The 72,089-nt window shown below is 41.2% G+C and overlaps 2 protein-coding genes and 2 non-coding genes across 4 annotated transcripts; 2 read left to right on the forward strand and 2 right to left on the reverse strand.

The window, feature by feature from the left end:
- Positions 1 to 14,793: 14,793 nt before the first annotated feature.
- On the reverse strand, positions 14,794 to 14,900 carry LOC145953998 (small nucleolar RNA R71). Its single transcript, XR_014431210.1, has one exon. It is a non-coding gene; the product is annotated as a small nucleolar RNA R71 (small nucleolar RNA).
- A 1,440-nt stretch (positions 14,901 to 16,340) lies between these two features.
- LOC145954843 (uncharacterized) lies at positions 16,341 to 55,232 on the forward strand. Its single transcript, XM_083069528.1, has 2 exons — positions 16,341 to 17,829; positions 54,777 to 55,232. Exons 1-2 carry the CDS (start codon positions 16,369 to 16,371, stop codon positions 55,230 to 55,232), a joined length of 1,917 nt encoding a protein of 638 aa, XP_082925654.1. The 5' UTR covers positions 16,341 to 16,368.
- LOC114915666 (small nucleolar RNA R71) lies at positions 55,172 to 55,277 on the reverse strand. The gene has a single exon (XR_003803760.1). It is a non-coding gene; the product is annotated as a small nucleolar RNA R71 (small nucleolar RNA).
- A 45-nt stretch (positions 55,278 to 55,322) lies between these two features.
- LOC109794449 (uncharacterized) lies at positions 55,323 to 57,428 on the forward strand. The gene is made up of 6 exons (XM_083069531.1): positions 55,323 to 55,431; positions 55,730 to 55,920; positions 56,026 to 56,542; positions 56,720 to 56,813; positions 56,906 to 56,987; positions 57,273 to 57,428. The coding sequence occupies exons 1-6, from the start codon at positions 55,323 to 55,325 to the stop codon at positions 57,426 to 57,428; spliced, it is 1,149 nt and encodes a 382-aa protein (XP_082925657.1).
- Positions 57,429 to 72,089: the final 14,661 nt, after the last annotated feature.

A 72,089-nucleotide genomic window follows, 5' to 3' on the forward strand; every position in this document is an offset into this window, starting at 1 on the left:
ATTATTTCGGCGAGCCTCTCCAGGCTCAATTATTCTGAAGGAGTATTATTTCGGCAAGCCTCTCCAGGCTCAATTATTCTGCGGGAGTATTATTTAGGCAAGCCTCTCCAGGCTTTAGTTATGATGAAAGAGTATTATTTCGGCGAGCCTCTCCAGGCTCAATTATTCTGCGGGAGTATTATTTAGGCAAGCCTCTCCAGGCTTTAGTTATGATGAAAGAGTATTATTTCGGCGAGCCTCTCCAGGCTCAATTATTCTGTATGATTTGTTGGATTTTTTGTGTTTTGCCCTTTTTTCGATTTTGGCTTTTTCTGTGTTTTTGCCTTTTTTGTTGATTTTGGCTCTTTCTGTGTTTTTGCCTTTTTTGTTGAGTTCGGTTTTTTCTGTATTTTTGTTGATTTCTGTATTTTTGCCTTTTTTGTTGGTTTTGGCTTTTTCTGTATAGAAATGTCTCAGTTATTCTGAGAGAGTATTATTTCGGCGAGCCTCTCCAGGCTCAATTATTCTGAGAGAGTATTATTTCGGCGAGCCTCTCCAGGCTCAGTTATTTTGAGAGAGTATTATTTCGGCAAGCCTCTCCAGGCTCAGTTATTCTGTATGAGTATTGTTTCGACAAGCCTCTCCAGGCTCAATTATTTTGAGAGAGTATTCTTTCGGCGAGCCTCTCCAGGCTCAGTTATTCTGTACAATTTTCTTGTTGGATTTTTTTGTACCCATGCCTCATTTCCGTTTTTCGGCTTTTTGTTGACTGCTGTCATACACAATCAATTTTTCCTATTTTCTATTTTATGCAATTGCCTCATGAAGAGGTCTTTGAAAATTTCTTTATGGCCAATACGGCCGTATCCATTTCAGTACGCCCATGTTGAGTTGAAAATTTTGTTCATAACCCTGATTTTAGTACGGGTGTCCTGAACATGGTACAGGCGCATTGTTTTTTCTGAAATTTATATTATTTATTTTTTTGTTTTTTCAATAAACAGAGAATAAGTGATCTTCCAGTACACCTATCATCTGTATGCATGTATGCAGTATGATGCACCTAATTCTATTTGATTCATTTTTCAAAAGAATTAATCGATGCGTTTTTCTGTTTGGATTTTGCCATTCCTCCAGACGGACTGTGCTCTGCCGATTTCTGTTACCGAGGAATGATGCGTATTTTGATTTTGGTGTCATCAACCAAATGATTCTTCCCTTTCTTTAAGAGATGTGTCAACCCTCCTATTGACCACTATATCTCCATGTTTCCACTAGATTATTCAAAAATCGTTGGGACAAGAGAGAAAAGAAGGAAAGGATATATTTTCAAAAGTTTGTGTTTTAGAGGGGATTATTTTATTTTTGAAAAATTGTTTTTGTAAGCATGGATGGCCAAGGTAGGCTTATTGTGTTTAGGTTTGTTTGTTTAAACACTTATGAGGTTAAGCACATCTTTGTTATTAATGATTGTGCTTTGACAACTTGGATAGCTTTTCTGGAGCCCCTTTGTTGAATTCAATTGATGGTACCATCATGGATTTATTCTGTTTTTTTTTTTTTTTTTTTTTTTTTCTTTTTTTGATGGCTCTTACTTTTGCCTAAAACACCCATTTGTGATGTCTTAGCGGGCTTTTGTTTTTGTTCATCATTTTGTAACCCTAATTTTTGCCTAGGTCACCCTTTTGTGGGATTCCTAGCGGGTCTTTTGCTCTTATTTTTGTGCAGCCCCCTTTTTGGGTTTCCTGCCGAGCTTTTTGTCTTTAGGATTTCTTTTATCCATGATGGTACTTATTGATGCCAAGAAAAGGTGCTCCAAGCTGTCGTGCACACTTCCACGCAAAATGATGTGGGTTTATTATTTTTAAGACGATTTTAACCTCATTCATGTTTATTCAAACAGGGTTAAATAACGCGGTCTAGAATTTTATTGCAAGCGAGAAAAGAAGCAATAAAAAATTAATGAAGAATGATTTTATTATAATCATAATGGAAACATGTGCCCTATCGAGGCTCGGGGGTCGGGCTGTCCCCGAGGAGTGATCTCTAATAGTCACTGAGTCTATACATCCCTATCGGAAGGAGAAGGACACTTGATGACAACAGCTGGCCTTGACGTTTGTGAACCAGCCTTCCTAAAGATCTGGCTTAAAGAACGTCGAGAAGGATCTTGGTTCCTCTTCGTCCTTTGATCTTTGTTAGGGTTGTATCTTAACCCTTGTTTCCCCAGATTGTCTTTGATAATGGGTAGCTCCGGGATTCCTTGGGAGTCCTTGCCTAATTCTTGTCTTGGCAAGTATCCGTTCTTTGTGAGCGTATGAGCTACCTTCTTCATTTCTCGGGGAAACGTTTCAACATTGGCGATTTCCAATGCTTGGAAGGCGGTTTCTAAAGCTTCCTCTGCTGCATCCACATAAAGTATGTTGGATGGCTTGCTGATGAGTATGTTATCTTTAGCTTGTTCGGTCACCAGTTTGTCACCCACTATGAACTTGACTTTCTGGTGGACCGTAGAAGGAATAGCTTTCGCATCATGAATCCAAGGTCGGCCGAGGAGACAGCTGTATGCGGGAGTGATATCCATCACTTGAAATTCGACGTTGAAGATAGTGGGTCCAATTTGGATTGGAAGATTGATTTCTCCCACTACTTCTCTTTTAGAACCGTCGAAAGCTCGAACGATCATGTTGCTCGGGCGCGTTTGGACTCCCTTGATTGCCAATTGCTTGAGCGTTCTTTTTGGCATCACTTTCAAGGAAGATCCATTATCTACCAAGACTTTAACGATGTGATACTCCTTGCACTTTATAGAGATGTGCAAGGGCTTGTTGTGGTTTGATCCCTCGGCGGGGATTTCTTCATCGATGAAGGTGAGGTGATCATTAGCCGTGATGTGACTAACAATCCCCTCAAACTTGTCTTGGGAGATAGTGTGCGACACGTATGCCTCGTTCAAGACTTTCAACAGAGCTTGCCGATGCGGTTCGGAGCATAGGATCAACGACAACAGAGTAATCTTTGCTGGCGTCTTATGAATTTGATCCATGATGGAGTACTCGCTCTGTCGGATAAACTTTAACAGCTCGTCTGTCTCCTCCTCGGATTCTTTTTTTCCTCGGTTTTTTCCTCTTTTTCTTTCCCTTTATTCTTGGGAGTTTTGTCATGAAGATCTTCGGGAGTGTAGATCCTGCCACTCCTAGTCATGCCCCCAAGTCCAGCGATGTTGGAGATATCGCTTTCGGCAGAAGAGTGGATGTCGTATATCCACGGCACAGCCTTATTTGATTTGTAAGGGAAAGGCCTTGGAACTGTGATCCTTAATGGTGTCGGACCTTCCCCTTTATTCGTCTTGATTACCAACAACGGAGTTGATGTGCGCTCGCTTGGCGCGGTTGTTGGCTTACACTTGATAACGAACGGCGTGCGATCCATTCTTTGAACATACGCATCGATTATTTCTTTCTTTTTATTAATGTTTATTAATGGATTACTAGGAGAGATGTATGAATGACTCCTAGATCTCTCCATGATCTTTGATAAGAATGCATGATATGAGATGATGACGTTGAATATGCATGCATTGTGTTTATTCAACTAAGCATTATCATGTTTTTAGGATGTCCCTAAGATGATGCATGATATTGCTTGGTTTGGATAAATAACCCTTTTTTCTTTTTTTCTTTTTTTTTTTTTTTTTTTTTTTTGGGTATTTTTATTTATTATATTTTTTTTGTATTTTTGGGTGAAAAGGGAAACTGCCTACATGAATGTGATGAGGGTAGATGTTAACACCATGCACTAGAAGATCCTTATTTCTATTTATTTTTATTTTACTAAGGATGTTGTATGTTTAAAGAATGCAAATGTATGCTCATACAATGTCACATAGTCAATGCACAGACAATTCACTCATCCACGAACAGTCACGAGCGAATCACGAGGTAGGGGTCTCCTGCAGAAATGGTGCATATTCAAGGTAGGTTCTAACTGTTCTCACCAGTCCAAGGCCCCCAAGGTGCCCCCATTATAGGGACCCAATTCCTCTCGTCGTAGGTCGATGGAAAGTTCCAACGCACCGTCGGACTCAAGTTCATGGTTATCACCTTGAGTGATGTTTTCCGACAACGGTCTACGGGCACCTATAGACCCATTCGACAACCGGCCGTACTAACATCCACTCCCTATGGTTAATCACTCATGCCCCCGGGTATAGAGGGAACTGTTGTGTGCAAAGGTTTGTGTGCAGTTTTTATTTCAAACAATTGCGTAAATTTAAAAATACAACAGTTATTAAAGCCAAATAGATAAACATGTTATCATACAAGTGAGGGGTAATGAGGTAATTTTAACTATTATTTGTTAAAAATAATCTGTCACTAAATGGGACTGACTCTCGAGGCTTCCCCAGTGAAGTCGCCATCTGTCGCCACCGGCCCGAAACGGGCTTTCGGCATTCGCGAGGGATGGTTGGACTCGTTTATTTGTTTAAAAATAGTGGATTGCTAGAATGACTTATTCTCAAACTGAGACCTCGTCAAACGAGCAATTTTATTGAAAGGCTCACTAATCCATATTAATCCCAAGCGGGACCCTCCATGGATTAGTGGTTTTCGCAAAAGGAGGGTTCGTGGAGTCGCCACCAATGTTTTACTCAAAACATTGGAAAAAGGGATAAGGCAATTGATTTTATAAATCAACTTTGGCCATTACAACCAGAGTCGGGTAAGGGAGTCGGTTACGCGTGGGGAAGGTGTTAGCACCCCACAGCGCCCCTTTCGGGTTCCCTATGACAGATTATTTCTAAAATAATAGCGTAAAATTACTAAATTACCCCTATTTATTATAAGCGATTATAAATTAACTATCTACATGATGACAGTTTAAATATGCACACAGAAAGCAGTAAAAGGAAGGATTTGAGAAGAAACCTCTTGAAGCGTGCTTTTATATATTGAGTAAAACTGGGAAGCTTTTTGGCGTTCCCTCGCTCTACAAGCTCGCTCGCTCCTTCCTAAAAACTTTTGACTATGGAAATCCGGAGGATTTCCCTTCGACTAGGTTCGAATCTCCAAGCTAAGTGCTCGGAATTCCAGAACTTCGTCGGATCGACTCCCAAAGAGATTTCTAGGGCAGAACACTGCTCAAAAACCCCAGAATACTCAAGGAGGGAGTCAAAACTGAGTGTGAAAAGTGTGGAATGACGTCCAATTGACGTCATATTTATAGGGAATAGGCGCAATACGGCCTACAGGAGCAATACGGCCGTATTGAAATTTTTGAACTTCAATACGGTCGTATTGAGTTCAATACGGCCGTATTGAAATTCAGAAATTTCAATGCGCCCGTATTGAGTTCCCTGCGGGTGTATTGAAGTGCCAATACGGGCGTATTGATTTCAGTACGGCCGTATTGAAGTTTCAGAAACTTCAATACGCCGTATTGAGTTCACTGCGGCCGTATTGAAGCTTCAATACGGCCGTATTAAGTTTAGTACGGCCGTATTGGGCTTCATTCCCTCCACTTCCTTATTTTGAGCTATTCTAAGACCTCTAGACCTACAGAGAACCCTCCTAGGGCCTTCCGGGAGTCCTTCTGGCTGATCTTCCTTCAGTCTTCGAGAGTCTTCAAGCTTTATTTCCGACCCGGACAATTTTAGGGGTCTACAGAGGGCAAGGGAAGTTGAACAAGAGACATGCAAAGTGGGTGGAATACCTTGAACAATTCCCCTACATCATCAAATATAAGAAGGGGAAGAGCAATGTGGTAGCTGATGCTCTTTCAAGAAGGCACACATTGCTTTCTACCCTAGGAACTCATATCCTTGGCTTTGATGATGTAAAGGAATTGTATGAGCTTGATGGAGATTTCCAAGCCACTTATGCCAAATGTCTCCAAAAGCCTTTTGATGGATTCTACCTCCTTGAGGGGTATCTCTTTAGAATGGGAAAACTTTGTATACCCCAAGGATCCATTAGGAAGCTTTTGGTCAAAGAAAGCCATGAAGGGGGACTCATGGGCCATTTTGGGGTTGATAAAACCCTAAGCTTTTTAAAAGCTAAATTCTACTGGCCACACATGAGAATAGATGTCCAAAGGCATTGCTCCAAGTGCATCACTTGTTTGAAAGCAAAGTCCAAAGTAATGCCTCATGGACTCTATACTCCTCTTCCTATAGCTAGCTCCCCTTGGGTAGATATTAGCATGGATTTTGTGCTTGGGCTACCAAGGACTCAAAGGGGATTTGATTCTATCTTTGTGGTAGTGGACCGTTTTAGCAAAATGGCTCATTTTATACCATGCCACAAAGTGGATGATGCTAGCTATATTGCTAAGTTATTCTTTAGGGAAGTGGTCCGATTGCATGGGATACCCAAAACCATTGTGTCTGATAGGGATACTAAGTTCCTTAGTCATTTTTGGAAAGTATTATGGGAAAAACTAGGAACTAAGCTTCTCTATTCCACTACTTGTCATCCCTAAACCGATGGCCAAACCGAAGTAGTGAATAGATCCCTATCCACTTTGTTGAGGGTCCTACTCAAAGGCAATAAGAAAACTTGGGATGATTGTCTTCCCCACCTTGAATTTGCTTATAATAGGGTAGTCCACAAGACTACTAATCTTTCTCCCTTTGAAGTTGTATATGGTTTTAACCCCATCACCCCTCTTGATCTTTTGCCTCTCCCTAATACCCCTTCATTGTTTCACAAAGAAGGAGTATCTAGGGCAGAATTCATTAAGAAATACCATGAAAAGATCAAAGGGCAAATTGAAAAGCAAACTGAAAAATATGCCAAATACAACAACAAGGGAAGAAAGAAAGTTACTTTTGAGGTTGGCGATTGGGTTTGGCTTCATTTGAGGAAAGATAGATTCCCTACTCAAAGAAAGTCCAAACTCAACCCTAGGGGAGATGGACCATTCCAAGTCCTTCATAAAATAAATGATAATGCATACACATTAGATCTTCCTTCTGAGTATGGCACAAGCTCCACTTTTAATGTTTGTGATCTTACACCATTTTTAGGAGCTGAGGAATTACATGAAGATTCTAATCTGAGGACAGATGCTTCTCAAGAAGGAGGGGATGATGGAGGACCATCCTTGAAGACTCATGTGGGCCCCATGACTAGGTCCATGGCTAGGAGGGTTGAAGAGGAAGAGGGTGTTCACACACCAAGGGACACTCTCCTCATGATCATAGAGTACTAATACTCTCCTAAGCTTCATTAGTTTAGGATTTATTTTGTTTTCCATTTTTACCCTTGTATTTTGGGGCATTTTAGTCCTAGGGTTTATTTCTTTGTATTTCCCATTTTGCCCTTGTATTTTGGGGTAATTTAGATGCTTAGGATTTTAATTGGGCTAGGGTGCATCCATTAAGGAGGTGACGCACACTTAGTGGTGTTGTTTGGTCATTTTTTTGGTGTTAGGTAGGCTTAGGCCCAATTGGAGGGCCAAGGATGCATGGACTTATCATGCACCTTGTTGTAGCCAACCTAAACCCTTAAAGATGCCAAACTTGGCCACCAAGTAGCATCTAGGGTTGCATTTGGCATTTCATTTAGGGTGCATTTCTCCCTAGTGAAATTCGGCCACTCACCCTAAATGCAACCCTAAATGCAAGCCTTCCTATATATTCCCCTAGTCTAGCTCCTTGTAGACACTTTGGATTATAGTGATATTGAGTGTGCATTCTTGCCTCATTGTCATTCTCCTTAGTCTTAGGAACTCCACGGCCCCTCCCTTCTCCTCCTCCCTAAACCACCGTGAGTGAGTGAGCTTGGCCTTCCTTGGTTGGCCTTCACCACCCTAGTGAAGTGAGCTAGCCAAAAGGAGCATCACCTCCACCAAACACCTTCCCTACACCTTGTGCGCCACCTTCAACCACCCTAAACACCAACCTTTCCATAGTTCTAGGTTGCCTTTGGCTAACCTCCTCCCATCTCCACCATAAAAGCAAAACCCTACTTAGGTCTCATCCTACACTTGGATGATACTACCTTGAGCAAACCATCTTCACCATCGTCTATTTGTGCTTCCGCCAACATCACCACCATTTTGGAGTCTCCTTGTTGAACCAAGATCAAGGGCGTGTATGGAACTAAGCCACCTTCCATCAAAATCCCTTCTTTTACCGCTTTCTGATTGTTGCATTGCATATTTAGAATTTTCATCATGTAAATATTCCGCTTATAATCATTTCTAATAAATAGGGGTAATTTAGTAATTTTACACTGTTATTTATGAAATAATCCGTCATAGGGAACCTGAAAGGGGCGTTGTGGGGTGCTAACACCTTCCCCGCACGTAACCGACTCCCTTACCCAACTCTGGTTGTAATGGCCAAGGTTGATTTGCGAAAATCAATTGACTTATCCCTTTTTCCAATGTTTTGAGTAAAACATTGGTGGCGACTCCAAGAACCCTTCTTTTTGCGAAAACCACTAATCCATGGAGGGTCCCGCTTGGGATTAACATGGATTGGTGAATCATTTAATAAAATTGTTAGTTCGATGAGGTCTCAGTTTGAGAATAAGTCGTTCTAACAATCCATCATTTTTCAAAACTTAAAAAGAGTCCAACCATCGTCGCGAATGCCAAAGGTCCGTTTCGGCGGGTGGCGACACATGTCACTCACAAATTGATGGGCAAAAAAAAGTAGTAAATAGATCCTTATCTACACTATTAAGGGTAATTTTGAATAACAACAAGAAGTCTTGGGATGAACATCTACCTCACATTGAATTTGCATACAATAGGGTAGTTCACAAGACTACCAATCTTTCTCTTTTTGAGGTTGTTTATGGCTTTAACCCTCTAACTCCTTTTGATATACTTCCATTGCCTAGTACTTCTTCTTATTTACATAAAGAAGGAGTTTCTAAGGCTGATTTGATAAAGAAACTTCATGATAAGGTTAAAGACCAAATTGAAAAACAAACTAAAAAATATATTGAATACAACAACAAAGGGAGAAAGAAACTTGTTTTTGAGGAAGGAGACTTAGTTTGGCTTCATTTATGAAAAGAAAGATTTCCTACTCAAAGGAAGTCCAAACTAAGTCCAAGAGGAGATGGTCCATTCAAAGTCCTCCAAAGGATAAATGATAATGCTTATAAATTAGATTTACCTTCTGATTATAGTGTTAGTAATACATTTAATGTTTGTGATCTTATGCCTTTTTCAGGAGATGCTAACACTGATGATGAGATAGTAGATTTGAGGACAGATCCTTCTCAAGAAGAAGGGTATGATGGAGGACCATCCAAGGAGGATGTATACATGAAGGCCATTGGACCTTTGACTAGGTCCATGGTTAGGAAGCTAGAGGAGGCTTCTACAGAGGAGGTGCTTCTTAGACCTTTTCTCTTCATGAGCATTAAGTATGATTCCTCTTATTAGTCTCTTGAGTTTCCATGTACATACATTGTATAGTTGATTTCTTGTACCTTGTATATAGTAGATACTTGTATAGGTGTATTTTTGCCTTTGTATTTGAGAGGCACTTTATTTCCTTTTATTAGCTATTGTATATTGTTTCTAGGGTAGGTTACTTGGGCACTTTGACTCCATTTAACCTAATCGAGAAATACACTCTTTTCATATTTTTATAATAGTAGGATTGGGAGTGACATTAGCAAGCTAGAGAGTGTGACTAGCAAGCTAGAGAGTGTTACTAGCAATTGGACCAAGAGATGGGCCTAGGCAAAATGTTACATATTAGACTCATTTTGCTCCTAATTTTTCATAGATTTGATTTAGCTAGGTTCCATTCACATTGGATGAACCTAACTAAACCAAATCAACATTTTTCCAAAATCGGTTTGAGCAAAACTAAGTCCATGAGCCACCCACCTTGCCTAGTGTTCACATGGTCAGATTACTTGTTCTTTCTCAAGCTTAGAAGCTTGAAGCACAAGCTTCTCCTTAGCTTGCTTACCAAGCAAGCTAAGTGAGTAGCTTGCTCTCCAAGCTTTGAGACCATGGACGGTTAGCTAGACCTTACCATGGTTCCTAGTGAACCATGGTTAAGGCTAGCTTGCTCTCCAAGCTTCCTACTCCTATATATTTGTTTTTCCTTCATTGTAAAACACTTTTGGCATATATTGAGAATTGTTTATGAAGATTGTTCAGATTTCTCTCTTCTGAAAGTCCCAAACCTCTTTGATATTCATCCAATTCTCTTATCCCTTCCTAAGAAGAGTGTGGTGAGAACTGAAGAGACTTATCTCTTCACCAAGGAGTGGCGTCTCTTGAGAGAGTTCTCCACCAAACCGTGGTGGTTCTAAGGTCTCTTTCTCCATTGGAGACCTTAGGAAAGCTTAAGAAGAATCAAGGAGTCAAAGATATAGGGAGGAAATTGAAGGGAATTCCACATCAATCCGGATTCTCAACAAGGTTTCCATCACATAAGTACAAGCAAAATGAAGAACGAAGCATGTGCAACTTCCTACACCAGAACTAAGACAAAGGATAAAATGATCGACTATGGCCAAGGTGATAGACTGTGGCCAAGGCCAAGGAATCCAAGAGGTGATATCTTAAAAGAACCAAGAGGAATGGGATGATCTTAAAGACCTTTTTCATATATTTTGTACATAGTTCCTTTGTATAGGTCTAATTTTGCCTTTGTATTTGTGAGGCACTTTACTTGCTTTTAATTAGTGATTGTATATTGATTTTAGGGTGGGTTACTTGGAGAGTTTAACTCCATTTAACCTTCTTTGTTGATACATTCATTTTATATTTTTTCAGTAGGGAAAAAGGGGTGGCATTTAGCAATGCTTGAGGGTGTGACTAGTAATTGGGCCAGAACTGGGCCTAGGCAAAATTTTGCATATTAGACTCATTTTGCTCCTAATTTTTCATAGATTTGATTTAGCTAGGTCTCATCATCATATGATGAACCTAACTAAACCAAATCAAATATTTTTGAAATAAATCATGGAGCATTTTTGAGCCTTGGCTGCCTAGCCCATTCCTTTGTTCTTGGCCAAAATTTATAGCTTCTCCTACAAGCTTTGAAGCTTGCCTTCCAAGCTTCTAAACCTTATTAGGTTTGGCTGACCTTACCATGGTTCTTAAGTGAATCATGGTCAAGGTTAGCTTCTCCTACAAGTTTTAGAAACCATGGATGGTTAGCTACACCTTACCATGGTTCCTAGTGAACCATGGTTAAGGTTAGCTTACACTACAAGCTACCTCTCCCTATATATTTGTAATCTCTTCACTTGTATTCACTTTTGAACATTTTGAGAAATAGAAATCATATTTCCTTCTCATTCAAGAGTCTTATAAACCGTAGAGAAATTTCTCTCTAAGGTTTCTATCAAAGTTTCTTCAAACTTTGCCTTGGTTCTTCAAGCTTCCTTCACAAGCTAGGAAGTAACCGAACCTACTCCATTGCTTCTCCACCATTGGATAATCCTCCAAGGTGATTCCGCCACCTCAAGGAGTTCAACCTCAAGAGTTTCTTCAGTCCTTGAATGGAGAACTTGGAAGAACAACAATCTTATCCAAGTGTTTCCATCACAAGGCCAAGGAATCCAAGAAGTGATATCTTAAAAGAACCAAGAGGAATGGGATGATCTTAAAGACATTTTCATATGTTTGTACATATAATAGTCTCTTTGTATAGGCTTATTTTTGCCTTTGTATTTGTGAGGCATTTTACTTGCTTTTCTTAGTGATTGTATATTGATTTTAGGCTAGGTTACTCGGAGAGTTTAACTCCATTTAACCTCCTATATTGATACATTCATTTTATATTTTTTCAGTAGGAGAAAAGGGGTGGCATTTAGCAATGCTTGAGGGTGTGACTAGTAATTGGGCCAGAACTGGGCCTAGGCAAAATTTTGCATATTAGACTCATTTTGCTCCTAATTTTTCATAGATTTGATTTAGCTAGGTCTCATCATCATTTGATGAACCTAACTAAACCAAATCAAGTATTTTTGAAATAAATCAAGTGAGCATTTTGAGTCTTGGCCGCCTAGCTCATCTCTTTGTTCTTGGCCAAAATTGTTAGCTTCTCCTTCAAGCTTTGAAGCTTTCCTTCCAAGTTTCTAAACCTTGATAGGTTAGGCTGACCTTACCATTGTTCTTAAGTGAACCATGGTCAAGGTTAGCTTCTTCTACAAGTTTTAGAAACCATGGATGGTTAGGCTAAACCTTACCATGGTTCCTAGTGAACCATGGTTAAGGTTAGGTTACACTACAAGCTTCCTCTCCCTATATATTTGTAATTTCTACTCTTGTATTGACTTTTGAACATTTTGAGAAATAAAACTTCAGATTTCTCTCACTCAAGAGTCCCTAAAAATCTATAGATAATTTTCTCTCTAAGGTTTCTATCAAAGTTCTTCCAACTTTGCCTTGGTTCCTCAAGCTTCCTTCACAAACTAAGGAGTAACCGAACCTTCTTCAAGAGCTTCTCCTCCATTGAAGCTTCTTCAAAGAAGAATTACCTCTCTTCAACGTGTTCAACCTCAAGAGTTTCACGGTCTTGGAATGGAAAGCTTGGAAGAACATCAATTTTCTCCAAGTGCTTCCATCATAAAAGCTTCAAGGCATCCGATGAAGAGATCAAATGAAGCCAAGCCCGACACAAGAAGGAAAATAATGAAGCCTCAGATGATACAAGACCACAGACGACCAGAAAAAAGGAAAGGTCAAACTAGATGAAAAGAAAAGTCAAAGTCTACCTCTTAGACTGAGACTTAAATTCCAGACACAGACAAAGAATATTGAAAAATGTCGGAAGTCCACTAAGTCACAACAAGAAGTATTGCTTATCATCCACACTCTGATGTTGTGTATTTTACTCGTATTTTAGCACTTTAATTCACAAGAATTCATAGCATAATCATGCATATCTTTCATGTTTTTAATAAATTTTTATATCATTTTCCTATTTTATGCTTTTCTTGGTATGTGTTGTGTTTTCTCTGAGCAGGATCAAGATTTAAGAATTAAAGAGGAAATGCTGAGCTACAGGGAAAATCACGGCCGTGATTCTAAATCACGCCCGTGATTCACCAGAGAAAATCACGGCCGTGACTCCCAATCACACCCGTGAACGCCACTGACCCTTCATAGATGTGCTCCAGAGAAGATCACGGTCGTGATTCTCAGTCACGGCCGTGATTCACTTCGCGTCCCAGCTTTTTAAGTTTTATGTTTTATTTTTATTTTATCTTTGTAATTTTTATCTTGGTAGTTTTACCTTTTTACCCTTTTAGGTTATAAATTAGATGAGGTTAGCCTAGAACGGGGACTTTTGTTTCGGAGACAGTTTTATTTAGTTTTTGACACTTGGAGAAGGTTGGGCGCCTGTGCCATCGACTCTAAGGTTTGCTTTTCTTTTATTCTTCTTTTCTTGGAGAACTACTATGAACTCCTGTGACTAGTTTCCCTTTTCCTGGATCAGGGCTTAGCCTCTGAGAACCTCTTTATTAATGCATTATTCAGTTTCTTAATTTTATTCGAATTCTTGATCTGTTCTTTTATATTTTATATATGAACTTTAATATTATTGTTTTCATAATAACATTAATTAAGGATGAACTGAGAGGAGAACTTGATTATAATTATGATAAACAATTAATCTTAATTTTCATAATCATAGATAATTAGGGATGAACTGAGAGGAGAACCTAATTATCGGAACCTAAAGGAACAGACTTGAGTGTTAAATCACGAGAGTTGATTTAAGCTTTCGAGGAGCAATAGATTAACAAAGATCTTAATGGGTTTAATTGAACGTAATTACTACGAGAGTAGAGATCAATTTTAATTAAACACGTCCTCGTAGCCTGAGAAGGTGTAAGGATTAAATTAGGTTAAGACTACCTTCAAGATGGAATAGAATTAATTAATGAAAATAATAATTCAATATTGTTGGAACTCTTTGTGCGAACCCTAGATTCCCGGAAATCTCCTTATCTTATCTTAAAGTTTTATCTTATTCATTAATTGCATTACTATCTCTTTTACCATCAAATCTGATCTTATCATCTCAAAACAAAAATTCAATCTGTTTTAAAATTCAAATTAAAATACTAGTAATTCTAGGTCAAACACGTAGTCCCTGTGATTCGATATTTATTACTTGACGACAACCGTACACTTGCGGTTTTCCACACATCAAGTTTTTGGCGCCGTTGCCGGGGACTACGTCTCTTGATTTAAATTACAATTATTTTAATTCGAATTTAAAAAAAAAAAAAAAAAATTAAATAAATAAATAATTTTTTTTTTTTTTGTTTGTTAGTATTTACTTCTCCAATTCAGATTTCACGGGTCACTTTCTTTTTTTTTTTTTGCAGTGCCTTAGGGTTAATGCAAAAGAGATCTCTACGTCTTGGGAAACCAACACCACTTGATCCTGAGATTGAAAGAACTCTCCTGAGAAGGAAAAGAAACCTTTCTAGAGAATTTGACATGGCTGCACAACGAGATAATTTACCGCTTCGGGATTACTCTGCACCCGTAGCTCGTGGGATACCTGGAGGGGAGATGCAAACTGGAGCTACTGTACTAGCTTCTCTGGTGAATATGCTCAAACAGAACACCTTTGGAGGACTACCATCAGAAGATCCTAATGACCACTTAGAGGGGTTCTTGGAAATCTGTGAGACCCAGCAATTTGATGATGAAGTTTCTGATGGAATGCGACTCCGCTTATTCTCACTCACCTTGAGAGATAAGGCAAAGGTGTGGCTAAGAACAGTGCCTAGAGAAAAGATAGCAACTTGGGAATTATGTGAAAGAGCTTTTCTAGAGAAATTCTTTCCCCCTTCTAAAACTAAAGAATTGAGGAAGAAAATCACTAATTTCCAACAAGGCACTGGAGAGACTATTTATGAAGCATGGGAGCGGTTCAAAGGATATCTTCAAGCATGCCCACAACATGGCTTCAACCGTTGGCTTACCATCCAATTTTTCTTTGAAGGATTGGACCAACAAAGCACCATGATATTAGACTCAGCAGCTGGAGGATCTTTCATGGGGAAACCTATTAATGACTGCATGATTATTTTGGAAAATGTAGCCTCAAATCACAGCCAATACAGTGAAAGAGAAGTCACAGCAAGGAAAGGAACTCCGGGGCGATATGAAGTGAACAATATTGAGTTACTCTTAGCAAAATTTGATACTCTTAATCAAAGATTAGACAAGATGGAAAAAGCTAAGGTTAATTCAGTGGCTACAAATCAAGTATGTGACCTTTGTAGGGAACAAGGGCACACTGCAGTAGATTGTACCTCAATTTTTACTGGAGAAAAAGAAGATACTACTGAACAGGTGGCAGCTTCTCATAATTTCTATGACACTCCTCGAAGAGAGAAGAGTAATCCATATTCCAACACATACAACCCTGGTTGGAAGAATCATCCTAACTTTTCTTGGAAGAATAACCCAGTTCAAGGAACTAGCAATCAGCAACCTAATTTCCGTCCGTCCAATCACTTCATTAATGGGGAAGGAAATCCAGTACAGACACCCTCAATTCAACAAAGTGTTTCAAGATTAGAAAACCTTATGGAGAATTTTGTCACTAATCAAAAACAGACCAATGATTCAATGGCAAATTCTATTCAAAACCTTGCTGTCAAGGTTGAGAATATTACTCTCCACAACAAGATGCTGGAAAATCAAATTGCACAGTTGATGCCTAGTTCAAACAATTCTCCAGGTAAGTTCCCAGGTAAAACAGTTGCAAACCCAGCTGAAAATGTTAATGCTGTTACTTTAAGGAGTGGGAAGAAATTAGACAGACCTGTGTCTAATCAAAATGATAATATTGAGATTGATGAAGACGCTTCTCCTATGGTTGAAAAACCTGAAAAAGAGAGATTAGAAAAAGAAAAAGTATCTTCATCAAAGCCTCAAACTGTTTATCACCCTCCAATTCCTTTTCCTCAAAGGTTAGCAAGGACTAAACTTGATAGACAATTTGAAAAATTTTTAAATATGATCAAACAAGTGTATGTAAACATTCCATTTGTAGAAGCTCTACAACAGATGCCTACATATGCTAAATTTCTTAAGGATCTTTTAGCTAACCGAAGGAAATTGGATGATAGAGAGACTGTTACATTGATCCATCATAATTTGCCCAAAAAACTTAAGGATCCTGGTAGTTTCTCTATACCTTGTCTCATTGGAAATCTAAGGTTTGAAAAAGCCTTATGTGACCTTGGGGCAAGTATCAGTTTAATGCCTTTATCAATTTGCAAGAAATTAGATATGGGAGAATTAAAGCCTACAGCAATGTCAATCCAGTTAGCAGATAGATCTATAAAATATCCCATAGGAATTTTAGAAGATGTTCCAGTTAAGATAGGTAAATTTTTAATTCCGGGAGATTTTGTTGTTTTAGAAATGGAAGAGGACAAACAAATACCAATCATACTAGGTAGACCATTTTTGGCTACAGCAGGCGTGATAGTAGATGTCAAACATGGAAAATTGTCCTTATCCATTAATGATGAAACATTGGAATTTAATATTGCTAAATCTGTTAGACAACCTTCTCTTGAAAATATTTGCTGCAGGGTTGATATATTGCCTAAAGACATGGAGGAAGAAGTCATGAGATCTATTTTGAGGGATCCCTTGGAGAATTTTCTAGTTGGAGGAAAGCACATAGATCTTGAGGGGATTCAACCTAATTATGCTTGCTTGATCGATTCAAGTCCCCCGTGTAAAGAAAAAGATCCTCTAGTAGAAAGTCTTCTTGAGTCTTCAACAGATTGGCAAGAAGAAAACTCTCCAAAGTTAGAACTTAAACCACTTCCTTCATCTTTAAGGTATGAGTTTTTGGGGGCTAATTCCACTTATCCAGTCATAGTAAATTCAGCTTTAAATGAAAAAGAAACTGAAAAACTTCTCAATGAGTTGAGAAAATTTAGAAAAGTTATTGGATATACTATGGCTGATATAAAGGGAATTAGTTCTTCATTTTGTATGCATCGCATCTTCTTGGAGGAAGGATCCAAACCTTCTGTTGAAGCTCAAAGAAGACTAAATCCCAAGATGAAAGAAGAGGTAAAGAAAGAAATTTTGAAATTACTGGATGCTAAGGTAATTTATGCTATATCTGATAGTCCTTGGGTAAGTCCAGTTCATGTGGTTCCTAAGAAAGGTGGGATGACAGTAATTAAAAATGATAATAATGAATTAATTCCCACAAGAACTGTGACTGGGTGGCGTATGTGTGTTGATTATAGAAAATTAAATAATGCCACTAGAAAGGATCACTTTCCCTTACCTTTTATTGATCAAATGCTTGAAAGGTTAGCAATGCATTCATACTTTTGTTATTTGGACGGATACTTCGGTTTTCATCAAATCCCTATTCATCCATTAGACCAAGAGAAAACTACTTTTACATGTCCCTATGGTACTTTTGCTTATAGGAGAATGCCTTTTGGCCTATGTAATGCACCTGCTACCTTTCAAAGATGTATGACTGCAATCTTTAGTGATTTATTAGAAAAAGAGATGGAAGTTTTCATGGATGACTTTTCAGTTTATGGTATTTCCTTTGATGACTGTCTATTAAATCTAACTAAAGTATTGCAGCGTTGCTCTGAAGTGAATTTAGTCTTAAATTGGGAAAAATGTCATTTTATGGTACAAGAAGGAATTGTCTTAGGACACCTAATATCTGGGAGAGGAATTGAGGTAGATAGAGCAAAAATAGAAGTAATTGATAAATTGCCTCTTCCAATTGATGTTAAAGGTGTTAGAAGTTTCTTAGGGCATGCCGGTTTCTACCGAAGGTTTATTAAAGATTTTTCAAAAATCTCTAAACCATTATCTAATCTACTTGTGAAAGAGGTACCTTTTAACTTTGATGTTTCTTGTAAGAATGCATTCTACAGGTTGAAAGAAGCTCTCACTACAGCTCCTATTCTGCAAACTCCTGACTGGAGCCTTCCTTTTGAAATCATGTGTGATGCAAGTGACTATGCTATAGGAGCTGTATTGGGACAAAGAAAGGACAAGAAGGTTCATGCTATATACTATGCCAGCAAGACTCTTGATGAAGCCCAAGCCAATTATGCAACAACAGAAAAAGAATTGTTAGCAGTCGTCTATGCTTTTGAAAAGTTCAGATCTTATCTTGTGGGGTCTAAGGTTATTGTTTACACAGATCACTCTGCCCTAAAGTATCTTTTTAATAAAAAGGATGCTAAACCTAGGCTCCTCAGATGGATTCTCCTTTTACAAGAATTTGATTTAGAGATTGTGGACAGAAAGGGAGTAGAAAATGCAGTAGCTGATCATCTCTCTCGACTTCCTGTAGACCCCTAAAATTGTCCGGGTCGGAAATAAAGCTTGAAGACTCTCGAAGACTGAAGGATAATCAGCCAGAAGGACTCTTCGAAGGCCCTAGGAGGGTTCTCTGTAGGTCTAGAGGTCTTAGAATAGCTAAAAATAAGGAAGTGGAGGGAAAAAGCCCAATACGGCCGTACTGAACTTAATACGGCCGTATTGAAGCTTCAATACGGCCGTACTGAAGTCAGTACAACCGTATTGACACTTCAATACGACCGCTGCGAACTCAATACGGGCGTATTGAAATTTCTGACTTTCAATACGACCGTATTGAACTCCAATACGACCGTATTGAAGTTCAAAAATTTCAATACGGCCGTATTGGCCCTGTAGGCCGTACTGCGCCTATTCCCTATAAATATGACGTCAATTGGACGTCATTCCACACTTTTTCACACAGTTTTGACTCCCTCCTTGAGTATTCTAGGGTTTTTGAGCAGTGTTCTGCCCTAGAAATCTCTCTGGGAGTCGATCCGACGAAGTTCTTGAGCCCCGAGCCATTTTGCTTGAGGATCGAACCTAGTCGAGGGGAAATCTTTTTGATTCCCTTAGTAAAAAATTTTTTGTTCTAAGAGAGCGAGGAGCGGGCTTGTAGAGCGAGGGAACGCCAAAACGCTTCCCAGTTCTTTCAATATATAAAAGCACGCTTCAAGAGGTTTCCCTTCAATCCTTCCTTTTACTGCTTTCTGTGTGCATATTTAAACTGTCATCATGTAGATAGTCAATTTATAATTGCTTAGAATAAATAGGGGTAATTTAGTAATTTTATACTGTTCTTTTAAAAATAATCTGTCATAGGGAACCCGAAAGGGGCGCCGTGGGGTGCTAACACCTTCCCCACGCGTAACCGACTCCCTTACCCAACTCTGGTTGTAGCGGCCAAAGTTGATTTTTAAATCAATTGCCTTATCCCTTTTTCCAATGTTTTGAGTAAAACATTGGTGGCGACTCCACGAACCCTCCTTTTGCGAAAACCACTAAACCATGGAGGGTCCCGCTTGGGATTAATATGGATTAGTGAGACTTTTAATAAATAAATTGGATAAGATCGACAAGGTCTCAGTTTGAGAACAAGTCATTCTAATAATCCAATACATTTTCAAAACCAAAATAAAAGAGTCCAACCATCCTTCGCGAATGCCGAAAGCCCGTTTCGGGCCGGTGGCGACAGATGGCGACTCCACTGGGGAAGCCTCGAGAGTCAGTCCCATTTAGTGACAGATTATTTTTAACAAATAGTTAAAATTACTTTATTACCCCTCACTTGTATGATAACATGTTTATCTATTTGGCTTTAATAACTGTTGTATGTTTAATTTTCCGCAAATGTTTGAAATAAAATTGCACACAAACCTTTGCACACAACAGTTCCCTCTATACCCGGGGGCATGAGTGGTAATCCATAGGGAGTGGATGTTAGTACGGCCGGTTGATGGGTTTATAGGAGCCTATGAGACCGTTGTCGGAAAACATCACTCAAGGTGATAACCATGAACTTGAGTCCGACGGTGCGTTGGAACTTTCCATCGACCTACGACAAGAGGAATTGGGTCCCTATAATGGGGGCACCTTGGGGGCCTTTGACCAAGTGAGAACAGTTAGATCCTCCTTGAATATGCACTTTTCTGCAGGAGACCCCTACCTCGTAATTTGCTCGTGACTGTTCGTGGATGAGTGAATTGTTTGTGTAAATGCTTATGTGCAATTGTTTGTGCATTAATAAATAACCTCGTGATAAGGTCTAAAAATAATCCCCATGCATAAAAAACCATGACATGAGAGGAAAGACCATGTGTGAAAATATAATAAAAGTGAGGAGCATGTACATCATTACCAATAAGACATCATGCATCCTCATGAAAACATACATTTTAGGATCACCAATACCTCTTGACATGAGTGAAAGAGACCCATGACTATAGAGTTTCTCCGTTGGGGAGAAATCATAGATAAAGAAGGGTGGTAAACTTCCGTCTTAAAAAGGCAGCGCCTTAAAGATGGAGGTTTATCAAGCTCATGTTAAAGAGTGTATGCATTCCATAAAATAAACTAACTAAACATTCATTTTAGAAAGTGGCTGGTCATCTCTCTGTCCTTACGCGCGCACGGAAAATCAAGAAAATGGAAGCATTGGAGGAGCAAAACAAGAAGCTCACAACCGAGCTTTCACAGCTTAAAGAGCAGATGGCGCAAATGATGGAACTCATGCGTCATCACAATATCCATGATTCTCATCATAGTGATCATGGGTCCCATCATGAGGGAGAGGAAGAAGAGCATGAAAAAGATCCTCCAAACGCCGTACCCCTTGGGGCAGGAATTATTATAAAAGAGCCCGAGGTCTCAAAGGAACAATTCCATGCCCTCGAGGATCGGCTAAGGGCTATGGAGGGGCATGACTTTGACATTAAGGACGCCGCCGACATGTGTTTAGTGAGGGACATTCAATTCCCTCCTAAATTTAAAGTGCCAGATTTCCCAAAGTACGTGGGATCGACTTGCCCTAAAAGTCATCTCACCATGTACTGTCGCAAGATGGCTGCATATGCCACAAATGAAAAGCTCTTGATCCACTGCTTTCAAGAGAGCTTAGCTGAAACTGCACTTAACTGGTATATGCAACTAGATGGAAATCTAGTTCACACATGGAGGCAGTTGGCCGACGCCTTCCTCAAGCGCTATAAATACAACATCGACCTAACACCCGATAGGTCAGATCTTCAAGCCTTGAGTAAAAAGAACGATGAATCCTTCAAGGCATACGCCCAACGTTGGAGGGAGTTGGCGGCACAGATAGAGCCCCCGCTGTCGGATAAGGAGACGGTGTCCTTATTCATCAACTCGTTGACTGGTCCCTATTACGATAAAATGATAGGGAACACAACGACACTCTTCTCGGACATCATCACCATTGGAGAAAGGGTGGAACAAGGACTTAAAAGTGGAAAGCTGGCTAAGCCTTCCCAACCATATGAAGCTAAGAAGGCCTTTGGGAAGAAGAAAGAAGGAGGAGTCAACGCTGTAACCATTGCTCCGTCTTCTTCCGCTTCGAAGTCAGGAAAATCGCAATACAACTCTGTGAAGAAGTTTGACAAACTTCCGACCACTTATAGCGATCTCCTGCCGAAGCTAGTAGAGGCGCGTCTTATTGCTTACATTCCACCAAAGAAGGTGAATCCACCCTACCCCGATTGGTACAATCCACAAGACAAATGTCTATACCATTCGGGGGCACAGGGGCATTCAACGGAGAACTGCCGAGCTCTCAAGTATAAGGTCCAAGACCTTATCGACGCTGGGTGGGTCACTTTCGATTCGACGGCGCCCGACGTGAGCAAGAATCCTCTACCGCAGCAGGAGTAGAGAGAAGGGCAAGCCATGATAGGGCCCCTCCACATTTTTTCTTTTAGGGACTCATGATCAGTACCCGAGATCATGAGGACCTTTTCATGTAAATAAAGGGTTTTATACAGTTTTACACTCATATATCAATAAAAAGGCATTTTTCACACATTATTCTCTCATTTTGTTCTATTCTCTCTCTCTCATTAATATTAATAAACTCTAAACCTAAACAGAACCAATAAATAATTATGTCTGTGATTGCTCGCTCTGACCGGGATCCGAAAGCCGAAGGTGAATGGGTTGAGCTGGACAGTAATGAGGAGACCATCTCTCCGGATCTGCAAAGACTGCTAGATCAAGAAGCTCATCTACTCCAACCGAATCAAGAAGAATTGGAAACCGTGAATTTGGGGCAGGGTCAAGAATTGAAAGAGGTCAACATTGGGACCCGTATCAGTGATGGAATAAAAACGCAATTAATTCAATTATTGAGGGAATACAAGGACGTATTTGCATGGTCGTACCATGATATGCCCGGGTTGGACTCCAACATCGTCGAACACAAGTTGCCCTTAAAAGAGGGGTTTCGACCCATTAAGCAAAAGCTTCGACAAATCAAGCCCGAATGGTCCTTAAAGATTAAGGAGGAGGTGGAAAAACAATTGGACGCGGGATTCCTGGTTGTATCCCAGTATCCCGAATGGCTGGCTAACATTGTGCCAGTCGTCAAAAAGAATGGGAAGGTTAGAGTGTGTGTTGATTATAGGGATTTGAATCGTGCCAGTCCAAAGGACGATTTTCCCTTGCCCCACATCGATACACTTGTGGATCACACCGCCACAAACACACTCTATTCCTTTATGGATGGATACTCGGGGTATAATCAAATCAAGATGAATATAGAAGACCGCGAGAAAACTTCTTTCATTACACCCTGGGGAACTTTCTGCTACAGGGTGATGCCTTTCGGACTTAAAAATGCGGGGGCCACCTACCAACGAGCGATGGTGACTCTATTCCACGATATGATCCACAAAGAAATTGAAGTATACGTGGATGACATGATCGCAAAGTCAAAAGACGAAATGGACCACATCCAATATTTGAGAAAATTATTCAATCGGCTTCGTAAGTATCAGCTTAAGCTAAACCCGGCTAAGTGTACTTTCGGAGTTCGGTCGGGTAAGCTTCTTGGGTTCATCGTCAGTGAAAAAGGCATAGAGGTTGACCCCGATAAAGTAAAGGCAATAATGGAAATGCCTCCTCCTAAAACTGAGAAAGAAATTAGAGGATTCCTCGGCAGGGTGAACTACGTCGCAAGGTTCATCGCACAGTTGACTGACACGTGCAAACCAATATTCAAGCTGTTGCGCAAGAATCATTCCGAAACTTGGGATGAGAATTGTCAACGAGCTTTTGACAAGGTCAAACAGTGCTTGGCCAATCCACCAATATTGGTGCCACCTGTCGAGGGAAGGCCATTAATCCTCTATCTGACAGTGCTTGATGAGTCCATGGGAGCCGTGCTAGGGCAACAGGACGAAACTGGAAAGAAAGAACAAGCCATCTACTACCTGAGCAAAAAGTTCCTTGATTATGAAACCCGCTACACGCCATTAGAAAAGACTTGCTGTGCGTTGGCATGGGCAACACAAAGGCTCAGGCAGTACATGATAAGGCATACTACTTGGTTGGTTTCCAAAATGGACCCAATTAAGTACGTGTTCGACAAGCCAATAATCACTGGGAAGATCGCCCGATGGCAAGTACAATTATCAGAATTCGACATCATACATGTCACACAAAAAGCCATCAAAGGCAGTACCCTAGCTGATTATCTAGCACATGGGCCGACCAATGATTATCAATCCCTTCAGGATGATTTCCCCGATGAACATATAATGAGTATACAACATGAAGATCCCAAGAACGATGCGTGGACCATGTATTTTGATGGAGCCTCCAACATGCTTGGACAGGGGATTGGGACAGTGTTAATCTCCCCACAAGGAAAGCATATCCCTCTAACAGCAAGACTCAATTTCGACTGTACAAATAATATGGCCGAATACGAGGCTTGCGCGTTAGGAATCCAAGCGGCTATCAACAATGGTATCCTCAAACTCAAAGTATTTGGAGATTCGGCTTTAGTCATCCATCAGCTACGAGGTGACTGGGAAGTCCGAAATCCTAAACTGATACCATATGTTGAGCATATCAAAGATTTGACACAATTCTTCCAAAGTATCATCTTTGAATACATTCCAAGGGAGGAGAATCAGTTTGCTGACGCCCTTGCTACGCTCTCATCGATGTTCGCCTTGGATAAGGAGCATGAAATGCCCATCATCAATATCCGGCGGCACGATAAGCAAGCGTTCTGCCTACTGATAGATGAAGCTGTTGACGATCATCCATGGTTCCATGACATCAAACAATATCTGTCAAAAGGGGAATATCCTGATATGGCCAGCGATAATGATAAAAAGCATATCCGAAGAAGGGCCATGGGATTTCTGTTGATTGGAGAAACCCTCTACAAAAAGAATTATGACTCGGTCTTATTGAGATGTATAGACCAAGTCGAAGCTCAAAATGTAATCAAAGAAATACATGAGGGGGTTTTCGGTACCCATATTCCCGGGCCTGCAATGGCTAAGAAAATCCTCAGAGCAGGATATTATTGGTCGACCATTGAAAGGGATTGTTACCAATACGTCCGGAAATGCCACAAGTGTCAAGCATATGCCGACAACATTCATGTCCCACCAACGCCACTTAATGTTTTGGCTTCACCATGGCCATTCGCAATGTGGGGCATGGATGTTATTGGACCCATCGAGCCAAAGGCATCCAATGGACATAGGTTCATCCTTGTGGCCATTGACTATTTCACCAAATGGGTAGAAGCGGCATCGTATGCTCATGTGACCCGAAAGGTGGTAACATCTTTTATCAGAAAGAATATCATATGCAGATACGGTATTCCCGACAAAATCATCACTGATAATGGATCCAATTTGAACAATAAGATGGTGGAAGAACTGTGCAAAGAGTTCAAAATTCAGCACCACAAATCTTCCCCATACCGACCAAAGATGAATGGGGCAGTTGAGGCAGCCAATAAGAATATCAAGAAGATAGTACAAAAGATGGTTGTCTCATTCAAAGACTGGCATGAGATGCTACCCTTCGCTCTCCATGGTTATAGGACTTCAGCACGTACATCCACAGGAGCTACTCCATTCTCCCTTGTTTATGGAATGGAGGCAGTTCTGCCGGTTGAAGTCGAGATACCGTCTCTGAGAGTAATCATGGAAGCAAAACTTTCCGAGGCAGAATGGGTTCAAAGTCGATACAACCAATTGAACCTTATCGAAGAAAAACGACTGAACGCCATATGCCATGGTCAAGCCTACCAAAGGAAGATCAAAAAGGCTTTTGACAAGAAAGTCCATCCTCGAATCTACCATGAGGGAGAGCTGGTGATGAAGAAATTGCTACCAGCTCAAAAGGACAAAATCGGAAAGTGGGCCCCAAATTACGAAGGACCATACGTGGTGAAGCGAGCCTTCTCCGGAGGAGCATTGATTCTCACAGACATGGACGGAGAAGAACTTCGATACCCAGTCAACGCTGACATGGTAAAGAAGTATTACGCTTGAAGACGTTGCTTGCATCAGCCCGCTAGGATGAAAACCCAAAAAGGGCATCCTAGGCAAAAGTTAGGGCAAAACAAAAAGCCCGCCAGTACAAGGGTACTAGGCAAAACAAAGGCAAAATTATCCCCGCTAGGACACGTCCTAGGCAAAAATTAGGGGAAAAAGAATAAGATGCAAAAAGTAAAGCAAGCAACGATCACGTGAACTGAAAACCGAAAGGCGGTTCAAGTGATAATCTTCTAGAAGCAAGCGTCTTGCAGTATCTACACTCCTGGCTCAGGCATCTCACCCGAAACAACTAGGGAAACGGGAAGAGCAGCAATTACAAATATAATTGTTTAAGCCAAAAATGTATAGCCCACCTTGGCCAGCCATTCTTCAGAAATTCCCTTTGTAAATCTTTCTGTGTAAACATTTGTGAATATCAATAAAATATCCATTTGTTTCTTTTCTTTCTTGACCTTGTGATTATGCCTTTAAATTGATGTTTCTAAAAATTGTACGAAACTCTTAATAATCGGTCAATAAAAGAGGGGTTCCTGTAAAATCCATAATCTCCTGCATAAAGGCTCACAAAAATACTCCCTCGCGTCAATGACAGAAAGTCCTCCAAGAAGAAGAGGATAGGGAGAGCCACTCACTTTTCTAAATAAATGAACAAAAATAAAAATTGTATTGCATTTGTGCATCACACACATTAGTTGCACATTCAAAGACCTTATCATGAGGCAACTGCATAAAATAGAAAAATAGAAAATTGCTTGTGTATGACAGCAGCAAGCAAAATACAAAGATTCAGAAAATCAGCAGCATCATACAGAATAATTGAGCCTGGAGAGGCTTGCCGAAAGAATACTCTCAAAATAACTGAGCCTGGAGAGGCTCGCCGAAATACTCCTCATCCTCCACACCAAAGAATAATTGAGCCTGGAGAGGCTCGCAGAAAGAATACTCCCTCAGAATAATTGAGCCTGGAGAGGCTCACAGAAACAATACTCTTCCTTCAGAATAGTTGGGCCTAGAAAGGCTCGATTCCCCAGAGATATCTCAAGCTTACACTCACGGGCCAAATTCCCCAGTGAAAGCTATCAGAATGCGATCAGCGAAATCCCCAAAGGAGGCCTGATCATCCAAGAAAAATGTCTAAGGACTTTAAACTTCCCCAATGGAGGATAGCTTTCCAACTCAAAAGCGATGGGTGAAGCTAAGCCTGAAGAGGCTTTCTAAATAATACTCTGGGATGAATAAAAACTTCAAATCCCCAATCGCCTACTAAAGAGGCATTTCTACAAAAGGAAGACCAATAAACTATTCCCCAAGTGGAATTTGGCTCTCAGCCTAACAAATGAACGTCAAGATGATCTGCCTAACAAAAGAGGCCAATCAACATCAATCCTCAGTGGATGATCGCCTATCCAAGAGGCATCCCCACAAAAGGGGAAGAAAATCAAAAAGATTAATAAAATTCCCCAAGCGGAATTTGGCATCCCGCCAAAACATCGAACATCAAGACTATCTGCCTAACAGAAGAGGCCAGTCAAAAAAATCAACATGTCAACATCCCTAGCGGATAACAGCCTACACAGAGGCAACAAAATCCAAAAATTAAAAAGAGTTACCCGAATAAGGATAACCGGGATACTCCACCTACGTCAAAAGGACGTCAGCCAAACATAAGGCATCGCTCGACTCAGAGAGAAAGAGCATCTGTGTCTACACCCCAAGGAGTCAGAAATTCCCCATGGGTACCAACAATGCAACGCAAGTTGGGGCACAGGAACCTGTGAATGACTGCACATCCCGTAGACGGATCCCTGCATTATCCAGCCCTCAGTGGCACCAAAATCAAAATCAACATCCAGAATCCCCAGCGGATAACAGCCTACACAGAGGCAGCGAAAAATCAGAAAATCAAAAAGAGTTACCCGAACAAGGATAACCGGGATACTCCACCAACGTCGAAAGGACGTCAGCCAATCATAAGGCACCGCTCACATCAGAAAGAGCATCTTTGTGTCTATACCCCAAGGAGTCAGAAATTCCCCAAGGGTACCAACAATGCAATGCAAGTTGGGGCACAGGAACCTGTGAATGACTGCACATCCCCTAGACGGATCCCTGCGTTATCCAGCCCTCAGCGGCACAAAAATCAAAAAACAACCGTCGAAGCAGCATCGTGGACTGTGGAGACAAAATCATCACCAAATCCCTGGAAAGGAGATATTCACGCTACCCCGTCGTCACAAACACGGAGGTATGTAGCTTCCGGCTCGGGCAATGAGAGAAGCTATCTCTGGAAAAGGGGTACTCACCGCTTACCGTTGTCACAAAGGTACTTAGTTTCCGGCTCAAACAAAGAGTGAAGCTAAGCCTGGAAGGACGGTATTTACAGCTTCCAGCTTGGGCAACAAGCAAAGCAAGGCCTGGAGAGGCAAAACTCACACTGCTTACCGTTGTCACAAGGGTACTTAGCTTCCGGCTCGAACAAAGAGTGAAGTTAAGCCTGGAGAGACGGTACTCACAGCTTCCAGCTTGGGCAACAAGCAAAGCAAGGCCTGGAGAGGCAAAACTCACACTGCTCACCGTCGTTGCAAAGGTGCTTGGTTTCCGACTCGAACAAAGAGCGAGACTAAGCCTGGAGAGGCGGTACTCAACCATCAGCGTCATCAGAGGCGCGTTGATGTCCAACTTCCGGCTCGAGCGTCGAGTGAAGTTGACCTTGGAGAAGGTAAACTCAGCTACCGAGGATGTCAAAAGCGCCGAGGTATGCACCCACCTGGAGAGGCTACTCAACATTTTTCCACCGGAAGACGCTACAAGTCAGAAGGTCGGCGCAATACCCGGACAATTGGGTCAACTCCTTTACTTGTCAGCCGATACACCAAAAGGCCGTCCGACTAAGTAAAGGGGGGGCAGCTGTAGACCCCTAAAATTGTCCGGGTCGGAAATAAAGCTTGAAGACTCTCGAAGACTGAAGGATAATCAGCCAGAAGGACTCTTCGAAGGCCCTAGGAGGGTTCTCTGTAGGTCTAGAGGTCTTAGAATAGCTAAAAATAAGGAAGTGGAGGGAAAAAGCCCAATACGGCCGTACTGAACTTAATACGGCCGTATTGAAGCTTCAATACGGCCGTACTGAAGTCAGTACAACCGTATTGACACTTCAATACGACCGCTGCGAACTCAATACGGGCGTATTGAAATTTCTGACTTTCAATACGACCGTATTGAACTCCAATACGACCGTATTGAAGTTCAAAAATTTCAATACGGCCGTATTGGCCCTGTAGGCCGTACTGCGCCTATTCCCTATAAATATGACGTCAATTGGACGTCATTCCACACTTTTTCACACAGTTTTGACTCCCTCCTTGAGTATTCTGGGGTTTTTGAGCAGTGTTCTGCCCTAGAAATCTCTCTGGGAGTCGATCCGACGAAGTTCTTGAGCCCCGAGCCATTTTGCTTGAGGATCGAACCTAGTCGAGGGGAAATCTTTTTGATTCCCTTAGTAAAAAATTTTTTGTTCTAAGAGAGCGAGGAGCGGGCTTGTAGAGCGAGGGAACGCCAAAACGCTTCCCAGTTCTTTCAATATATAAAAGCACGCTTCAAGAGGTTTCCCTTCAATCCTTCCTTTTACTGCTTTCTGTGTGCATATTTAAACTGTCATCATGTAGATAGTCAATTTATAATTGCTTAGAATAAATAGGGGTAATTTAGTAATTTTATACTGTTCTTTTAAAAATAATCTGTCATAGGGAACCCGAAAGGGGCGCCGTGGGGTGCTAACACCTTCCCCACGCGTAACCGACTCCCTTACCCAACTCTGGTTGTAGCGGCCAAAGTTGATTTTTAAATCAATTGCCTTATCCCTTTTTCCAATGTTTTGAGTAAAACATTGGTGGCGACTCCACGAACCCTCCTTTTGCGAAAACCACTAAACCATGGAGGGTCCCGCTTGGGATTAATATGGATTAGTGAGACTTTTAATAAATAAATTGGATAAGATCGACAAGGTCTCAGTTTGAGAACAAGTCATTCTAATAATCCAATACATTTTCAAAACCAAAATAAAAGAGTCCAACCATCCTTCGCGAATGCCGAAAGCCCGTTTCGGGCCGGTGGCGACACTTCCACAAGACCAAGCAACAAAGGAGGAACTCCCTATTAATGACAGCTTCCCAGACAAAAAGCTTTTAGCAGTTGTTGTGAAAAACAGTCCCTGGTATGCAGATTATGCGAATTACTTAGCATGTGGAGTCCTTCCTGAAGACTTTAATTATCAACAAAAGAAGAAATTCTTTAGTGACCTTAACAGCTTTATTTGGGATGAACCTTACCTATATAAGAGGTGTAGAGATGGTATCTACAGAAGGTGTATCTCAGAAGAAGCAGCTCCTCACATCATTCACTCATGTCATTCTTCCGCATATGGAGGGCATGCTAGTACGTCAAAAACTGCAGCTAAAATTCTACAATCTGGTTTTTACTGGCCAAACTTATTTAAGGATACCTGGAAGATGGTAAATTCTTGTGACCAATGCCAAAGATCAGGGAATATATCCAGGAAACATGAAATTCCATTAAATGGGATTTTAGAAGTAGAAATTTTTGATGTATGGGGAGTAGATTACATGGGACCATTCCCAAGTTCTAAAGGTTACAAGTTCATATTAGTTGCAGTTGATTATGTGTCCAAGTGGGTAGAAGCGATTCCCGCTCAAACGAGTGATTCAAATACTGTCATTAAACTCTTCAAAAGAATTATATTTCCAAGATTTGGGGTCCCAAGAGCTGTGATCAGTGATGGAGGCTCACATTTTATTGAAAGAAAGTTTGAATCTCTCTTAAAAAAGTATGGAGTCACTCACAAGGTTGGTACACCTTATCACCCTCAAACAAGTGGACAGGTAGAAATATCCAACAGAGAAATCAAAAAGATCCTTGAGAAGACTGTATCTACAACAAGAAAGGACTGGTCTTTAAGATTAGATGAAGCTCTTTGGGCCTACAGGACTGCTTACAAAACACCTATTGGCATGTCTCCATTTAGGCTGATTTATGGCAAATCTTGCCATCTTCCTGTAGAGCTAGAACACAAGGCTTTGTGGGCAATAAAATACTTCAACTATGACCTAAAGGATGCTGGAGAAAAAAGGAAATTGGAACTCAATGAGCTTGATGAAATCAGATTAGACTCATATGAAAATGCTAAGATTTACAAAGAAAGAACAAAGAGGTGGCATGACAAGCATATACATAGAAGAGAATTCAAGCAAGGGGACTCGGTGCTATTATTTAATTCCAGACTCAGATTGTTTCCTGGAAAATTGAAGTCAAGATGGTCAGGGCCTTTTACAGTTCAAAAAGTATATCCCTATGGAGCTGTAGAAATCAGAAACGATAAAGGCGACATATTCAAGGTCAATGCACAGAGATTGAAGTTATATTTCCATGGGGAACACTTAGAAAAATTATACTCTATGGTTCTTCAGGAACCTACTCAAGTTTCTTAAAAAAAAAAAAAAAATATAATAAAATAAAAATTCAGAGTTCCAGAGAGAATCACGACCGTGATTCTAAATCACGACCGTGATTCTAAATCACGACCGTGATTCTAAATCACGGGCGTGATCTTCTCTGGAAAATTTTTGGAAAACCCCAGAGAGAATCACAACCGTGATTATAAATCACGGGCGTGATCTTCTCTGGAAAATTTTTTGGAAAACCCTAGAGAGAATCACGACCGTGATTATAAATCACGGGCGTGATCTCCTCTGTTTGAATTTTTGAAAACTCACAAAGAGAATCACGGCCGTGATTTCCAATCACGCCCGTGATTCCCTGCTGACGCTCAACAGATACAACCCGTGATTTTTGAAATTCCCCTTTCCCTTATATATTTTTCCCTCTCCTTTTACATTCTCACTTCTCTCAAACTTACGAACTCTACCCATTCTCTCTTTTCTTCTCTCCCAAACCCTAGCTTCTCACTTCTTCTTCCTCTTCTTCCCTCTTCCTCCCACATTCACTCCTTCCGTTCATCCATGGCTCCCAAGCGCACCCGTACCGTTGGTTCGTCCTCCACCGCTTCCGATACCCACAGTTACGAGGAAGAAGCAAGTGAAATTCCGCACCTTCCTCCGAGGTTCTATCGGAACGATGAACAGCGTGAGCGGAACGAGGTATTACGCGTCCGCACTATCCATCCTACCAGGTATCTCGACTTCCCATTTATTCGTAAGTTGGGTTTACGTGCTGATATCAATTTCATGTTAACTAACATTGGGTGGACAACCTTTGCTACCATGCATAATGATGTTGTTTATCCTCGACTAGTTCTTGAGTTCTTGACCAAATTGTTCTGAAGGTTTGATTTCTTTCCGTATGTTTAACCAAGAACACGAATTAACCCTGGCTCAGTTCAATAATATTTTTGGATTTCCCACTGGAGGGAGCACGAGAACCCCAAGTTCTTTCAACCCTGGTTCTTTTTGGTATAGTTTGACAGGTACAAGTAATTGGGTCGCTGGAAAATGTAATTCCTCTGCTTTCCGCCATCCCGCCATCCGTATTATGCACCGCTTTATTGCCTCTACTGTTTTGGCCCGAGGTGATTCTGAAGGAAAGGTTCGTTTGAGCGACCTTTTACTTTTATGGGCTATGATGGAAAACAGAGAGGAGCCTATTGATTCTGGCAGTCATTTGGCACGACAGTTCCAGAGTATTTCCAATACCAGCCACAGTGCGATTGTGAACGGCGGCCTCATTACCACTATAGCCAAACACCTTGGCTATCACGCTTGGCTGGACCAGTTAGAACCACTCCCTGGAAGCCGTACTATTAATTTTGCCACCTGCTCTTCTATGAACTGCATTGCGAAAGATGAAGATGATAAATACTACTTTGTAGTAACCCAGTCGGGAGTGCACCACCAGTTACCAAATCCAACATACACCGTGAAGAACCGGGCTACACGGCAGTTTCCACTGGAGCCATTAGAGGACCTACCTCCAGCAGCTGAGGAAGCGGCTCCTGCAGATGAGGAAGCAGCTCCTGAACAACCCCCTCTACATCCTGGACCTGAGGTGGACAATGCTGCTATCCTGGCAGCTATTCAATCAATGGATAACCGGCTGAAACAAATGGATGAACGCCAGCAGCATTATAATTACATGGTTGATCAAATGTATCAATGGCACATTCAACGGTATCCAGATGATCTTTCTTAGTCCTTATTTTACTCTGATGCTTAGGGACAAGCATTCCTTTCTGTTGTGGGTTGGTTGCATATTCATGCATTTTATAATTTTTTCAAAATAATCTATCATGCATTCATTAGCTCTTTGCTTCGGGACAAGCAAATCTTTAAGTTTGGGGTTAGGAGGATGTACGCATTTCATTCATTCATGCAAAGTAAAAAAAAAAAAAAAAATCATGCATATATACATATTCAGCTAATCCCAGCTTGAATTTGTGTTTGAAAAGTAAATATTTTTAATGAAATTGTTCGTCTTTGAAAACACTGAATGTGATGAATTGAATCTTGAAGTCTCAGAACAAAAGGTTGAAAAATTAGCTGGTTTTGTGGCTAGCACTTGGTTCTTAGTATTGAGGCTTGAAATGATCGAGAATTATAAAAATAGTCTCTTGAAGATAAATTCTTTTTAATTCGTGCTTAAAAGCTTTTGGGGGGTAATAAAAAAAAAAAAAAAAAAAAAAATTCACCTAGCACCCCTTTGAGGTCATAGGTTAGAGGGAGAATATTCTTAACCTTAGAAAACTAAGGGAACTAATTAGCTACTGGGGAATTGTTTAGTAAAATAGCTAGACCCCCTTTGAGGCTACGTGTTCTTGAAATTATCATCCTCTCTACACTGATTGGCTACTGGGGAAATGTTTTAGGTGAGACAAAAACAAAAATAAAAATATTACCCCTATTTGTGTCACAAGCATTGAAAAATTATTTCTGTTAAATTATCTTCGTTTGACTAATGAGCTTTACAAGATTTGACATCATGAAACTCTTAGAAACTAAGAGTTGGCGCTAGTAATGAAAGATTAAGATTCTAATTGGACCTTGTGAGACTAAGAGTGAAGATTTTAAATGCTCAGTTAATTCTTGATGATTTTTTTTTTTGGAATAAAATTATTGTTTGAGGACAAATAAAAGTTCAAGTTTGGGGTTATTTGATGTTGTGTATTTTACTCGTATTTTAGCACTTTAATTCACAAGAATTCATAGCATAATCATGCATATCTTTCATGTTTTTAATAAATTTTTATATCATTTTCCTATTTTATGCTTTTCTTGGTATGTGTTGTGTTTTCTCTGAGCAGGATCAAGATTTAAGAATTAAAGAGGAAATGCTGAGCTACAGGGAAAATCACGGCCGTGATTCTAAATCACGCCCGTGATTCACCAGAGAAAATCACGGCCGTGACTCCCAATCACACCCGTGAACGCCACTGACCCTTCATAGATGTGCTCCAGAGAAGATCACGGTCGTGATTCTCAGTCACGGCCGTGATTCACTTCGCGTCCCAGCTTTTTAAGTTTTATGTTTTATTTTTATTTTATCTTTGTAATTTTTATCTTGGTAGTTTTACCTTTTTACCCTTTTAGGTTATAAATTAGATGAGGTTAGCCTAGAACGGGGACTTTTGTTTCGGAGACAGTTTTATTTAGTTTTTGACACTTGGAGAAGGTTGGGCGCCTGTGCCATCGACTCTAAGGTTTGCTTTTCTTTTATTATTCTTTTCTTGGAGAACTACTATGAACTCCTGTGAGTAGTTTCCCTTTTCCTAGATCAGGGCTTAGCCTCTGAGAACCTCTTTATTAATGCATTATTCAGTTTCTTAATTTTATTCCAATTCTTGATCTGTTCTTTTATATTTTATATATGAACTTTAATATTATTGTTTTCATAATAACATTAATTAAGGATGAACTGAGAGGAGAACTTGATTATAATTATGATAAACAATTAATCTTAATTTTCATAATCATAGATAATTAGGGATGAACTGAGAGGAGAACCTAATTATCGGAACCTAAAGGAACAGACTTGAGTGTTAAATCACGAGAGTTGATTTAAGCTTTCGAGGAGCAATAGATTAACAAAGATCTTAATGGGTTTAATTGAACGTAATTACTACGAGAGTAGAGATCAATTTTAATTAAACACGTCCTCGTAGCCTGAGAAGGTGCAAGGATTAAATTAGGTTAAGACTACCTTCAAGATGGAATAGAATTAATTAATGAAAATAATAATTCAATATTGTTGGAACTCTTTGTGCGAACCCTAGATTCCCGGAAATCTCCTTATCTTATCTTAAAGTTTTATCTTATTCATTAATTGTATTACTATCTCTTTTACCATCAAATCTGATCTTATCATCTCAAAACAAAAATTCAATCTGTTTTAAAATTCAAATTAAAATACTAGTAATTCTAGGTCAAACACGTAGTCCCTGTGATTCGATATTTATTACTTGACGACAACCGTACACTTGCGGTTTTCCACACATCACACTCTCAGAAAAACACATGAAGTCATCAAAAATATAAAAAAAGAGAAGAAAATTGGACTAGCGCGTATCCACAAGTCAAAGTTGCTAGTGTCAGAGAAAGTACACCTACCATTCAATAAAAGACAACACCTTTACAGCTACAATGCCAGGGAAAGTACAAATATACCTAGGTTATGATTGAAGTCAGATATAGAAGTGAACAAACGGTACAAAAGACTTCATGTAACACAGATTCGACAAACAAAAATTTAATGCAAGATCAAATGCATTAAATATAATATCTACGAAGCCTGGACGAACTAAACAAGAAAATCAGAGGATGGTAGTCAAGCAACAAGACTAGGTCTGATCAAAGATAGAAGAACATTCAACAAACACTAGACGAGGCCTACTACAAGTCAAAACCTTGAAGTATCAGACAAAAAGCTAAAATAAGGCTAAATCTAGAACAAAACAAAATTGGGTTAAACATCAGATGAAGCCCAATGGTCAACTCAGATGAAGAACAGTCAAGGTAAGGCACATCATGAAAATCAGACAAACCAAGACAATTGAATAGATAAAGTATAATATGTGTGCCAGACGAATATGAGGCTAATATTAGACAAAGGTGTGTCAAGGACAACGTCAAGTGCAACATAAGAAATTAGACTAAGCATTGGTCAAAGATTAGAAGAAAGTCAACTACACATCAGACGAAGGACAACACAGACTAAAAATTATTTTAAATGGAAACAAAGTCTGTCCATTCACAATGTTGACCAGACCATAGAAAGACAAAGCATTAATGACAAATGCTCAGACGAAGATCAAAAATTGAGACGCAAATAGAATATCATATGCAAACGAAGAATGCCATAACAAGTATTTGAAGAATCAAGTCTCAAGGGACAAATCAGGCATTGTCTACGATCATCTAAATGTTCTCAACATTATCGCATGATTAAAGGAAGAGAAGAAGAAGAAGAAAAGCACACAAAAGCAAAATCATGCATGTGTTAGAAAAAGTACATTACTTTTTCAGATAAGGACAACATTCTGAAGCTACAATGATAGGAAAAGGACAAAAAGTTCCTAGGCCTCTGCTAAACTCAGACACTGTTGCTAACAAGGCAAATAAGACTTAACGCAATATCTATAAATTGGAAGCAACATTAAATGTAAGATCTTCTACATTAAATGAAAGATCAAACTAGTCATGAACGACTACATCTGCTTCAACAAACACTTGTAATGGGAAAATTCTACAAGACTATATATATATCACTACTTCAAACCTTGAAAGGTTGGCTTTGACATTGAAAAAGAGTGATATCAAGCCTATGAAGCAACAAAACCAGAGATAGAGCGTGTAGAGTCAAATGTACCATAGTGTATTTATCTTTGTAGACTAAGGAGTTCTAAGTGTAACTTAGTAACATGAACCTTAGTGAGTGTAGTCATCTTTGAATCCTCTCTGTGAGAGTAAACCACACACTCAATCCTTGTAAGACTAAGGTTGCATACCTTAGTGAGTGTACAAACATATGTATCCTCTCTGTGATGGTCGATAATACTCACTAAGAGCCAGAAGTGGTTGAACAAAGAATACTAGAGCTAATGAGTGAAGTTGGACAACTAGGAGTGGTTGCGAATACTTGGGGCTAGGAGGTGGTCGAGAATACTCACTGAAAGCCAGAAGTAGCTGAACAAAGAATACTAGCATCGATGAGTGAAGTTGACGAACCATGAGTGGTTGACAATACTTGGGACTAGGAGTGGTCGTGACCTGGGTGGTTGTAGACCCCTAAAATTGTCCGGGTCGGAAATAAGACTCGAAGACTCTCAAAGACCGAAGGAAAGTCAGCCGGAAGGACTCCTGGAAGACCCTGGAAGACCCTAGGATGATTATCTGTAGGTTTAGAGGTCTTAGAGTAGCTTGAAATAAGGAAGTGGGAGGATTGGAGCTCAATACGGCCTCCTAGAAGTTCAGTACGACCGTACTGAACATTTTGAACTACAATACGGCCGTACTGAACCCAATACGGCCGTACTGAAGTTTTTGAACTTCAGTACGGCCGTACTGAATTCAATACGGCCGTACTGTAGTTCAAAACTTCAGTACGGGCCGTATTGACCCCAGAGGCCGTACTGCGCCTCACTCCTATATATAGGACGTCATTTGGACGTCATTCCACATTTTTCCACACTTTTTGGACTCTCTTCTTGAGTATTCTGGGGTTTTTGAGCAGTGTTCTGCCCTAGAATTCTCTCCGAGAGCCGATCCGACGAAGTTCTTGAGTTCTGAGCATTTAGCTTGAGAATTCGAACTAGTCGAAGGGAAATCTTTTTGATTTCCATAGTAAAGATTAATTTTTAGGGAAGGAGCGAGCGAGCGTGTAGTGGGAGGGAGCGCCAAAAAGCCTCCTAACATTTGAATATATAAAAGCACGCTTCAAAGGTTTCTTCTTCAAAATCCTTCCTTTTACTGCTTTCTGATTGTTGCATCGCATGTTTAATTTATTCATGTAGATATCTTATTCATAGTCGTTTATAATAAATAGGGGTAATTTAGTAATTTTACACTGTTATTTATGAAATAATCCGTCATAGGGAACCCGAAAGGGGCGCTGTGGGGTGCTAACACCTTCCCCGCACGTAACCGACTCCCTTACCCGACTCTGGTTGTAATGGCCAAGGTTGATTTATGAAATCAATTGCCTTATCCCTTTTTCCAATGTTTTGAGTAAAACATTGGTGGCGACTCCAAGAACCCTTCTTTTTGCGAAAACCACTAATCCATGGAGGGTCCCGCTTGGGATTAACATGGATTGGTGAATCATTTAATAAAATTGTTAGTTCGATGAGGTCTCAGTTTGAGAATAAGTCGTTCTAACAATCCATCATTTTCCAAAACTTTAAAAAGAGTCCGACCAACGTCGCGAATGCCAAGGTCCGTTTCGGCGGGTGGCGACAGATGGCGACTCCACTGGGGAAGCCTCGAGAGTCAATCCCATTTAGTGATGGATTCTTTTCAAAATAATAGTTTAAAATTACTTTATTACCCCTTACTTGTATGATAACATGCTTTATCTATTTGGCTTTAATAACTGTTGTATTTTTAAATTCTCGCAATTGTTTGAAATACAAACTGCACACGAACCTTTGCACACAACAGTTCCCTTTATACCCGGGGGCATGAGTGGTAAGCCATAGGGAGTGGATGTTAGTACGGCCGGTTGTCGAATGGGCCTAGGTGCCCGTAGACCGTTGTCGAAAAGCATCACTCAAGGTGATAACCATGAACTCGAGTTCGACAGTGCGTTGGAACTTTCCATCGACTTACGACGAGAGGGATTGGGTCCCTATAATGGGGGCACCTTGGGGGCCTCAGACCAGTGAGAACAGTTAGAACCACCTTGAATATGCACTTTTCTGCAGGATACCCCTACCTCGTGATTCGCTCGTGACTGTTCGTGGATGAGTGAATTGTTTGTGTATAGGTTTGTGTGATATTGTTTGTGCATTAAAAATAAACCTCGTGATAAGGTCTAAGAATAAACCTCATGCATAAAAATGTCATGACATGAGAGGAAAAAGACCATGTGTGAAAATATAATAAAAGTAAGGAGCATGTGCACCATTACCAATAAGACATCATGCATCCTCGTAAACATTCATTTTAGGTTCACCAATACCCCTTGACGTGAGTGAAAGAGACCCACGACTATTGAGATTCTCCGTTGGGGAGAGGTCATAAGTCAAGGAGGGTGATAAACCTCCGTTTTAAAAAGGCAGCGCCTTAAAAATGGAGGGTTACCAAGCTCATGTCAAGTGTGTATTCATTCCATAAATAAACTAATTAGATTAAACATTCATTTTAGAAAGTGGCTGGTCATCTCTCTGTCCTCACGCGCGCGCAGAAACTCAAGAAGATGGAAGCGGTGGAGGAACAAAATAGGAAGCTTACAGCCGAGCTCTCACAGCTCAAGGAGCAAATGGCGCAAATGATGGAACTCATGCGTCACCACAACATACACGGGGCTGAGCACAGTGACCATGAGTCCCATCATAAGGAGGAACACGAGCAAGACCCTCCGCGAGCTGTACCCCTTGGGGCGGGGATTACGATTAGAGAGCCTGAAATTTCAAAAGATCAAGACCACGCTCTCGAGGACTGGTTGAGGGCTATGGAGGGGCATGTTGGAAGAAGAGTGGAACAAGGGCTGAAAAGTGGGACGCTAGCTAAGCCTTCCCAATCATTTAAAGCTAAGAAGACCTTTGGGAAGAAGAAGGAGAGAGGAGTCAGCGCCATAACCATTTCCTCATTTTCCTCTGCTTTGAAGTCGGGAAAGTCGCAGTACAACCCTGTGAAGAAGTTTGATAAACTTCCGACCACATATAGCGACCTCCTACCGAAGCTAGTGCAAGATCATCTTCTAGCTTACATTCCACCAAAGAAAATTGATCCACCTCATCCCGATTGGTACAAACCGCAAGACAAATGTCTATACCATTCGGGGGCATCGGGGCATTCAACGGAGAACTGTAGAGCTCTCAAATATAAGGTCCAAAACCTTATCGATGCCGGATGGATCACCTTTGATTCGATAGCGCCCGACGTAAGTAAGAATCCTCGGCCAAAGCAGGAATAGAGAGAAGAACAAGCCATGATAGGGCCCCTCCACATTTTTCTTTTCTTTTGGGACTCATGATCAGTACCCGAGATCATGAGATCCTTTTCATGTAAATAAGGTTTTTTTTTGTACAGTTTTTATACATATCAATAAAGAGGCATTTTTCACGCATCATTGTCTCATTTATTCTTTTCTCTTTTTCCCTCATTAACATTAATAATTCTAAACCTAAACAGAACCAATAAAATAATTATGTCTGTAATTGTTCGCTCTGACCGGGATCCGAAAGTTGAGGATGAATGGGTTGAGCTGGACAGTGATAAGGAAGCCATCTCTCCGGATCTGCAAAGACTGCTTGATGGAAGAGCATGGGCTAAAGGCCCAACCACTAGAGCTATGGCCAGGAGGTTACTTGAAGATTTGACTGCTTCAGAGCTTAGTGGGCCCAATGGGCTTGGTGGGCCTAGGGTGCTTCGTACTTGGGCTTAATTGATTATACACCATGTTTAATTGTACTTTCTTAGTTAGGAATCTATTTTCATGTTGGTCTTGTATTTTGACCATAGATTAGGGTTTAGGCTAGTTGGGCCTAGTTTTGGGTTTCATGGGCCTTTGGGCTTTTGGTACCCAATATTGGGCTCATTATTTTCCTTGTAATATTTCCTATTGATTGTATTCATTAGACCATTGTATTTTGGTCATTAGAATAGGATTATATGAAGAAAACATTAATAGGAGAATTAGGTTTCATTTAGACATCATTTAGAAGTAATTTGAGTTGAATTTGAGTCACATGGTTTGCATGGGATGGATCCGGCCATGTGAGCTCCAAATTCACCTCAAATCACTTCTAAATGACTCCTAAATGAGGGTAGCATCTGAATTAGTCACGTTGGAAGCCAAAGTTTGAATTTCAAATTCAAACTTGAAATTCAAACTAGGCGCCAATTTGGTTGATTTGAAATTGCCGCCCAAAGTTAACCTAATTGCTTCCTATAAGTGTATCTTTTCCCACCTTTTGTAAACACTTTTGAATATATGAGATATCTGAATTGAATTCAGCCATTCAAGAGTCACCGAAATTCCAAGAGAGAGAGCTTTAGAGAGTGCCTTCAAATTCCTTAGGAAAACCTAGTTTCCTTCCCTTTGAAGTGTGCAATCCCTTGTAGCTTGAGCTTGGATACTTCCTTCTATGGATTAGGTCATCTAATCCGCAATTCCTCTTCCATTTTGAGCTTCCATTCATTCGGTCTACATCTCCTTTGAAGAAGATTCGTGCCTAGAAGAAGCTTGGAGGAGTTCACATCTTCATTTCTCCTACTTCTTCTATCACTGCTAGATCAAGAAGCTCGTCCACTCCAACCGTGTCAAGAGAAATTGGAGACTGTGAATTTGGGGGCAGGTCCGAGGGATAAAAAAGGTCAACATTGGGACCCATATCAGTGATGAAATAAGGACACATGTTTCCGCTATGATTATAATAAAATCATTCTTTATTCTTTCTCATTGCTTCTTTTCTTGCTTATAATAAAATTCTAAACCACATTATTTTTAACCCTGTTTGAATAAACATGAATGAGGTTAAAATCATCTTAATAATAATAAACCCGCATCATTTTTATGTGGAAGTGTGTGTGACAACTTGGAGCACCTTCCCTTGGCCTCGACAAGTGCCATCATGGATAAAAAGAAATCCTTTAAAATAAAAGAAGCTCGGCAGGAAACCCAAAAAAAGGGGCTGCGCAAAAATAAGAGCAAAAGACCCGCTAGGAATCCCACAAAAGGGTGACCTAGGCAAAAGTTAGGGTTGCAAAAATGAAAAAAAAAAAAAAAATCCATGATGGTACCACGAGCCGAATTCAAGAAAGGTTCAAGGGAAGCTATCTAAGTTGTCAAATCACAACGTCAATAAACAAAGATTTTCTTAACTTCATAAGTGTTTAATCAAACAAGCCTAAACACATAAGCCTACCTTGGCCAACCATTCTTACAAAAACCATTTTTGAAAAATAAATCCCCTCTAAAACATAAACGTCAGAACAAAAATATCTTTCCTTCCTTTTCTCTCTTGTCCCAAACGATTTTAGAATAATCTGGTGGAAGCATGGAGAAATAAATCATCACTGAAAATGGATCTAATCTGAATAATAAAATGGTGGAAAAACTGTGCCAAGAATTCAAGATCCAACACCACAACTCTTCCCCATATCGGCCGAAGATGAATGGGGCAATCGAGGCAACCAATAAGAACATCAAGAAAATAGTGCAAAAGATGGTTGTCTCATTTAAAGACTGGCATTAGATGTTACCCTTCGCTCTTCATGGTTATAGGACTTCAGTACACAGTTCTACCTGTCGAGGTCGAAATACCTTCTCTAAGGGTAATCATGGAAGCAAAACTTTCCGAGGCAGAATGGGTTCAAAGCCGATACGACCAGTTGAACCTTATCAAAGAGAAACGGCTGAACGCCATATGCCATGGTCAAGCCAATCAGAGGAAGATCAAAAAGGCTTTTGACAAGAAAGTCCATCCTCGAGTCTACCATGAGGGAGAGTTGGTAATGAAGAAGTTGCTACCCGCCCTAAAGGACAAAATCGGAAAGTGGGCCCCAAATTACGAAGGACCATACGTGGTAAAACGAGCCTTATCAGGAGGAGCATTAATCCTCACAAACATGGATGGAGAAGAACTTCGATACCCAGTCAACACTGACGTGGTAAAGAAGTACTATGCTTGAAGACGTTGCTTGCATAGGCCCGCTAGGATGAAAACCCGAAAAGGGCGTCCTAGGCAAAAGTTAGGGCAACATAAAAAGCCCGCCAGTACAAGGGTACTAGGCAAAACAAAGGCGAATTTATCCCCGCTAGGATACGTCCTAGGCAAAAATTAGGGGCAAAAGAATAAGATGCAAAAATAAAGCAAGCAACGATCACTTGAATCGAAAACCGAAAGGCGGTTCAAGTGATTATCTTCTAGAAGCAAGTGTCTTGCAGAGTCTACACTCCTGGCTCAGGCATCTCACCCGAAGCAACTAGGGGAACGTAAAGAGCAACAATTACAGATATAATTGTTAAGCCCAATGTATATAGCCTACCCTGGCCAGCCATTCTTCAGAAATTTCCTTCTGTATATCTTTCTGTAAAAACACTTGTGAATATCAATAAAATATCTATTCATTTCTTTTCTCTCTTGACCATGTTATTATGCCTCTAAATTGGTATTTCATAAAAATTTGTACGAAATTCCTTTAATAATCGGTCAATAAAGAAAATTGGAAGGGTTCCTATAAAATCCGTAATCTCCTGCGTAAAAGGTTCACAAAAATATTCCCTCGCGTCGACGACAGAAATTCCTCCAAGAAGTGGAGGATAGGGAGAGCCATTCATTTTTTCTAAAAAAAAAAAAACATTAATAAAATAATTAAACTTGCATTTGTGCATCACACACACATTAGTTGCACATTTAAAGACCTTATCATGAGGCAATCGCATAAAATAGAAAAATAGAAAAATTGCTTGTGTATGACAGCAGTCAACAGAAAAAGCCAAAAAAGGCAAAAATACAGAAAAAGTCAAAATTCGACAAAAAAAGGCATAAGATTTAGAAAATCAACCGCATTGTACAGAATAACTGAGCCTGGAGAGGCTTGCCGAAATAATACTCGTACAGAATAACTGAGCCTGGAGAGGCTTGCCGAAATAATACTCGTACAGAATAACTGAGCCTGGAGAGGCTTGCCGAAATAATACTCCCCCATCGTACAGAATAAATGAGCCTGGAGAGGCTTACCGAAATAATACTCCCCAATCGTACAGAATAACTGAGCCTGGAGAGGCTTGCCGAAATAATACTCCCCAATTGTACAGAATAACTGAGCCTGGAGAGGCTTGTCGAAATAATACTCCCCAGAGACTTCTCAGCTCACTCTCGTGGATCAAATCCCCAGTAAGAGCTATCAAAACAAGATCAGCAAGATTCCCCAATGGAAGCATGATCATCTGAACAGAATATCCGAGTCAAAGGACTTTGACTTCCTCAGTGGAAGATAGCTTTCCAACTCGAGCGACGAGTGAAGCTAAGCCTGAAGAGGCTTTCTAAATAATATTCTGGGATACATAAGATCCTCAATCCACATTTGCCTACTCAGAGGCACTCCTTCAAAAGGAGGAAAAATCAAAAAGATCAATAATCATTCCCCAAGCGGAATTCGGCATCGAGCCAATCATTGAACGTCAAGATGATCCGCCTAACAGAAGAGGCTAATCAAAATCAACGACAAAATCCCCCAGTGGATAACAGCCTACGCAAAGGCAACAAAACCGGAAAATCAAAAGAGTCACCCGAATAAGGATAACCGGGATACTCCACCACCGTCGAAAGGACGTCAGCCAACCATAAGGCACCGCTCACATCAGAAAGAGCATCTTTGTGTCTGCACCCCCAAGGAATCAGAAATTCCCCAGTGGGCACCAACTACGCAATGGAAAGTTGGGACATAAGAACCTATGAGTAACTGCACATCCCCTAGACAGATCCCTGCGTTATCCAGCCCTCAACGGCATCAAAATCAAAAACAACCGTCGAAGCAGCATCGTGGACTGTGGAGACAAAGTCATTGCAAATCCCTGGAGAGGGCAAACTCACACTGCCACCGTCGTCACAAACACGGAGGTATGCAGCTTCCGGCTCGGGTGTCGAGTGTCGCCACCGGCCCGAAGCGGGGCTTTCGGCATTCGCGAAGGATGGTTGGACTCTTTTATTTGTTTAAAAAATATGGTTTGCTATAATGACTTATTCTCAAACTGAGACCTCGTCAAACGAGCAATTTTATTAAAATAATTCACCAATCCATATTAATCCCAAGCGGGACCCTCCATGGATTAGTGGTTTTCGCAAAAGGAGGGTTCTTTGGAGTCGCCACCAATGTTTTACCCAAAACATTGGAAAAAGGGATAAGGCAATCAATTCAAAAATCGACTTCGGCCATTACAACCAGAGTCGGGTAAGGGAGTCGGTTACGCGTGGGGAAGGTGTTAGCACCCCACAGCGCCCCTCTCGGGTTCCCTATGACAGATTATTTCTAAAATAACAGTGTAAAATTACTAAATTACCCCTATTTATTCTAAGCAATTATAAATTAACTATCTACATGATGACAGTTAAATATGCACACAGAAAGCAGTAAAAGGAAGGATTTTGAAGAAGAAACCTTTGAAGCGTGCTTTTTATATATTTCGTAAAACTGGGAAGCTTTTTGGCGTTCCCTCGCTCTACAAGCCCGCTCGCTCCCTCCTATAAAATTTTAACTATGGAAATCCGGAGGATTTCCCTTCGACTAGGTTCGATCCTCAAGCAAAATGGCTCGGGGCTCAAGAACTTCGTCGGATCAACTCTCCGAGTGATTTCTAGGGCAGAACACTGCTCAAAAACCCCAGAATACTCAAGGAGAGGGTTGAAACTATCTTCCAAAGTGTCCTATGACGTCCAATTGACGTCATATTTATAGGGAACAGGCGCAATACGGGCTATGGAATCAATACGGCCGTATTGAAATTTTTGAACTTCAATACGGCCGTATTGAGTTCAATACGGCCGTATTGAAATTCAGAAATTTCAATACGGCCGTATTGAGTTCACTGCGGCTGTATTGAAGCTTCAATACGGCCGTATTGATTTCAGTACGGCCGTATTGAAGTTTCTGAAAGTTCAATACGCCGTATTGAGTTCACTGCGGCCATATTGAAGCTTCAATACGGCCGTATTAAGTTTAGTACGGCCGTATTGGGCTTCATTCCCTCCACTTCCTTATTTTAAGCTACTCTAAGACCTCTAAATCTACAGATAGCCATCCTATGGTCTTCTAGGAGTCCTTCTGGCTGACTTTCCTTCGATCTTTGAGAGTCTTCAAGCTTTATTTCCGACCCGGACAATTTTAGGGGTCTACAGCTGCCCCCCCTTTACTTAGTCAAACGGCCTTTTGGTGTACCGATTGACAAGTAAAGGAGTTGACCCAATTGTCCGGGTAATGTGCCAACCTTCTGACTTGTAATGTCTTCTGGTGGAAAATTGTTGAGTAGCCTCTCCAGGTTGATGCATACCTCGGCGTTTCTGACAACCTTGGTAGTTGAGTACCGCCTCTCCAGGCCCTGCCTCTTAACATTCGGCAGTTGAGTATTGCCTCTCCAGGCCCTGCCTCTTAACATTCAGCAGTTGAGTATTGCCTCTCCAGGCCCTGCTTCTTAACATTCAGCAGTTGAGTATTGCCTCTCCAGGCCCTGCCTCTTAACATTCAGCAGTTGAGTATTGCCTCTCCAGGCCCTGCCTCTTAACATTCAGCAGTTGAGTATTGCCTCTCCAGGCCCTGCCTCTTAACATTCAGCAGTTGAGTATTGCCTCTCCAGGCCCTGCCTCTTAACATTCAGCAGTTGAGTATTGCCTCTCCAGGCCCTGCCTCTTAACATTCAGCAGTTGAGTATTGCCTCTCCAGGCCCTGCCTCTTAACATTCAGCAGTTGAGTATTGCCTCTCCAGGCCTTGCCTCTTAACATTCAGCAGTTCCTGCCTCTTAACATTCGGCAGTTGAGTATCGCCTCTCCAGGCCCTGCCTCTCAACATGAGGTAGTTGAGTATCGCCTCTCCAGGCCCTGCCTCTCAACATGAGGTAGTTGAGTATCGCCTCTCCAGGCCCTGCCTCTCAACATGAGGTAGTTGAGTATCGCCTCTCCAGGCCCTGCCTCTTAACATTCAGCAGTTGAGTATTGCCTCTCCAGGCCCTGCCTCTCAACATGAGGTAGTTGAGTATCGCCTCTCCAGGCCCTGCCTCTCAACATGAGGTAGTTGAGTATCGCCTCTCCAGGCCCTGCCTCTCAACATGAGGCAGTTGAGTATAGTTTGTCTCCACAGTCCACAATGCTGCTTCGACGGTTTGTTTTTCTGATTTTGTGCCGCTGAGGGCTGGATAACGCAGGGATCCGTCTAGGGGATGTGCAGTCATTCATAGGTTCCTGTGCCCCAACTTGCATTGCATTGTTGGTACCCATGGGGAATTTTTGACTCCTTGAGGTGTAGACACAGATGCTCTCTCTTTGAGCGATGCCTTATGTTTGGCTGACGTCCTTTTGACGTAGGTGGAGTATCCCGGTTGTCCTTATTCGGGTATCTCTTTTGGATTTTCTGATTTTTGCTGCCTCTGTGTAGGCTGTTATCCACTGGGGATTTTGTCATTCATTTCTTGACTGGCCTCTTCTGTTAGGCAAATAACCTTGATGTTTGGTGCTTGGTTGGATGCCGCATTCCGCTTGGGGAATATTTATTGATATTTTTTGATTTTTTTTCTTTTTGTAGGAATGCCTCTTGAGTAGGCGACTGGGGATTTGGGGATCTTATGTATCTTAGAGTATTATTTAGGAAGCCTCTACAGGCTTAGATTCACTCAACGCCTGAGTTGGAGAGCTATCTTCACTGAGGAAGTTTAAGTCCTTTGACTTGGATATTCTGCTTGGGAGATCGTACTTCCATTGGGGATTTTGACGATCTTGCTTTGGTAACTCTCGCTAGGGATTTGTTCTATGAGCTTGAGTTGAAATATCTCTGGGGAGTATTATTTCAGCAAGCCTCTCCAGGCTCAGTTATTCTGAAAGAGTATTATTTCGGCAAGCCTCTCCAGGCTTAGTTATTCTGAAAGAGTATTATTTCGGCGAGCCTCTCCAGGCTCAATTATTCTTGAAAGAGTATTATTTCGGCAAGCCTCTCCAGGCTTAGTTATTCTGAAAGAGTATTATTTCGGCGAGCCTCTCCAGGCTCAGTTATTCTGAAAGAGTATTATTTCGGCGAGCCTCTCCAGGCTCAATTATTCTTGAAAGAGTATTATTTCGGCAAGCCTCTCCAGGCTTAGTTATTTTGTGGGAGTATTATTTCGGCAAGCCTCTCCAGGCTCAATTATTCTGAGAGTATTATTTCGGCGAGCCTCTCCAGGCTCAATTATTCTGTATAATTTGTTGGATTTTCTGTATTTTGCCTTTTTGTTGATTTTGGCTTTTTCTGTGTTTTTGCCTTTTTTGTTGATTTTGGCTTTTTCTGTGTTTTTGCCTTTTTTGGTTGATTTCGGATTTTTCTGTACAGAAATGTTTCTGAGGAGTATTATTTTGGCAAGCCTCTTCAGGCTCAGTTATTCTGAGAGAGTATTATTTCGGCGAGCCTCTCCAGGCTCAATTATTTTGTGAGAGTATTATTTCGGCGAGCCTCTCCAGGCTCAATTATTCTGAGAGAGTATTATTTCGGCAAGCCTCTCCAGACTCAGTTATTCTGAGAGTATTATTTCGGCGAGCCTCTCCAGGCTCAGTTATTCTGTATGGTGAGAGAGTATTGTTTCTGCAAGCCTCTCCAGGCTTAATTATTCTGAGGAAGTATTTTTTCAGCAAGCCTCTCCAGGCTCAATCATTCTGTACAAACTGAGGAGTATTGTTTGTATCCTTGCCTTTTTTCGTTTTCGGCTTTTGTTGACTGCTGTCATACACAAGCAATTTTTCCTATTTTTCTATTTTATGCGACTGCCTCATGATGAGGTCTTTGAATGTGCAATTAATGTGCGTGATGCACAAATGCAAGTTTTATTATTTAATGTTTTGTTGTTTTTTAGAAAAAATGAATGGCTCCCCCTATCCTCTTCTTCTTGGAGGAATTTTGTCATCGACGTGAGGGAGGATTTCTGTTATTGCCAATACGGCCGTTATTCATTTCAGTATGCCCGTATTGAATTGAAAATTTGTTCATAACCCTAATTTTGGTACGGGCGTGCTGAACTTGATACGGGCGTATTGTTTTTCTGAAGTTTATATTTTTTTGTTTTGTTTTTTTTTGTTTTGTTTTTTTTTTTTTTTTCAATAAACAGAGAATAAGTGATCTTCCATTACACCTATCATCTGTATGCATGTATGCAGTATGATGCACCTAATTCTATTTGATTCACTTTTCAAAAGAATTAACCGATGCGTTTCTCTGTTTGGATTTTTGCCATTCCTCTAGACGGGCTGTGTGCTGCCGATTTCTGTAACCGAGGAATGATGCATGTTATATTGAGATGGGTGTCATCAACCCAGTGATTTTTCCCTTCCTTTAGAAGACATGTCAACCCTCCTATTGACCACTATATCTCCATGTTTCCACTAGATTATCTTAAAATCGTTTGGGACAAGAGAGAAAAGAAAGGAAAGGTATATATTTTTCGAAAGTTTGTGTTTTAGAGGGGATTATTCGTTTTTTGAAAAATGGATTTTGTAAGAATGGCTGGCCATGGTAGGCTTATTGTGTTTAGGCTTGTTTGTTTAAACATTCATGAAGTTAATCAAATCTTGTTATTGACGTTGTGATTTGACAACTTAGATAACTTCCCTTGAACCTTTCTTTTTGAATTTGGTTCATGGTACCATCATGGATTTCTTTCATTTTTTGATTGTCCTTATTTTTGCCTAAAACACCCTTCTGTGGCGTTTTAGCGGACCTTTGTTTTTATTCATTTTCGTAACCCTAACTTTTGCCTAGGTCACCCTTTTCGTGGGATTCATAGCGGGTCTTTTGCTCTTATTTTTGCGCAGCCCCCTTTTTGGGTTTCCTGCCGAGCTTCTTTTATTTTAAAAGATTTCTTTTTACCCATGATGGCACTTGTCGAGGCCAAGGGAAGGTGCTCCAAGTTGTCACACACACTTCCACATAAAAATGATGTGGGTTTATTGATTATTAAGACGATTTTAACCTCACTTATGTTCATTCAAACAGGGTTAAATAATGTGGTCTAGAATTTTATTGCAAGCAAGAAAAGAAGCGATAATGAATAATGAAGAATGATTTTATTATAATCATAGTGGAAACATGTGCCCTATCGAGGCTCGGGGGTCGGGCTGTCCCCGAGGAGTAATCTCTAATAGTCATCGAGTTTATACATCCCTATCGGAAGAAGAAAAACACTTGATGACGACAGTCGGCCTTGATATTTGTGAACCAGCCTTCCTAAAGATCTGGCTTAAAGAACGTCGAGAAGGATCTTGATTCCTCTTCGTTCTTTGATCATTAACAGGGTTGTATCCTAACCCTTGTTTCCCCGGATTGTCCTTGATAATGGGTAGCTCCGGGATTCCTTGGGAGTCCTTGCCTAATCCTTGTCCTGGCAAGTATCCGTTCTTAGTGAGCATATGGGCTACTTTCTTCATTTCTCGGGGAAACATCTCAACATTGGCAATTTCCAATGCTTGGAAGGCGGTTTCCAAAGCTTCCTCTGCTGCATCCACATAAGGTATGGTGGATGGCTTGCTGATGAGTATGTCATCTTCAGCTTGTACGGTCACCAGTTTGTCACCCACTATGAACTTGACTTTCTGGTGGAGCGTAGAGGGTACAGCTTTCGCATCATGAATCCAAGGTCGGCCAAGGAGACAGCTGTATGCCGGAGTAATGTCCATCACTTGAAATTCGACGTTGAAGATAGTGGGTCCAATTTGGATTGGAAGATTGATTTCTCCCACTACTTCTCTTTTAGAACCGTCGAAAGCTCGAACGATCATGTTGCTCGGGCGCATTTGGACTCCCTTGATTGCCAATTGCTTGAGCGTTCTTTTTGGCATCACATTCAAGGAAGATCCATTATCTACCAAGACTTTAACGATGTGATACTCCTTTCACTTTACAGAGGTGTGCAAGGGCTTGTTGTGATTTGGTCCCTCAGCGGGGATCTCTTCATCGGTGAAGGTGAGGTGATCACTAGCCGTGATGTGACTAACAATCCCCTCAAACTTGTCTTGGGAGATAGTGTGCGACACATATGCCTCGTTCAAGACTTTCGACAGAGCTTGCCGATGCGGTTTGGAGCTTAGGATCAACGACAACAGCGTAATCTTTGCTGGCGTCTTATGAAGTTGATCCATGATGGAGTACTCGCTCTGTCGGATATACTTTAACAGCTCGTCTGTCTCCTCCTCGGATTCTTTTTCCTCGGTTTTCTTTTCTTCTTTTTCTTTATTCTTGGGGGCTTTATCATGAAGATCTTCGGGAGTGTAGATCCTGCCACTCCTAGTCATGCCCCCAAGTCCAGCGATGTTAGAGATATCGCTGTCGGCAGAAAAATGGATGTCGTATATCCACGGCACAGCCTTATTCGATTCGTAGGGAAAAGGCCTTGGAGTAGTGATCCTTAACGGTGTCGGACCTTCCCCTTTATTCGTCTTGATTACCAACAACGGAGTTGATGTGCGCTCGCTTGGCGCGGTTGTTGGCTTACACTTAATAACAAATGGCGTGCGATCCATCTTGAACATACGCATCGATTATTTCTTTCTTTTTATTAATGTTTATTAATGAATTACTAGGAGGGATGTATGAAATGCAAATCTAGATCCCTCCATGATCTTTGATAAGAATGCATGATATGAGATGATGACGTTGAACATGCATGCATTGTGTTTATTCAACTAAGCATTATCATGTTTTTAGGATGTCCCTAAGATGATGCATGATATTGCTTGGTTTGGATAAATAACCCTTTTTTCTTTTTTGGGTATTTTTATTTATTATATTTTTTTGTATTTTTGGGTGAAAAGGGAAACTACCTATATGAATGTGATGAAGGTAGATGTTAACACCGTATAATGGAAGATTCTTATTCCTATTTATTCTGATTTTTAAAAGAATAGGAATGTTGTATGTTTAAAAAAAATGCAATGTATGCTCAAACAATTTCACATAAACAATGCACAAACAATTCACTCATCCACGAACAGTCACGAGCGAATCACGAGGTAGGGGTATCCTGCAGAAAAGTGCATATTCAAGGTGGATCTAAATGTTCTCACCGGTCTGAGGCCCCCAAGGTGCCCCCATTATAGGGACCCAATTCCTCTCATCGTAGGTCGATGGAAAGCTCCAACGCACCGTCGGACTCAAGTTCATGGTTATCACCTTGAGTGATGTTTTCCGACAACGGTCTACGGGCACCTATAGACCCATTCGACAACTGGCCGTACTAACATCCACTCCCTATGGTTAATCACTCATGCCCCCGGGTATAGAGGGAACTGTTGTGTGCAAAGGTTTGTGTGCAGTTTTTATTTCAAACAATTGCGTAAATTTAAAAATACAACAGTTATTAAAGCCAAATAGATAAACATGTTATCATACAAGTGAGGGGTAATAAAGTAATTTTAACTATTATTTGTTAAAAATAATCTGTCACTAAATGGGACTGACTCTCGAGGCTTCCCCAGTGGAGTCGCCATCTGTCGCCACCGGCCCGAAGCGGGGCTTTCGGCATTCGCGAAGGATGGTTGGACTCTTTTATTTGTTTAAAAAATATGGTTTGCTAGAATGACTTATTCTCAAACTGAGACCTCGTCAAACGAGCAATTTTATTAAAATGATTCACCAATCCATATTAATCCCAAGCGGGACCCTCCATGGATTAGTGGTTTTCGCAAAAGGAGGGTTCTTTGGAGTCGCCACCAATGTTTTACCCAAAACATTGGAAAAAGGGATAAGACAATCAATTCAAAAATCGACTTCGGCCATTACAACCAGAGTCGGGTAAGGGAGTCGATTACGCGTGGGGAAGGAGTTAGCACCCCACAGCGCCCCTCTCGGGTTCCCTATGACAGATTATTTCTAAAATAACAGTGTAAAATTACTAAATTACCCCTATTTATTCTAAGCAATTATAAATTAACTATCTACATGATGACAGTTAAATATGCACACAGAAAGCAGTAAAAGGAAGGATTTTGAAGAAGAAACCTTTGAAGCGTGCTTTTTATATATTTCGTAAAACTGGGAAGCTTTTTGGCGTTCCCTCGCTCTACAAGCCCGCTCGCTCCCTCCTATAAAATTTTAACTATGGAAATCCGGAGGATTTCCCTTCGACTAGGTTCGATCCTCAAGCAAAATGGCTCGGGGCTCAAGAACTTCGTCGGATCAACTCTCCGAGTGATTTCTAGGGCAGAACACTGCTCAAAAACCCCAGAATACTCAAGGAGAGGGTTGAAACTATCTTCCAAAGTGTCCTATGACGTCCAATTGACGTCATATTTATAGGGAACAGGCGCAATACGGGCTATGGAATCAATACGGCCGTATTGAGTTCACTGCGGCTGTATTGAAGCTTCAATACGGCCGTATTGATTTCAGTACGGCCGTATTGAAGTTTCAGAAAGTTCAATACGCCGTATTGAGTTCACTGCGGCCATATTGAAGCTTCAATACCGCCGTATTAAGTTTAGTACGGCCGTATTGGGCTTCATTCCCTCCACTTCCTTATTTTAAGCTACTCTAAGACCTCTAAATCTACAGATAGCCATCCTATGGTCTTCTAGGAGTCCTTCTGGCTGACTTTCCTTCGATCTTTGAGAGTCTTCAAGCTTTATTTCCGACCCGGACAATTTTAGGGGTCTACATCGAGCGAAGCTAAGCCTGGAGAGGCGGTACTCACGCTACCCCGTCGTCAAAAACACGGAGTTATGCAGCTTCCGGCTCGGGTGTCGAGCGAAGCTAAGCCTGGAGAGGCGGTACTCACACTACCCCGTCGTCAAAAACACGGAGGTATGCAGCTTCCGGCTCGGGTGTCGAGCGAAGCTAACCCTGGAGAGGGCAAACTCACACTGCCACCGTCGTCACAAACACGGAGGTATGCAGCTTCCGGCTCGGGTGTCGAGCGAAGCTAAGCCTGGAGAGGCGGTACTCACGCTACCCCCGTCGTCAAAAACACGGAGGTATGCAGCTTCCGGCTCGGGTGTCGAGCGAAGCTAAGCCTGGAGAGGCGGTACTCACACTACCCCGTCGTCAAAAACACGGAGGTATGCAGCTTCCGGCTCGGGTGTCGAGCGAAGCTAAGCCTGGAGAGGCGGTACTCACGCTACCAAGGTTGTCAGAAGCACCGAGGTATGCACGAGCCTGGAGAGGCGACGACTAATACTCAACCTGGAGAGGCTACTCAACAATTTTCCACCGGAAGACACTACAAGTCAGAAGGATGGCCTACTCCCCGGACAATTGGGTCAACTCCTTTACTTGTCAACCGGTACACCAAAAAGCCGTTTGACTAAGTAAAGGGGGGGCAGCTGTAGACTCCTAAAATTGTCCGGGTCGGAAATAAGACTCGAAGACTCTCAAAGACCGAAGGAAAGTCAGCCGGAAGGACTCCTGGAAGACCCTGGAAGACCCTAGGATGATTATCTGTAGGTTTAGAGGTCTTAGAGTAGCTTGAAATAAGGAAGTGGGAGGTTTGGAGCTCAATACGGCCTCCTAGAAGTTCAGTACGGCCGTACTGAACATTTTGAACTACCCGTACTGAATTCAATACGGCCGTACTGTAGTTCAAAACTTCAGTACGGGCCGTATTGACCCCAGAGGCCGTACTGCGCCTCACTCCTATATATAGGACGTCATTTGGACGTCATTCCACATTTTTCCACACTTCTTGGACTCTCTTCTTGAGTATTCTGGGGTTTTTGAGCAGTGTTCTGCCCTAGAATTCTCTCCGAGAGCCGATCCGACGAAGTTCTTAAGTTCTGAGCATTTAGCTTGAGAATTCGAACTAGTCGAAGGGAAATATTTTTGATTTCCATAGTAAAGATTAATTTTTAGGGAAGGAGCGAGCGAACGTGTAGTGGGAGGGAGCGCCAAAAAGCCTCCTAACATTTGAATATATAAAAGCACGCTTCAAAGGTTTCTTCTTCAAAATCCTTCCTTTTACTGCTTTCTGATTGTTGCATCGCATGTTTAATTTATTCATGTAGTTATCTTATTCATAGCCGTTTATAATAAATAGGGGTAATTTAGTAATTTTACACTGTTATTTATGAAATAATCCGTCATAGGGAACCCGAAAGGGGCGTTGTGGGGTGCTAACACCTTCCCCGCACGTAACCGACTCCCTTACCCGACTCTGGTTGTAATGGCCAAGGTTGATTTATGAAATCAATTGCCTTATCCCTTTTTCCAATGTTTTGGGTAAAACATTGGTGGCGACTCCAAGAACCCTTCTTTTTGCGAAAACCACTAATCCATGGAGGGTCCCGCTTGGGATTAACATGGATTGGTGAATCATTTAATAAAATTGTTAGTTCGATGAGGTCTCAGTTTGAGAATAAGTCGTTCTAACAATCCATCATCTTTTCAAAACTTAAAAAGAGTCCAACCATCGTCGCGAATGCCAAGGTCCGTTTCGGCGGGTGGCGACAGTGGTCTATAATACTCACTACGAGCCTGAAGAGGCTGATTAAAGAATTCTAACGTCAATGAGTGAAGTTGACAAACTAGGAGTGGTTGAGAATACTTGGGACAAGGAGTGGTCGTGAGAGGACTCTTAGGGAGATGGCTGCACCTAATTTCACATATGAGAGTTTGTGTATTCAATATCCAGAAGAAGATGTTCCTTTTGTGCTTAAAACTGGACTAATCCATTTGTTGCCCAAGTTGCATGGTCATGCAGGTGAGGATCCACATAAACATCTGAAGGAGTTCCATATTATTTGTTCTACCATGAAGCCTCCTAATGTTCAAGAGGATCACATTTACCTGAAGGCATTTCCACATTCATTGGAGGGAGTTGCTAAAGATTGGCTGTATTATTTGGCTCCTAGGTCCATCACTAGCTGGGATGATCTGAAAAGAATGTTTCTGGAGAAACTCTTCCCTGCCTCGAGGACCACTACAATCAGAAAGGATATATCAGGGATCAGGCAACTTGGTGGAGAAAGCTTGTATGAGTACTAGGAGAGATTCAAGAAGTTGTGTGCAAGCTGTCCTCACCACCAGATTTCTGAGCAGTTGTTGCTACAATATTTCTATGAGGGGTTGAATAACATGGAGAGGAGTATGATAGATGCTGCAAGTGGTGGAGCACTTGGTGACATGACCCCAGCTGAAGCAAGGCACTTGATAGAAAAAATGGCCTCCAACTCTCAACAATTTAGTACCAGACAATGCAATTGTCATCAGAGGAGTTCATGATGTGGCCACTGATGTATATAAAAAGCTGGAGAGTAAAAAGCTGGTGACTCAACTTGCTGCAAATCAAAAATCTGCATCTATAGCAAGGGTCTACGACCTTTGTTCTTCAATTGATCACCACACAAATGTATGCCCTTCTCTACAACAGTCAGGAGTAAATGAGCATCTAGAGGCATATGCTGCAAATATTTACAACAGACCTTCTGTCCAACAAAAATAGCAGTAGATTTATGACCTCTCCAGTAATAGGTACAATCCAGGTTGGAGAAATCACCCCAATCTCAGATGGTCTAACCAGCAGCAGCAACAACAGCCATCCCCTGCCTTCCAAAATATTGCTGGTCCCAGCAGATATGTGCCTCCCCCTATCCAACAGCAACAAAGACAACATGAAGCTCCTACACCACCAGCTCCTCAACCTTCTACTTCTGAACCTTCATTGGAGGAGTTAGTGAGGCAGATAACTCTTCAAAATATGCAATTCCAGCAAGAGACCAGAGCTTCCATTTAGAGCTTGACCAATTAGATGGGGCAGATGGCTACTCAACTTAATTAGGCACAGTCACAAAATTCAGATAGATTGCCTTCTCAGATTGTGCAGAATCCAAAAAATGTGAGTGTCATCACATTAAGGTCATGGAAACAGATTGACATACCCATTACAGTACCTCCACCTCCATCTGCACCTGTGCCAGTACAAATTCCAGCATTTGCACCTGAGCGAAATGATGAACCAGTTGGTGCCCGAAATTTCCATGCAGGTGGACCTTCTTCCAGCACCAATTTTGATTTGCAGCAGCCTCCTATCGCTCTTCCATTTCCTCCTAAATTGATTCCATGCAAAAAGATGGAAGAGGTGGATAAGGAGATATTAGAGACCTTCAGGAAAGTAGAGGTGAACATACCTCTACTTGATGCCATAAAGCAAATCCCGAGATATGCAAAATTCTTGAAGGAGCTATGCACTCATAAGAGGAAAATGAAGGGAAATGAGAGAATCAACATGGGCAGAAATGTGTATGCTTTGATAGGTAAATCTGTTCCGCACATTCATGAAAAATGTAAGGACCCAGGTACTTTCTGCATACCTTGTATTATTAGGAATAGCAAATTTGAAAATGCCATGCTTGATTTGGGTGCTTCTATAAATGTCATGCCTTTGTCCATTTTTAAATCACTGTCTCTTGGTCCTATGCAACCTACGGGTGTGGTGATACAATTGGCAAATAGAAGTGTCACCCACCCTACAGGTTTCATTGAGGATGTCTTAGTTCGGGTCGGTGAACTGATTTTTCCTGCTGATTTCTATGTGCTTGATATGAGGAGGGATTCTCCCATAGATCTGTCCCAATCATTTTAGGCAGACCATTTTTGAAAATAGCCTGAACTAATATTGATGTGTATGCTGGTACATTGTCCATGGAATTTGGTGATAGTATTGTCCATTTTAATATTCTTGATGCCATGAGACATCCATCTGAAGACCATTCTGTTTTTCGTGCTGAGATACTTGATGATGTTGTTGATGAGTATGCTTCTAATTTTTATTCTTTGCATGATAATAAAAATTATTTTCTATCTGATGTATACAATTCTCTTGCATGCACTGAATCTGATTATGTTTCTGAGTTTGATTTTGAATCTATTTCTGTGTCTGATTTTGATTCCTGTTCCAAAAACAAATCTAATTTTGTATACGATTTTGTATCTGATGTTTTGGGTGTTGTACCTCTGGATATTATTTCTTTAAAGTCAGAATGCACTAACCATGTTTCAAGAAGTACACATGAATCTAACTTGTAGGTTGAGGTACATGCTCTGGAACCCTTAGTTCCTTCTACTGTTCAACCAACACCCATTCCAGAATTAAAGCCTCTACTAGAAAACCTCAAGTATGCTTACTTAGAGGATGATGAGAAGTTGCCAGTGATCATTTCTACCTCCCTTGATGCTGTTTAAGAAGAGAAATTATTGCACGTTCTGAAAAAGCATAAGAAAGCCATCAGTTGGACCCTGGCAGACATTCATGGTATCAGCCCATCCACTTGCATGCATAGGATACTCTTAGAGGATGGAGCTAAACCAATCAGACAGTCCCAGAGGCGACTCAACCCTGTCATTTTGGATGTAGTGAAGAAGGAGGTGACCAAGCTTCTTCAAGCTGGGATCATTTATCCTATATTAGATAGTTAGTGGGTGAGTCCGGTCCAAGTGGTCCCCAAGATGACAGGCCTCATTATTGTGAAAAATGAGAGGGATGAGCTTGTCGCCACCGGCCCGAAACGGGCTTTCGGCATTCGCGAGGGATGGTTGGACTCTTTTATTTGTTTAAAAATATGGATTGCTAGAATGACTTGTTCTCAAACTGAGACCTCGTCAAACGAGCAATTTTATTAAAAGGCTCACCAATCCATGTTAATCCCAAGCGGGACCCTCCACAGATTAGCGGTTTTCATAAAAAGGAAGGGTTCATGGAGTCGCCACCAATGTTTTACTCAAAACATTGGAAAAAGGGATAAGGCAATTGATTTTATAAATCAACTTCGGCCATTACAACCAGAGTTGGGTAAGGGAGTCGGTTACGCGTGGGGAAGGTGTTAGCACCCCACAGCGCCCCTTTCGGGTTCCCTATGACAGATTATTTCTAAAATAATAGCGCAAAAATTACTAAATTACCCCTATTTATTATAAGCGATTATAAGCGAAATATCTACATGATGATAATTTAAGTATGCAACACTCAGAAAGCAGTAAAAGAAAGGATTTAAGAAGGAAACCTTTGAAGCGTGCTTTTCTATATATTTAAACAGAAATTGGGAAGCTTTTTGGCGTTCCCTCACTCTACAAGCCCGCTCCTTCCTAAAAAATAATTTTTGACTTGGAAATCCGATGGATTTCCCTTCGACTTAGTTCGAGACTCAAGCAAAATGCTCAGAGCTCAAAAACTTCGTCGGATCAACTCTCCGAGTGATTTCTAGGCAGAGCACTGCTCAAAAAAACCCAGAATACTCAAGAAGAGGGTTAAAACTCAGTCCCAAAGTGTCAAATGACGTCCCATTGACGTCATATTTATAGGGATGAGGCTCAATACGGTTTATGAGGGTCAATACGGTCAACATTGAAATTTTGAACTAATACGGCCGTATTGAATTCAAAATGTTCAATACGGCCGTACTGAACCTCTGGGAGGCCGTATTGGGCTTCATTCCTCCCACTTTTCTTATTTTAGCTATCCTAAGACCTCTAGACCTATAGAGAACCCTCCTTGGGCCTTCTGGAAGTCCTTCTGGCTGATCTTCCTTCAGTCTTCGAGAGTCTTCAAGTTTTATTTCCGACCCGGACAATTTTAGGGGTCTACAGCTGCCCCCCCTTTACTTAGTCGGACGGCCTTTTGGTGTACCGGCTGACAAGTAAAGGAGTTGACCCAATTGTCCGGGTGATGTGCCAACCTTCTGACTTGTAGCGTCTTCCGGTGGAAAATTGTTGAGTAGCCTCTCCAGGTTGTTGCATACCTCGGCGCTTCTGACAACCTCGGTAGCTAAGTTTACCCTCTCCAGGGTCAACTTCACTCGACGCCCGAGCTGGAAGTTGAACACCAACGTGCCTCTGACGACGCTGATGGTTGAGTACTGTCTCTCCAGACCCTGCCTCTCAACATGAGGTAGTTGAGTATTGCCTCTCCAGGCCCTGCCTCTTAACATTCGGCAGTTGAGTTTACCCTCTCCAGGGTCTGCGTCTTAACATTCGGCAGTTGAGTTTTACCCTCTCCAGGGTCTGCGTCTTAACATTCGGCAGTTGAGTTTACCCTCTCTAGGGTCTGCGTCTTAACATTCGGCAGTTGAGTTTACCCTCTCCAGGGTCTGCGTCTTAACATTCGGCAGTTGAGTTTACCCTCTCCAGGGTCTGCGTCTTAACATTCGGCAGTTGAGTTTACCCTCTCCAGGGTCTGCGTCTTAACATTCGGCAGTTGAGTTTTACCCTCTCCAGGGTCTGCGTCTTAACATTCGGCAGTTGAGTTTACCCTCTCCAGGGTCTGCGTCTTAACATTCGGCAGTTGAGTTTACCCTCTCCAGGGTCTGCGTCTTAACATTCGGCAGTTGAGTTTGCCCTCTCCAGGGTCTGCGTCCGTGTCTTCTGATCACTTCGGCAATGTAAGTTTACCCTTTCCAGGGATTTGAGATGATTTTTTTTTTCTCCACAGTCCACGATGCTGCTTCGACGGTTTTTCTGATTTTGTGCCACTGAGGGCTGGATAACGCAGGGATCCGTCTAGGGGATGTGCAGTCATTCATAGGTTCCTGTGCCCCAACTTGCATTGCATTGTTGGTACCCATGGGGAATTTCTGACTCCTTGGGGTGTAGACACAGATGCTCTCTCTCTGAGTTGAGCGATGCCTTATGTTTGGCTGACGTCCTTTTGACGTAGGTGGAGTATCCCGGTTGTCCTTATTCGGGCGACTCTTTTTGTTTTCCTGGTTTTGTTGCCTCTGTGTAGGCTATTATCCGCTGGGGATTTTGTCATTGATTTTGATTAGCCTCTTCTGTTAGGCAGATCATTTTGACGCTTGATGTTTGGCTGAAAAGCCAGATTCCGCTTGGGGAATTGTTATTGATCTTTTGGATTTTTGCTTTTTGTAGGAATGCCTCTGAGTAGGCGAGTGGGGATTTAAAGTTTATATATCCCAGAGTATTATTTAGAAAGCCTCTTCAGGCTTAGCTTCACTCATCGCTTGAGTTGGAAAGCTACCTTCCACTGAGGAAGTCTAAGTCCTTTGACTAGATATACTGCTTGGGTGATCGTGCTTCCATTGGGAATTTTGTCGATCTTGCTTTGATAGCTTTCACTGGGGAATTTGCCCCGTGAGTGGAAGCTGAGATATCTCTGGGGAGTATTATTTCGGCGAGCCTCTCCAGGCTCAATTATTCTGATAGAGTATTATTTAGGCGAGCCTCTCCAGGCTCAGTTATTCTGAGAGAGTATTATTTCGGCGAGCCTCTCCAGGCTCAATTATTCTGTACGATGAGTTGCTTTTCTTGTTCAGCCTAAGAATGCAAGCTGAGATGTCTTTTGGTGAGTATTATTTTGGCAAGCCTCTCCAGGCTCAGTTTTGTTGGATTTTCTGTATTTTGCCTTTTTGTTGGCTTTTTCTGTGTTTTTGCCTTATTTGCTGGTTTCGGCTTTTTCTGTATATATATATATATATATATATATATATATATTTTTTTTTTTTTTTTTGGCTTTTTCTGTATTTTTGCCTTTTTGTTGGTTTTGGCTTTTTCTGTACAGAAATTTCTCTGAGGAGTATTATTTTGGCGAGCCTCTCCAGGCTCAATTATTCTGAGAGAGTATTATTTTGGCGAGCCTCTCCAGGCTCAATTATTCTGAGAGTATTATTTCGGCGAGCCTCTCCAGGCTCAATTATTTTGTATGATGCTGTTGATTTTCTGAATTTCTTCATTTTGTTTGCTGCTGTCATACACAAGCAATTTTTCCTATTTTCTATTTTATGTAATTGCCTCATGGTAAGGTCTTTAAATGTGCAACTAATGTGTGTGATGCACGCGATGCAAGTTTTTATTTTTGTTCTTTTATTTAGAAAAGTGAATGGCTCTCCCTATCCTCTTCTTCTTTGGAGGAGTTTCTGTCATCGACGCGAGGGAGGATTTTTGTGAGCCTTTTATGCAGAAGATTATGGATTTTATAGGAACCCCTCCAATTTTCTTTATTGACCGATTATTAAGGAATTTCATACAATTTTTTAGAAATACCAATTTAGAGGCATAATCACATGGTCAAGAGAGGAAAGAAATGAATAGATATTTTATTAATATTCACAAGTGTTTTTACAGAAAGATATACAGAAGGAATTTCTGAAGAATGGCTGGCCAGGGTAGGCTATATACATTTTTGGCTTAAACAATTATATCTGTAATTGTCACTCTTCCCGTTCCCTTAATCGCTTCGGGTGAGATGCCTGAGCCAGGAGTGTAGATGCTGCAAGACGCTCGCTTCTAGAAGATAATCACTTGAACCGCCTTTCGGTTTTCGATTCAAGTGACCGTTGCTTGCTTATCTTATACATCTTATTCTTTTGCCCCTAACTTTTGCCTAGGACGTATCCTAGCGGGGATAATTTTGCCTTTATTTTGCCTAGTACCCTTGTACTGGCGGGCTTTTTATTTTGCCCTAACTTTTGCCTAGGACGCCCTTCTTGGGTTTTCATCCTAGCGGGCCTATGCAAGCAACATCTTCAAGCATAGTACTTCTTTACCACGTCAGTGTTGACTGGGTATCGAAGTTCTTCTCCATCCATGTCTGTGAGGATCAATGCTCCTCCTGAGAAGGCTCGTTTTTCCACGTATGGTCCTCCGTGATTTGGGGCATACTTTCCGATTTTGTCCTTTTGAGTTGGTAGCAATTTCTTCATTACCAACTCTCCCTCATGGTAGACTCGAGGGTGGACTTTCTTGTCAAAAGCCTTTTTTGATCTTCTTCTGATAGGCTTGACCATGGCATATGGCGTTCAGCCGTTTTTCTTCAATGAGGTTCAACTGGTCATACCGGCCTTGAACCCATTCTGCTTCGGAAAGTTTTGCTTCCATGATTACCCTTAGGGAAGGTATTTCGACTTCGACGGGTAGAACTGCCTTCATCCCATAGACGAGGGAGAATGGAGTAGCTCCTGTAGATGTGCGTACTGAAGTCCTATAACCATGGAAAGCGAAGGGTAACATCTCGTGCCAGTCTTTAAATGAGACAACCATCTTTTGCACTATTTTCTTGATGTTCTTATTGGTTGCCTCGACTGCCCCATTCATCTTTGGCCGATATGGGGAAGAGTTATGGTGTTGGATCTTGAATTCTTAGCACAGTTCTTCCACCATTTTGTTGTTCAGATTAGATCCATTATCAGTGATGATTTATTTCTCCATGCTTCCACTAGATTATTCTAAAATCGTTTGGGACAAGAGAGAAAAGAAAGGAAAGATATTTTTTGTTATGAAGTTTGTGGTTTAGAGGGGATTTATTTTTCAAAAATGGTTTTTGTAAGAATGGATGGCCAAGGTAGGCTTATGTGTTTAGGCTTGTTTGATTAAACATTTATGAAGTTAAAAAGTCGTGTTGTGATTCGACAACTTGGATAGCTTCCCTTGAACCTTTCTTTTTGAATTCGGTTCATGGTACCATCATGGATTTCTTTTGTTTTTTGATTGTCCTTTTTTTTGCCTAAAACACCCTTTTGTGGCGTTTTAGCGGACCTTTGTTTTTGTTTATTTTTGTAACCCTAACTTTTGCCTAGGTCACCCTTTCGTGGGATTCCTAGCGGGTCTTTTGCTCTTATTTTTGCGCAGTCCCCTTTTTGAGTTTTCTGCCGAGCTTCTTTTATTTTAAAGGATTTATTTTTATCCATGATGGCACTTGTCAAGGCCAAGGGAAGGTGCTCCAAGTTGTCACACACACCTCCACATGAAAATGATGTGGGTTTATTATTATTAAGATGATTTTAACCTCATTCATGTTTATTCAAACAGGGTTAAAAATGATGCGGTTTAGAATTTTATTATAAGCAAGAAAAGAAGCAATGAAGAATGATTTTATTATAATCATAGCGGAAACATGTGTCCTTATTTCATCACTGATATGGGTCCCAATGTTGACCTCTTATATCTTTCGGCCATGCCCCAAATTCACAGTCTCTAATTTCTCTTAACGAGCTTCTTAATGTAGCAATCTTTGCAGATCCGGAGAAATGGTCTCCTCATCACTGTCCAACTCAACCCATTTATCCTCAACTTTCGGATCCCAGTCAGAGCGAACAATTACAGACACAATTATTTTATTGGTTCTGTTTAGGTTTAGAATTATTAATGTTAATGGGGAAAGAGAGAAAAGAACAAGAAAGAGAGAAATGTGAAAAATGCCTCTTTATTGATATGTATTAAAACTGTACAAAAACCCTTATTTACATGAAAAGGTTCTCATGATCTCGGGTACTGATCATGAGTCCCTAAAAGAAAAATATGAAGGGGCCCTATCGTGGCTTGTTCTTCTCTCTAATCCTGCTTTGGCCGAGGATTCTTGCTCACGTCGGGCGCTGTCGAATCGAAGGTGACCCATCCGGCATCAATAAGGTCATGGACCTTGTATTTGAGAGCTAGGCATTTCTCTGTTGAATGCCCTGGTGCCCCCGAATGGTATAAACATTTGTCTTGCAGTTTGTACCAATTGGGATGAGGTGGGTCAACCTTCTTTAGTGGAACGTAAGCTAGAAGACGTGCTTCCACTAGCTTCGGCAGGAGGTCGCTATATGTGGTCGGAAGTTTATCAAACTTCTTCACAGGGTTGAATTGCGACTTTCCTGACTTCGAAGTGGAAGAAGATGAGGAAATGGTTATGGCGCTGACTCTTCTCTCCTTCTTCTTCCCAAAGGTCTTCTTAGCTTTAAATGATTGGGAATGTTCAGCTAGCTTCCCACTTTTCAGCTCTTGTTCCACTCTTCCTCCAACATGATGGGACTCATGGTCATTGTGCTCAGCCCCGTGTATGTTGTGGTGACGCATGAGTTCCATCATTTGCGCCATTTGCTCCTTGAGCTGTGAGAGCTCGGCTGTAAGCTTCTTAATTTGTTCCTCCAATGCGTCCATCTTCTTGATTTTCTGCGCGCGAGTGAGGACAGAGAGATGACCAGCCACTTTCTAAAAATGAATATTTAATCTAATTAATTTATGGGATGAATACGCTCTTGACATGAGCTTGATAACCCTCCATTTTTAAGGTGCTGCCCTTTTTAAAATGGAATGTTACCACCCTCCTTGACTTATGATCTCTCCTTAACGGAGAATCTCAATAGTTATGGGTCTCTTTTACTCATGTCAAGAGGTATTGGTGAACCTAGAATGCATGGTTTATGAGGATGCATGATATCTTATTGGTAATGATGCACATGCTCCTCACTTTTATTATATTTTCACACATTGGTTTTTCCTCTCATGTCATGACATTTTCATGCATGGGGATTTATTCTTTGACCTTATCACGAGGTTATTTATTAATGCACAAACAATTGCACATAAGCATTTACACAAACAATTCACTCATCCACGAACAGTCACGAGCGAATCACGAGGTAGGGGTATCCTGCAGAAAAGTGCATATTCAAGGTGGTTCTAACTGTTCTCACCGGTCTGAGGCCCCCAAAGTGCCCCCACTATAGGGACCCAATTCCTCTCGTCGTAAGTCGATGGAAAGCTCCAACGCACTGTCGGACTCGAGTTCATGGTTATCACCTTGAGTGATGCTTTCCGACAACGGTCTACGGGCACCTATAGACCCATTCGACAACCGGCCGTACTAACATCCACTCCCTATGGCTTACCACTCATGCCCCCGGGTATAGAGGGAACTGTTGTGTGCAAAGGTTTGTGTGCAGTTTTTATTTCAAACAATTGCGTAAAATTAAACATACAACAGTTATTAAAGCCACATAAATAAAGCATGTTATCATACAAACAAGGGGTAATAAAGTAATTTTAACTATTATTTGTTAAAAATAATCTGTCACTAAATGGGACTGACTCTCGAAAATTCCCCAGTGGAGTCGCCATCTGTCGCCACCGGCCCGAAACGGGCTTTCGGCATTCGCGAGGGATGGTTGGACTCTTTTATTTGTTTAAAAATATGGATTGCTAGAATGACTTGTTCTCAAACTGAGACCTCGTCAAACGAGCAATTTTATTAAAAGGCTCACCAATCCATGTTAATCCCAAGCGGGACCCTCCATAGATTAGCGGTTTTCAGAAAAAGGAAGGGTTCATGGAGTCGCCACCAATGTTTTACTCAAAACATTGGAAAAAGGGATAAGGCAATTGATTTTATAAATCAACTTCGGCCATTACAACCAGATTTGGGTAAGGGAGTCGGTTACGCGTGGGGAAGGTGTTAGCACCCCACAGCGCCCCTTTCGGGTTCCCTATGACAGATTATTTCTAAAATAATAGCGCAAAAATTACTAAATTACCCCTATTTATTATAAGCGATTATAAGCGAAATATCTACATGATGATAATTTAAGTATGCAACACTCAGAAAGCAGTAAAAGAAAGGATTTAAGAAGGAAACCTTTGAAGCGTGCTTTTCTATATATTTAAACAGAAATTGGGAAGCTTTTTGGCGTTCCCTCACTCTACAAGCCCGCTCCTTCCTAAAAAATAATTTTTAACTTGGAAATCCGATGGATTTCCCTTCGACTTAGTTCGAGACTCAAGCAAAATGCTCAGAACTCAAAAACTTCGTCGGATCAACTCTCCGAGTGATTTCTAGGCAGAGCACTGCTCAAAAAAACCCAGAATACTCAAGAAGAGGGTTAAAACTCAGTCCCAAAGTGTCAAATGACGTCCCATTGACGTCATATTTATAGGGATGAGGCTCAATACGGTTTATGAGGGTCAATACGGTCAACATTGAAATTTTGAACTAATACGGCCGTATTGAAGTTCAAAAAACCTCAATACGGCCGTATTGAAGTTCAGTGCGGCCGTATTGAAGTTCAGTGCAGCCGTATTGAATTCAAGAAACTTCAATACGGCCGTATTGAGTTCAGTGCGGCCGTATTGAAGTTCAAAATGTTCAATACGGCCGTACTGAACCTCTGGGAGGCCGTATTGGGCTTCATTCCTCCCACTTTTCTTATTTTAGCTATCCTAAGACCTCTAGACCTATAGAGAACCCTCCTTGGGCCTTCTGGAAGTCCTTCTGGCTGATCTTCCTTCAGTCTTCGAGAGTCTTCAAGTTTTATTTCCGACCCGGACAATTTTAGGGGTCTACAGAGCTCATTCCTACTAGAGTGCAAAATAGTTAGAGGATCTGCATCGACTACCAAAGGCTGAATCAAGCAAACAGGAAAGATCATTTTCTGCTGCCTTTCATTGACCAGATGCTTGAGCGTCTGGCATGTAAATCTCACTACTGCTTTCTTGATGGTTTTTCTGGTTATTTTCAAATCCATATTGCTCCTGAGGATCAAGAGAAAACCACATTCACCTGCCCTTTGGCACTTTTTCCTATAGGAAGATGCCCTTTGGCCTATGTAATGCCCCTGGTACCTTCCAGCGGTGCATGCTTAGTATCTTTTCTGATTTTCTTGAAAATTGCATAGAGGTGTTTATGGATGATTTCATTGTATATGGATCCTCTTTTGACACATGCTTAGATAATTTGGATAGAGTGCTTAATAGATGCATTGAAACTAATCTTGTTCGAAATTTTGAAAAATGTCACTTGATGGTAGAACATGGAATAGTTTTAGGGTATATTATTTCTAGTAAGGGCATAGAAGTAGATCCTGCGAAAGTCTGTTGTTTCATAATTGCCTTACCCCTCTTGCATGCGAGAGGTTCGATCTTTTCTTGGCATGCAGGTTTCTACAGGCGCTTCGTCAAAGAATTCAGCAAGAAGGCCCTTCTGCTATCCAATCTGCTGCAAAAAGAGGTTGATTTTGTTTTTGATGACAGGTGTAAACAGGCTTTTGATTGCCTCAAGGAAGCACTCACCACCACTCAAATTATTCAAGCACCTGATTGGACAGTCCCATTCGAGCTGATGTGTGATGCATCCAATTATGCATTGGGAGTTGTCCTGGCACAGAGACTTGACAAGTTGCCTCGAGTGATATTGATAGAAAGAATGTAGAAGAAGTGGAAGTTGAACTCCTCCTAAGTTCCTTCTAAGCACGGATCTCCTTCAAGGAAATTTGAACCGAAGTGATGAACCAAAAGAAGAGGAAGTTACACGGATGTAGTGATGCAAAGTCTTGCATGGAAGCATCCAAGCTCAAAGAGCAAAGGATTTCTCACTTCAAAGAGTAGGAATTGAAGAACTCCTAAGGTGTTTGAAGGCACTTTCTTGCTCTCTATATTTCGGTGACTCTTGAGGGAATTTGCTGAAGATTTGATTCAGAAATTCCTATGTATTCAAAAGTGTTTGTACAAGGAGAAAGTCACACATTTATAGGTAGAAATTAGGTCAAATTGGCGCCACTCCATGTAGACCCCTAAAATTTTCCAGGTCGGAAATAAGACTCGAAAACTCTCGAAGACCGAAGGAAAGTCAGCCGAAAGGACTTCTGGAAGACCCTGGAAGACCCTAGGATGATTCTTTATAGGTTTAGAAGTCTTAGAGTAGATTAAAATAAGGATGTGGGAGGATTGGAGCTCAATACGGCCTCCTAGAAGTTCAGTACGGCCGTACTGAACCATTTGAACTGCAATACGACCATAGTGAACTCAATACGGCCGTACTGAAGTTTTTGAACTTCAGTACGGCCGTACCAAATTCAATACGGCCGTACTGTAGTTCAAAAAACTTCAGTACGGGCCGTAGTGAAATCAATACGGCCGTACTAAAGTTTTTGAACTTCAGTACAGCCGTACCAAATTCAATACGGCCGTACTGTAGTTCAAAACTTCAGTACGAGCCGTATTGATGTCAGAGGCCGTACTGCGCCTCACTCCTATATATAGGACGTCATTTGGACGTCATTCCACACATTTGGACACCTTTTGGACTCTCTTGTTGAGTAATTCTGGGGTTTTTGAGCAGTGTTCTGCCCTAGAAGTCTCTCCGAGAGCCGATCCGACGAAGTTCTTGAGTTCTGAGCATTTTGCTTAAGGATTCGAACTAGTCGAAGGGAAATCTTTCTGATTTCCATAGTAAAAATTAATTTTTAGGGAAGGAGCGAGCAAGCGTGTAGTGGGAAGGAGTGCCAAAAGCCTCCTATTATTTGAATATATAAAAGCACGCTTCAAAGGTTTCTTCTTCAAAATCCTTCCTTTTACTGCTTTCTGATTGTTGCATCGCATGTTTAAATTATTCATCATGTAGATATCTTGTTCATAGTCGTTTCTAATAAATAGGGGTAATTTAGGAATTTTACACTGTTATTTATGAAATAATCCGTCATAGGGAACCCGAAAGGGGCGTTGTGGGGTGCTAACACCTTCCCCGCACGTAACCAACTCCCTTACCCAACTCTGGTTGTAATGGCCAAGGTTGATTTGCGAAAATCAATTGCCTTATCCCTTTTTCCAATGTTTTGAGTAAAACATTGGTGGCGACTCCAAGAACCCTTCTTTTTGTGAAAACCACTAATCCATGGAGGGTCCCGCTTGGGATTAACATGGATCGGTGAATCATTTAATAAAATTGTTAGTTCGATGAGGTCTGAGTTTGAGAATAAGTCGTTCTAACAATCCATCATTTTTCAAACATTAAAAAGAGTCCGACCATCGTCGCGAATGCCAAGGTCCGTTTCGGCGGGTGGCGACAGATGGCGACTCTGCTGGGGAAGCCTCGAGAGTCAGTCCCATTTAGTGATGGATTATTTCTAAAATAATAGTTTAAAATTACTTCATTACCCCTCGCTTGTATGATAATATGTTTTATCTATGTGGCTTTTAATAACTTTGAATGTTTAAATTTTTGCAATTGTTTGAAATAAAAACTGCACACAAACCTTTGCACACAACAGTTCCCTCTATACCCGGGGGCATGAGTGGAAAGCCATAGGGAGTGGATGCTAGTACGGCGGTTGTCGAATGGGTCTATAGGTGCCCGTAGACCGTTGTCGGAAAACATCACTCAAGGTGATAACCATGAACTCAAGTCCGACAGTGCGTTGGAACTTTCCATCGACTTACGACGAGAGGAATTGGGTCCCTATAATGGGGGCACCTTGGGGGCCTCAGACCAGTGAGAACAGTTAGAACCTCCTTGAATATGCACTTTTTTGCAGGATACCCCTACCTCGTGATTCGCTCGTGACTGTTCGTGGATGAGTGAATTGTTTGTGCATTGTTTATGTGACATTGTTTGAGCATACATTGCATTCTTTAAACATACAACATTCCCTTTTAAAATAAGAATAAATAGGAATAAGAATCTTCCATTACATGGTGTTAACATCTACCTTCATCACATTCATATAGGTAGTTTCCCTTTTCACCCAAAAAATGCAAAAAACAAAATACCCAAAAAAAAGATATTTATCCAAACCAAGCAATATCATGCATCATCTTAGGAGCATCCCGAAAACATGATAATGCTTAGTTGAATAAACACAATGCATGCATATTCAACGCCGTCATCTCATATCATGCATTCTTATCAAAGATCATGGAGGGATCTAGGTTTGCATTCCATACATCTCTCCTAGTAATTTATTAATAATATTAATAAAAAGAAAGGATTAATCGATGCGTATGTTCAGAATGGATCGCACGCCATTTGTTATTAAGTGTAAGCCAACAACCGCGCTAAGTGAGCGCACATCAACTCCGTTGTTGGTAATCAACACGAATAAAGGGGAAGGTCCGACACCGTTAAGGATCACTGCTCCAAGACCTTTTCCCTACAAATCAAATAAGGCTGTGCCATGAATATACGACATCCATTCTTCTGCCGACAGCGATATCTCTAACATCGCTGGACTTGGGGGCATGACTAGGAGTGGCAGGATCTACACTCCCGAAGATCTTCATGACAAAGCTCCCAAGAATAAAGGGAAAGAAAAAGAAGAGAAAACCGAGGAAAATAAAGAATCCGAGGAGGAGACTGATGAGCTGTTAAAATATATCCGACAGAGCGAGTACTCCATCGTGGATCAACTTCATAAGACGCCCGCAAAGATTACTCTGTTGTCGTTGATCCTATGTTCCGAACCGCATCGACAAGCTCTGTTGAAAGTCTTGAATGAGGCATACGTGTCGCACACTATCTCCCAAGACAAGTTTGAGGGGATTGTTAGTCACATCACGGCTAATGATCACCTCACTTTCACCGATGAAGAAATCCCCGCTGAGGGACCGAACCACAACAAGCCCTTGCACATCTCTGTAAAGTGTAAGGAATACCACATCGCTAAAGTCTTGGTGGATAACGGATCTTCCTTGAATGTGATGCCAAAAAGAACGTTCGATCAAATGGCAATCAAGGGAGTCCAAATGCGCCCGAGCAACATGATCATTCGACCTTTCGACGGTTCTAAAAGAGAAGTGGTGGGAGAAGTCAATCTTCCAATCCAAATTGGACCCACCATCTTTAATGTCGAATTTCAAATGATGGACATTACTCCCGCGTACAGCTGTCTCCTCGGCCGACCTTGGATTCATGATGCGAAAGCTGTTCCCTCTACACTCCACCAGAAAGTCAAATTCATAGTGGGTGATAAGCTGGTGACTGTACAAGCTGAAGATGACATACTCATCAGCAAGCCATATGCCATACCTTATGTGGATGCAGCAGAGGAAGCTCTAGAAACTGCCTTCCAAGCATTGGAGATTTCCAATGTTGAAACGTTTCCCCGAGAAATGAAGAAGGTAGCCTACATGCTCACCAAGAACGGATACTTGCCTGGACAAGGACTTGGCAAGGATTCCCAAGGGATTCCCGAGCTACCCATTATTAAGGATAATCCGGGGAAACAAGGGTTAGGATACAACCCTAATAAAGATCAAAGGACGAAGAGGAACCAAGATCCTCCTCGACGTTCTTTAAGCCAGATCTTTAGGAAGGCCGGTTCACAAGCGTTAAGGCCGGTCGTCGTCGTCAAGTGTTTTTCTCCTTCCGATAGGGATGTATAGACCTGATGACTATTAGAGATTACTCCTCGGGGACAGCCCGACCCCCGAGCCTCGATAGGGCACATGTTTCCATTATGATTATAATAAAATCATTCTTTATTATTTCTTACTGCTTCTCTTCTTGCTTACAATAAATTTCTAAACCGCATTATTTTTAACCCTGTTTGAATAAACATGAATGAGGTTAAAATCATCTTAATAATAATAAACCCGCATCATTTTTATGTGGAAGTGTGTGTGACAACTTGGAGCACCTTCCCTTGGCCTCGACAAGTGCCATCATGGATAAAAAGAAATCCTTTAAAATAAAAGAAGCTCGGCAGGAAACCCAAAAAGGGGGCTGCGCAAAAATAAGAGCAAAAGACCCGCTAGGAATCCCACGAAAGGGTGACCTAGGCAAAAGTTAGGGTTGCAAAAATGAACAAAAACAAAAGTCCGCTAAAACGCCACAAAAGGGTGTTTTAGGCAAAAATAAGGACAATCAAAAAATAAAAGAAATCCATGATGGTACCATGAGCCGAATTCAAAAAAGGTTCAAGGGAAGCTATCTAAGTTGTCAAAATCACAACGTCAATAACAAGATTTTCTTAACTTCATAAGTGTTTAATCAAACAAGCCTAAGCACATAAGCCTACCTTGGCCAACCATTCTTACAAAAACCATTTTTGAAAAATAAATCCCCTCTAAAACACAAACTTCAGAACAAAAATATCTTTCCTTTCTTTTCTCTCTTGTCCCAAACGATTTTAGGATAATCTAGTGGAAACATGGAGATATAGTGGTCAATAGGAGGGTTGACACGTCTTCTAAAGGAAGGGGAGGATCACTGGGTTGATGACGCCCATCTCAATATAACACGCATCATTCCTCAGTTACAGAAATCGGCAACGCACAGCCCGTCTAGAGGAATGACAAAAATCCAAACAGAGAAACGCATCGGTTAATTCTTTTGAAAAATGAATCAAATAGAATTAGGTGCATCAT

This window comes from Cajanus cajan, chromosome 1 (genome assembly GCF_000230855.2).
Source record: "Cajanus cajan strain Asha chromosome 1, NIPB_CcT2T_4, whole genome shotgun sequence".
Lineage (NCBI taxonomy): Eukaryota > Viridiplantae > Streptophyta > Magnoliopsida > Fabales > Fabaceae > Cajanus > Cajanus cajan.

Bases quoted from the DNA above. Each gene is read 5' to 3' on its own strand.
- LOC145954843 (XM_083069528.1), top strand. From the start codon at position 16,369: ATGGAAGAGGACAAACAAATACCAATCATACTAGGTAGACCATTTTTG. The intron at 17,830-54,776 runs GTACCTTTTAAC...TTGACAAACTAG, and splicing joins CTAATCTACTTGTGAAAGAG to GAGTGGTTGAGAATACTTGG.
- LOC109794449 (XM_083069531.1), top strand. From the start codon at position 55,323: ATGGAGAGGAGTATGATAGATGCTGCAAGTGGTGGAGCACTTGGTGAC. The intron at 55,921-56,025 runs GTGAGGCAGATA...CAACTTAATTAG, and splicing joins AACCTTCATTGGAGGAGTTA to GCACAGTCACAAAATTCAGA. The intron at 56,543-56,719 runs GTACTTTCTGCA...CCCACCCTACAG, and splicing joins TGAAAAATGTAAGGACCCAG to GTTTCATTGAGGATGTCTTA.